Source organism: Bidens hawaiensis, unplaced genomic scaffold, assembly GCF_021521415.1.
Source record: "Bidens hawaiensis isolate Kalapana, Puna unplaced genomic scaffold, B.hawaiensis_p1.1 tig00000416_1, whole genome shotgun sequence".
NCBI lineage: Eukaryota > Viridiplantae > Streptophyta > Magnoliopsida > Asterales > Asteraceae > Bidens > Bidens hawaiensis.
Window position 1 is genome coordinate 3022258 of NW_027491029.1, and position 72089 is coordinate 3094346.

Below are 72089 nucleotides of genomic sequence, written 5' to 3' on the forward strand. Positions count from 1 at the left end.
TTTGGTTAAACAGGAGAAGTTATTTAACTTCGCTTCCTTTAAGACGAAGGCAGACTTAGTTACTATTTGGACTTAAAATTTATCAAAATAAAAATATATATATACCGACTACTATAAACATATAAGATCTCATTAAATGGAAGTTGAGTCAGGTTCGGGTACTAAAGAACCTAAGCTATAGAAAGCTACTGATTTCGTGCAATAGAAATAAAGGTTCAAACAATATATCAAGTGGCAAGATGTCAAAATGTGGGTTCGCATTTAAGATGGATACATTCCTCCTACTGCTACTTTCGGAGGATGAGAACAACTAAAGAAGTACAGTATGATGGAGGAAGATGAAAAGAAGATGTATGAAGCTGAAATCAAGGCTTAGCTGCCATTACTATGGCATTGCCTCATGAAATCTCCATTCTTTTAAGAAATATAAGACCACAAGAGATATGTGGGATGCATTGGAGAGTAGATTTGAGGGAAATGTTTCCATAAGAAACGCAAAGACCAAATTGCTAAAAACTCAATTCTCAGTATTCAAGTACATGAAGAATGAGACATTGGATGACATCATTACTCGTTACTACCACCCTATGACTAAACTCAACAATTTTGATATCAAGGTGGATGATACTGAGATAGTTGAAAAGCTTCTAGATTCACTTCCACCAAAGTGGGAAATGTACATAGTAATGATCAGAAATCATAAAGATTTTAATAAGTATGAACTAGAAGATGTAATCAATAGACTTAGAGGGTATGACACGAACATGATGAGAATGGGTACAGTGACTGATCGGGTTCAAGATCCTTCTATGTATGGGGCTAAATTGTCTTCGAGTTCTAACTCTGGGTCTGCAACATACTACACGGGAAGTGGTGTTAATGAAGATGGAAGTCCACCGGTTGTCATAAATTATTATGGTGATAATTGCTTTGTAACTGGAAGGGTTATTTTAACAAAGAGTCAAGAAAAAAAAAGTGGATCAACGGGTAGACCTCAAATTGTAAACTACTCGTCAATTCCTATAAGTGTTAAGTCGGCTGAATAAAAATTTGCCTTTTATGCCTCGTTCATTGCGTCATATGAAAACTTTGGATGAAGACTATGATCGGATTGATGAAGTTGAGTTAGAACAGATGGTTCTACAGTGGCAAATGAAAATGATTGTAAGAAGAGTGAAGAGGTTTATGAACAAGACTAGGAGAATATTTATAGGACAAAGTCCACGTTTTGACAAATCTAAGGTGGGTGCTACAACTGTTAGAGAAACGGGCACTTTGCTCATGAATGCACAAATGAAATAGTGGAGAGAAGTCCAAATCAATCAACTAATCATTATGGTGGGAGAACTGAAGTGACGGATATGGTATCTCCACATAATGGAGGATATAATTGGAATTTGAAAGTTGAGGACGTGAATGAGCAAGCTCATGTGGTGAAGTTAGATTTTGACAAAGAAGATGGACGCCCCGATCAATGGAAGTGATCGAGTATACATGGCAGAACTGAGTGATCAGCTGTCCGAGGTAACTATTTATGAATCATGTTTAAAGTGTTAGAACTTAACTTAACAAATAAATCAACTAACTTCACTATTCACCGAGTTGTGAAAGGAGACAAGTCAACTAAAAGAAGATTATCACCATATAAAAGAGAAAGAGAATAAATTTGTTAGAACAATTAGAAGTTATGAGAAAGATATAAGGTGAAAATTTCCAAGTCATAGATCTCTCTTACGAAATGGTTGAGGAAAAGACTAAGGTTATAACTTCGAGAGATAAGGAAATAGCTTATCTCCAACTAAACATAATGGTGTTAAATAGAAATTTTGAGCAATTTAGAAACTCATCTATTTTCTTGGATCATGCCATGAGCTCCTTGAGGTCTTTGTTAGAGAAGGATGGACTTGGTTACTCCGAAGTTCATTTTCTTTAAAATAATAATTACATTAAAAAACCTGTAGAAAGAAAGATTTGAAATTGATCTGGATTGAAATATCCTTTTATAGAGCAAAAAAAACATAATTATATCCTAAATGCATAGCCTCAACCACCTCTAAGTTATTTACTTGAAGATACAACACTCAAAAAAGAATATGAACCCTCTAATTCATAATTACAACGGGAAACATAAAAACGGGTGTAATTATGTTAAGCTTATAAAAATGGATTACAAGTAACCGTTATATATACTGAGGATTTTTAAAACAAAACAAAACTATTTAACAAAAGTAAAAAACCCGATGTAAATTACATTTATATAATTTAAAATTAGATAATACAACGGTTTCATCAAACACAACGGTGTTATTAAACATTATAATTACAACGGGTATAAACGATGCTATAATTGTCTACCGATTTATAACGAGTGAACATAAAAACTGGTGTAAATATGTTGTTCCTTTAAAATGGTTTACGTGTAACCGCCGTAAATGACAATGTTAAAAACAACATAAAACAGTTTAACAAAACTCAGCATAAATACATTTTTAAACATTTAATTCGCCTAAATAGTTAACCATCAAAATCCCTTCAGACAATTATAGTCTATGTTTAATTTTTAAATCAAAGATATGTTTGTAATTAATTTTGGCAAAAAAAAGAAAAAGATTTACTAGTAGTAGGCTAATCAGTTGCATGTAATGACTTAAATAACGCGTCTACTTATAAATATATCTCACGTATCTACCCACAAAATAATAATACCATAGCTCATCAAGATTCGGATGCAAAAGAAAAATTAAGAACATGATGAGGGGTTACCTTTTCAGCGTTGTTGACGATGACACGAAGAGCACATTAGCAATGCAAACACTTACTAAGTTCGCCGATGAGAGAGCTCGTTCCAGCCTGGTAGCAAACAAGGAACAACTTGATAGATTAATAGTGAAACTTAACAGCATTGTTGACCCCATAAATGTGGTTTACAACAGATCCCAAATCCAAAAAGATGAGAAGATTAATAAGGCTAAAGACGAAGACAATAAAGTTGTCCTAAAAAACAACAGATATGGAGGTCAATTTCATGAATACTTGTTTGGTTTTAGGATTTTTGGGGACTTTGTTGTTTTTCTTATATTATTTATGTTTCGTTGTATATTTTATAAACTATGAAATTTTACCATTTAGTTTTATAATCAAAATTTCGAACAATTCAGTAGAAGTTTTGCTACAATGTATGAATATTTGTAACGGTTTATTTGCAAATACGATTGTTTTATTATGCTGAAATAGTTCACTGCTTCAAATACTCGTTAAAAACTGGTGTATAAACTTTTTGTTCATTTGCAACGCTTATTGCTTTCTAATTTATAAATTGTTTGGAGAATTCTTTATTTGAAAATGGTTCTTCAAATTCGATTCCGATGGTTGAAATTCTCACTATTTTAAATACTCATTAAAATCCTGTTTTGGACAAAAATCTGCTAAGGATAATGTATCCAAATCCGTAATTGTGAGGTGTAGTGCTATGGTGATAGTGATGAATATATGAACAAAATGGAGATGAACACCGTGATTTGTGCAAGGAAAAACCCTTTAATCTTGATAAGATTAAAGGAAAAAAAATCCCGGGTGATGACAACTCGTCTATCACCAGTTTATTAATATCAAAATCGGGTTACAATGGTGGAGCTTATGATCAAAGAATACAAGAATACTAACTGTCTGTTCCCACTACCAGATAGAATATTTGCGAATATCAGTTATAAGTGAACAAATGTGTACGTTGTGCCCTCCCCTTGCTTTGATCATTACTCGGTATATAACAAAAATAATAACTAACTAACATCTCCTACTAATCCGCCATCTTTCCACTCACTTCCCTCGTGCCTTTTAACCACGTGCTTTGAGAAGTCCAGTAGGGAAGTAGGTGGTGGACTAAGTCTTGGAGCCATTGAACTAGTTAATCAACAACCTATATACGAGTAACATTGTTAATAATACCATATCGAGGATCCTTGATCCTGCCGCAGCTCTGTAGTTCTTTAGAAGGATAACGGATCCAGTATGTTCTTCAAGAATAATGTATTCTCAATAGTTAATTATTTGAGGCTCAACAATTGCCCCCAACTTGGCGGTTGTAGATAATTTTACAGCCGTCAAGTTGAATTCAAAATTCAAAACAACTGTCAAATTGAAGATATGAAAGGACATAAATAGGGGTTAGATAAAAATAATTAACCAACATAGGGACTAAAAGTAAATAATAAACTCCCTTCTTATTCGCCTCATTTCGGAAGCTTCTCATCTTCCATCCATCCTGATCCAGGTAATCCTTTATCTCCCTCTCTTTCTTTCATATTCTGATGTCTATCGATAGTTGTTTTTCACATTCGTCTAACCAAATGGCCGAAGATATGAAAAGCCAAGGTTTACTTCAAAACGCTTCGTCGGAAATTTTCAAATTCATAGACCCCAAGGTTGACCAAATAGCACCCTTTTTCCTCCAAATACCGTGTTTAAACCTTACGATTCCTCGACCCCAAGTGACATATCCTCAAAGGTATGGGTTTGCTTTCCGGCCTGTCCCTTCCTACTTGGTTATGCATATCCATTCCTGGAGTTCACCCAGAGATTCTTTACCCTTATTGGCATTAGCTACATCTAGGCTATGCTGATGATATGGCGAGCTTTATGGACTCTTGAAGAAATAATAGCCAACCACGATATCGAGTTTGGTCTCTCCGAGTTATCCTACATATATTCCCTGTACACTCATGGTTCCACCCGCTTCCTGCTTAAATCCAAATCTCACCAACCGATCCCGCTCGAAAAAGTCACACAAAACGATTCTCACTATAAAAATCAGTTTTTCTTTGTCAGGCGCGACTCTATCCTGAACGGAAATACCCTTCCGACTAAGTGAATTAGGCATGGTAGGATTTCTAAATTTTACAGCTGCTTGTTGATTTAGATCGAAATACTGATTTTCTTCTTTCTGTTGTGCAGTTGAAAACTTTGCGCATCTTGCCAAGCTTCCAGGAACCAAAGAGAGAGTAGACGCATTCCTCCCATTGAGCCCAATAGTCTGGAGTTTCAAGATCAGGATCCCTGATTCTTATTTAGAACTTAAATAGTCAGACACCTCACCTCTAAGTAACATGTCAAGTAAGTATAGTCATAAGGATTAATATATTAATTTTGTAAATGAAAACTTATTTGTTTTGTCATGTATGATAGATATGCCGAAATCTGCCAACAAGCCTGCTGCTAAGTTCTCGCTTGATGATACTGATCATTTGATCTCTCCCAAGACAGTCAAGAAAGAGTTATCCAAGTTCCTAGCCCTCATACTATGACCACCAGGGCTAAAGCTTGTTGGGTCAAGAATTTGACCCAAATGAGGAGATTTGACCTAAACGAAGAATATGGAAGATTGGAATCTTCTCAACCTCCTCAGAAACTGCAAAGTATTGAATCCGAGCACACCTTGGACCTTCGAGTAAGATTTTACTTAGCCGAGTACGAGATTTTGCCTTCCGGGCAAGGTTTACTTCAAATAGTCTTCTTAAGTGGATATCCGAGCAAGGTATGCTTTTTAGTGATTTCCGAGTAAGGTTCATTAATTTGGCATATCCGAGTAAGGTTCACTTTGTCAAGCAGGTTTGTTCTTCAAGACCAAGTATTTTACTCTTCCGAGTAAGGTTTGGTCAACCAAGTCCAAGAAGCCAAGTAATTGGAAGACCGGGCAAGGTATTCTTTAATAATTATGGTCCGAGTATACTTGATGAGTTGATGGAATATCTCTTAGTTATATCGAGTAAGGTTCTGCTCAAGTAAGGTATGTACTCCCGAGTACGCCTTATCAATAAGTTGTTTAACTGACAATGAGCCGAAAAGGATCATAGAAGAACAAGGTTGCTCGTAAGGATTTGTCGAGCAAAGTTTGATAAGTCCAAGAAGATTGAAGTCTACTCGGTGAATATTTTACTTGGTAAAATATTCTTTAAGTAAAGTCTACCCGGAAAATGATTCCGAGTACACTTCTATGTTTACCAAGTCTGAAGGAAGGCCGAGTACACTGCGTACCCGGAGACTGAAGTTTAATGAAAAGCCTACCCGGAAGACTTGTTTTACACTTAGTATATTTTTGAATATGTAAATTGAATATGTACTATCGGATAGGGTTTCTAGAAGGAATGACAGCCTGTCTTAGGTTGGCAGGCCTATAAATAGAATAATTAAGGCACGCCGTCAAAACACGCAAGAAGCGACACAATACGGATAAGACCGACACATTAATTGAAAGAATATTGTGTGTGTGACGGCTGTCCTAGGATTCCTTCTAAACCCTAATCGATTATCCTTTTGTATGATTAACTTTATATAAATGGAAATCTTTTGAGTGAATCCTGTGTGTGTCTTCATATTTTGAATACTCATTGCAACCGTATGTTTGTTATTGATTCCACCTTTAACAAACGGTCATCTTTCTAAATATAGTAACCCGTCATTAACTCTCTTGTCAACACGATTAATTTTGTGTGAGTTATGACATGATTGATTAAGATCCTAGCCGAATCGACCATCATAACCGGGACCTGACAAGTGGTATCATAGCTTGTTGCTGCTGTTTTTAGAAAGATTGTTGCTGATTAAGTTTTGAAGAAGAATGACGTAAGCAGAGCACTGTTCGATTGATTTGTGACGTCAGAAGCTCTGTTCTTCATTTTTCTTCCAGATCTACAAGTTTTAGGTGTTTTCTTTTCCTTATTTCACTTAAAGCTTTGAATTTTATTGTTGAATCTTGTTCTATTCATATCAGGCACCTCAGATCTAAGAATTTATTCTCAGATCTGATCATTTTACTCTATTTTTGATAAGAACTTAACTTTTATTTTAAGAAAATTTCTGGATATGAGGAACAAGAGGTGTCTACTAATAAGATACCTAGATTGTATGGTGAGGAGAACATTACCAAGTGGAAAGTACTTTTTGAGGCTGCTGTTTGTTATAATGATGTGGATATGTGGAATTCTATCAAGAATGGACCACAAGCTGTTGTTGAAGAAGGTGCTAATGCAAATGCTATTGCTGCTGTCAGAGAGAGAATGAGAAAAGTTGATGACAGAGCATTGGCTATGCTCAAACTTGGTCTGTCTTGGGAAATCCTCACAAAGGTTGCACATCATCAAAGTGCTAAGGCAATGTATGATGCAATCCTTGAGATGTATGAAGGGAACATTGAATTGAAAAACATTAAGAAGCAAAGACTGAAGCAACAGTTAGAAAGATTCAAGTATAGAGATGGTGAAAGGTTGCAGTCAATACTAGAACGTTTTCTAAGTATTGTGAATGAGTTGAGAACAACTGACTATGTAATGACTGACTTTGATTTAAATACAAAGTTGCTCAACTCAATGCCAAAAGAATGCTATACTGCTTGCAAATTCATCCTTCAAAAGCAAAATTTCAATGAATTGAAATTGGACGATGTAGTATTGTGACATTCATGATAAAACGAGGTACACTATATTTATTACGTAACAAGTAAACGATAAATCGGTTAATTCGTAGTGCTTAAACGAGTAACCGACCGATACTAATTATGACCCGTATACATACTGAGGGGTCATATACGAGTTATATATATGTTATAGAGGCTAACATATTGATATTTAGGCTCCAGTACGTTTAAAACTCTTTAAACGAAAAAGGTTTCGTTTATCGATACGCTATAAGCTTAAACGCAATCGTTAATGTCAAAACAAGCATTGTAGCATCCGTTAAGCCGAAAAAGATTTATAAAACACTTATATGACATGTTCTAAGCAATCTGTGAAAATATTTTGGAATTTTACAACGAGTCAGTACGTTTTTCTTATTTTACAAAAATAAGCTGAAAAACACGCGTTTTTGCGCTATTTCTCATACCCGAATTAATTTTCTTGCGAAAAACCGAACCCGAACTAAACTTGAAGTGGGCTTTTCATGTTTGGGCTTGTATGTATAATTTAATGGGCCAAAACAGCCCATTAAGGGGCTCTTCTTTATTCCGATCGGAATACACACCAAACATCACATTTGTTTTTTTTTTTTATATAACTTCAATCCTAAGTTATTGCTATTCATTTCACCTCTCAAAATATTTCAAGTCCACAGCAGCTCCAGTTCTGTCCTTCCAAACCCTTGCCCAAAACCCTCAAGTAAGTTTCATTTACATGAATTTTTAACCATCCTTTAACTAAGTTATAATCTTATAAACATGTTTTAGTTAGTTTTAAACATGTTTAACCATCCAAAAACCCTAAAAATCAAGTAAAATTATGTTTTGATGTTAAACATGTTTACAAACCAGGAACATATACTTTTTTGGTCAAAAACGCGGATTAGAACATGAATACAACGTTTTTACGGTTAGAAAGTTCGGTTTGAACCCAAAACCGAAACCCTAATTATCAAGGCTGTTACATGGATGATTTATGCTTGGTTTGATGTTATATGATATGTAGATATACTGAGTTTGCAACCCGAGACCCGGAAAGTCGTTTAAGCTAGCAAAATTCATCAAAAACCGACAAGGTAAACCCGTAATACTCGTTTAGGGGCTGTTTAGTATTAGGTTGTGACGTGCTTGTTGTTAGCTTGTGAAAATTTGCAAGGACATTAGGGATCATATAAATGAGTCCCTGTTCAAATTTGGTAATTTTTCGATAAACGGAGAATATTTGGTGAATTTATTCCCGTTTATGAGCGTTTATTTGGGAAAAATAGCTAAACATATTGAAAAATTATGAAACTTTGTTTTGGAGTTTAATATGTGATGGGAAGATCACTGGTAAAGTTTGGGAATCATTGGAAATGTCTAAGTATGGTTTGTGCGATCATGGCTTAACCGAATTTTAACATCCGAAAAACTCACAAAAAGGCATTTTGTCAAAAGAGTTAGGTTCTGGAAATTTTGCAGGGGCTATGTAATGACATTAAGGCCATTGGTAAAAATTATCGGATTTTTCGGAGGTCGTTTGATATAAACGGGCCATTTATTACACGATTATAACCTATAAAATGAATTTTTATAAATAAATAAATAATCATAAAATTTCTGAAAATACTTTTATAAAATTCTCCATGTCTTAATATATTTTTACAAAAATTTACATAATTTATATATAAGTACATATTTAGTTATGATTAATCAAAGATTTAAATTATAATTATTTTAACGAAACCGGCAGTTTTGTGTTTAACGGACTGACTGGTATGTCAAAATCTCAAAAGTGGCCAAATATCATATTTTTGAATGATATTAATAAAAACGAACTTTTTACGAAAATTCCGGACAATTCGGGTGAATTGTGCGCGTTTTGTATAATCAAAACCGTGTAAAAACGGAAACGAACCCTGCAATCAAACCAGACACCGAAACTTTAAAATTCTTTCATAAATCAAATCATTTTATCAATCAATATATTTACTTAAGTTTTATGTGATCTTACCTAATCCCGAAACGTATAAACGATCAACTGAGCTAGGCTCGGAAAACGGTGAAACTGAGCCAAATCCAGTTTTAAACATTTCATAGTATACAACGTCACAATCTAAGACTATGGTCATGTTCTGGGCCTAACAGCTATACCCAGATTATCTATACAGCCCGACTTAGCTTAAACACTGTACTAGTAATAACAATACGATACCGTTTATAGGAATCAGGCTATAAACGAGACATCTGACTATTTGATACGTGATTTCTGTGCGAACTACGATAAGGTGAGTTTCACGACCCCCACTTTCTAAACTGTGTTACAAACTTTTGGGGTGAAAAGCATGTTTACATAAACTGTTATACTTGAAAACGTGTGATGATGTGGATTATCTAAGTACTAACACTTGACAAGTCCCCACAAACACAAGTGATTAACTTCGTGCCGGTGGCGTGTGGATAGTACTATCGGTTTGACAAACCCAACTGTGACAGAGCCGGTGGGGTAAGCCGGAACATATGTAAAAACCAGTTGCACATTGTCATTATATATTTACATACTGCTATGTGGTGTTAGACATAGTACATACATGGGGCAAATTGGCTGTTAAATGCCAACAGGAGTGCATGGGCAGGAGAGGCCATGCAGTATAGCTCGTTTCGGTTTCACTTGTGGCTTAGTATAATGCATCATACACAGACATTTATACATACACACTGTAAACTTTACAAACTCGTGAACTGATTTCATTGATACTCGTGAAACTTGAAACTCACCAACTAGACGTAGTTGACCCGTTTTAACATGCTTTTCAGGTAAAGCAAAAGTGGAATGATTTGCTTACGTGCTTGGTGTTAGGAAGAAAGTTGAATAGCTGTGAATAGACGCAGATATAATACTGTATAAGAAGCTCTTAAACCGGTTATGTGTTTTTCTCATCTAGTTTGTAAACTTAGTACCAACCCATGTATTATGATGTAAATTAGTTTATGAATTTCTTTATAAACAATGTTGTTGATACCAGTGTTATCTGTTACATTCCCGTAATACGCTTCCGCAACTACCTAGTCGGGGTGTGACAGAAGTTGGTATCAGAGCCATTGGTTATAAAGAATTAGGATGTCCCTTAGGATACCCTAAGATAACCGTAGGCTCGATTAACTCTGGGAATAAAATAATATTAAATTACATACACGAATGATTCTCGTGATGAACGCGAATGGACAAGTGGGTTATTATGGTCCGGAACGTAATAACAGACTTGTTTGTACGAGGAAATTCGAGAAGAAGTCGATAAACAATCGAATAGGTAAAAACTGCAACATATGTGTATAAAATGTAATAATAGATAAATATTTGTGTATATAAACGATTATTTGTGCTTATGTATATAAATACCTGCACGTATCTTACTATGATTAATATAGAAGGATATTATTCTTATCACTAACCATTGTGCAGGAATATGTCAAGATCTACTGATCGTGTACCTAATGCCCTACCAACAAGGCCTGAGGAGGAGGAGGAGGATCCGGAAGAAGAAACTGAGGAGGAACCAGAGGAGATAGAAGAAGGTGTAAACGCGGTAATTCCTCGCGAGGTACCCCCAGATCAACCCAACTTATCGGGTTACCGTTGTGACACCTACCCCCCTAGGGAATCCCCTAGGAATGTTACAGGACAGGGAGCTACTAGTGCTTATCGTTCACCTGTTAGAGCACCCAGATCCCCTACTCCACCTGTACAGCATACACCAGTACCCCCACCCACCATTAGAAACCGTCAGACTGCTCGCATTTCAGTGCGTCCACCTGAGCACACCTTTTCCCCACCTCGATCTACGTACCATAGGGGAGAAACATCACGTGTCCAGGTCACTGAGATACCTATTCCTACTTGGGGTTTACCCGCCCCGGTACCCGAGCCACCTCGTTATTCTGATTCAGCATGGTTTGGTTTAGCAACTGATCAGCTCTTAGAACACTCACATTCGATAAATAGCCTAAACCAGCATAGATATGATATGTATGATCACATGAGGTATATGCAACAGGAAATCAGAATTGTGCAAAGATCCAGTGCTCACAGCCATGGGCGTCAGGATCGAGCGATGATACTACTGGGACCGTGTTTAGCGGTTAATGCGGCCCTAGTGGCTACTGTTGTTTGGTTGTGGCTTCATGTTGCAAAGAATGGATAGGACCTAGTAGTCTGGTCTTATGTATATAGTCTTTTGATATCCCAAGCAGCATTTTGTTACAGCGTGTTGGGCTGGCTTGGGAGTTGTTTGTGGTTTAGTACTATTTCAAGCACTGGCCCTTATCGGGTTAAGTCTACATGTCACTTGGTGACAAATTTTGATACGCATATACAAGCGCTGGCCTATACCAGGTTAAGCCTATGCGCTAATTTTGGATGCATATGTACAGTAATGATTATAATTAATACAAACGTGTTTTCTTTGGCATAGTTATGTGTTGTGAAGGGTGTAATATCGTAAAGTTGTGTTGATCATAGTGAAACGATATTGATTATTATATAATTGATTATTCTATAGAATGGCCCCGAAGAAAGCAAACCCTTTGTCTGAGGCGGAAGTGGCCGCAATGATTGCTCGTCAACTACAAGCAGTGATACCAACAATTGTAGCACAAGTCACTGCAGCAATACGTGCTAACAATACTGTTAATCAACCTACGAGCACCACCACGGCCACTGTTAATACACCTCCGCCGGACACTAATGTAGCCCCGGGTGTTACTATCCCGGTGAATACTGATAATGTCATAAATAATAATAACACTCTCCCAACTATGAATGTCACTGGGAACCCAGAACCGGTTGTGCACCCTGATAATATCCCGAACCCTGTACCGGTTGTTAACACAACTAATAATAATAATAATAATAACCGAGAACCCCCGCGTCAGGAGTATTCATACAAACAATTTACATCATGTAAACCGATTGAGTTTAAGGGTATTGAAGGACCTAGCGGGCTGGTCAAATGGATAGAAAAGACTGAGTCAGTAATTAATATCAATGAGTGTCCACCGAACCGCGTGGTCAAATTTGCTACCAGTATGTTTCTAGACCAAGCGCTGATGTGGTGGAACACAGTAGTCCAAATAAGGGGACAAGATGCTATTAATCGTATGTCATGGACTGAATTAAAAACCCTCATGTTAGAGCATTTTTGTCCTAAAAGTGAGATTCAGAGGTTGGAACACGAGTTATGGAATCTGGAGATGAAAGGAGCGGATCACGTGGGATACACGAATCATTTTAACGAACTGTCCCGCTTAGTTCCGTGGTTGGTTACACCGGAAGCAAAGCGAATTGAACGTTATATCTGGGGACTGACCCCTGCTGTGAGAAGTATAGTGAATTCAGTTGCCCACCCGACATTAGAAAGTGCTGTATCTCAAACGGGTGTCGTTACTTTTGATCTGATGAGAAGTGGAGTGATAAGGATGCCAGGTGAAACAAGAAGTTTAAAACGAACTGATTATGGGACAAGAATACAAGGAAACCCTCAAAACAAGCGGACTCGTCCGAATACCCGAAGTTATGCCATGACCAGTTCTAATGTAAAACAAGAAACCTATAAAGGGACGTTACCGAAATGCAGAAGATGTAACTTTCATCATGTGGGTGATTGCAAACCGATAATCTGTCAAAAGTGTGGAAGAACGGGACACTATGCCCCCAACTGTAGAACCCCCACCAACACTGTTAACCGTCCACCGCAATCAACTCAACTCCCTCGACCTCAACCAACCCGCCCACAACTCAACCAACAAACCCCACCTACCACGAACCTCCGTGCCTGCTATGAATGTGGCAGTACGGAACACTTTCGGAGATACTGCCCTAATTTGAACCCGAGTACAGTGAGAAGGCAGAACCAAGCACAAGCATCAACCTCCAACACAGCTAAGGGACGCGCGTTTGTATTAGGACCGGGTGAAGCGCGTCAAGATCCGAATGTGATGACAGGTACATTCTTAGTTTCGGGTCAGTATGCTTCAGTTTTGTTTGATACGGGCGCCGATAGAAGTTTCGTATCTGTTAACTTCTTACCTTTAGAAAATATGCCGGTTAGTGAACTAACAAAACCATATACTATAGAACTCGCTAACGGTAAGTCTATACTTGTTAACCGAATAGTCCGAGACTGTTCCCTTATCTTAAACGACCACCCATTCCTTATTGATTTACTTCCAGTAGAATTGGGAAGTTTCGATGTTATAGTCGGTATGGACTGGCTATCTAAGTATAAAGCTGAAATTGTCTGTAAGGATAAGACCGTTAGAATACCTCTTTCGAATGATGAAGCTATGATTGTTCAAGGTGAGAAATCTGGTACAGTACTGCCCCTCATTTCTCAACTTAAGGCATTGAGATATTTACGCCAAGGTTGTACTTTATACTTGGCGAGTGTAACAGTTAAGGAACCCGAGGAAAAACGAATGGAAGACATCCCAGTGGTACACGAGTATTCAGATGTATTCCCCGATGAGTTGCCTGGTTTACCACCGACCCGACAAGTTGAATTCCATATTGACTTGATACCGGGAGCAGCACCCATTGCTAAGGCACCTTATAGACTTGCGCCTTCTGAAATGCAAGAACTGTCCAACCAGTTACAAGAATTACTGGACAGGGGTTTTATTCGCCCTAGTTACTCACCGTGGGGAGCACCAGTGTTGTTTGTAAAGAAGAAAGACGGGAGCTTTCGAATGTGTATTGATTACCGGGAATTGAATAAAGTGACTATAAAGAATAGATACCCCTTACCTCGAATTGATGACTTGTTTGATCAGCTCCAAGGTGCGAAGTATTTTTCAAAAATTGATCTTAGATCTGGTTATCATCAAGTAAGAATTCAGGAAGAAGACATACCAAAAACAGCTTTCCGAACTCGGTATGGTCACTATGAATTCTTGGTTATGCCGTTTGGGTTGACAAACGCACCTGCAGTGTTTATGGACCTCATGAACCGAGTTTGCAAACCTTACCTTGACAAGTTCGTGATAGTGTTTATCGATGACATTTTGATATATTCGAGAAGTAAGGAGGAACACGAACAACATTTGCGGGAAATCTTAAAATTATTGAGGCAAGAGAAGTTATACGCAAAGTTGTCCAAATGTGAGTTTTGGCTACAAGAAGTACAGTTTTTGGGACACATTGTGAACCATCAAGGAATCCAAGTAGACCCAAGTAAAATTGAGGCCATTAAGAATTGGCAAGTGCCTAAGTCACCAAGAGAAATTCGTCAATTCTTAGGACTAGCCGGGTATTATAGAAGATTCATCGAAAACTTTTCAAGTATTGCACAACCTCTAACCCTCCTAACTCAAAAAGATCGAGCATATGAATGGGGAGAAGAACAAGAAATGGCCTTCCAAACGTTAAAACAGAAGTTATGTGAGGCTCCAATATTAAGCCTTCCAGATGGAACTGATGAATTGGTGGTATATTGTGACGCATCTCGTAAAGGTTTAGGATGCGTACTGATGCAAAGAAAGAAAGTAATAGCATATGCTTCCCGACAATTAAAAGTACATGAAAAGAATTATACGACCCATGATTTGGAATTGGGAGCAGTTATCTTTGCATTGAAGATTTGGAGACATTACTTGTATGGCACTAAATGTACCATCTATACTGATCACAAAAGCCTACAACACATATTCGATCAGAAAGAGCTAAACATGAGACAAAGGAGATGGGTAGAACTGTTAAATGATTATGATTGTGAGATTAAATACCATCCAGGTAAGGCTAACGTAGTAGCTGAAGCTTTAAGCCGAAAAGACAGAATCAGACCATTAAGGGTACGAGCACTCGGAATGATTGTTCAAAGTAGCCTAACCGAACAAGTTCGCATTGCACAAGATGAGGCCTTGAAGACAGATCAGCTAGAAAAAGAAGAACTACATGGAAATGAAAGGAATTTTGAGAAGAAAACCGATGAAGTATATTATTACAAAAACCGGGTCTGGATTCCAACACTTCATAAACTCCGAAAGCTGATACTTGATGAAGCACACAAATCCAAATATTCTATTCATCCAGGTACTGATAAGATGTATAAGGATGTCAAAGAATTTTACTGGTGGCCTGGTATGAAAAAGGATATAGCCGTGTATGTAAGTAAATGTGCAACATGTGCAAGGGTAAAGGCGGAATATCAAAAACCTTCGGGAATGTTACAACAACCCGAAATCCCACAATGGAAATGGGAACAAATTACCATGGACTTTGTGACACACCTTCCTAAAACCTCTCGAGGACACAACACAATTTGGGTAATTGTGGACCGATTAACCAAATCCGCACACTTTATTCCCATCCGTAACAACTACACCACCGAAAAACTCGCTCAAATTTACATCGATGAAATAGTATCTCGACACGGAGTACCCCTTTCGATTATTTCCGATCGAGACAGTCACTTTACTTCACATTTCTGGCAAGCAGTACAAGAAGCCTTGGGAACCCGAATCGACCTAAGTACAGCTTACCATCCCCAAACCGATGGTCAATCCGAACGAACCATCCAAACCTTAGAAGATTTACTTCGTGCTTGTGTACTGGACTTTAAAGGGAATTGGGATCAACACCTCCCGCTCATTGAATTCTCTTACAATAACAGTTATCACAGTAGTATACAAGCAGCACCTTATGAAGCTCTATACGGGCGAAAATGTAGATCACCACTATGTTGGACAGAAGTGGGTGATACTCAAATTTCAAGATCCGATTTAATTCAGGAAACCACCGATAAAATTCACCAGATTAAGCAAAAATTGAAAGCTGCCCGTGACCGACAAAAGAGTTATGCCGATGTTCGCAGGAAACCGTTATCTTTTGAAATAGGTGATAAGGTATTTTTAAAAGTATCGCCATGGAAAGGTGTTATAAGATTTGGAAAGACTGGTAAACTAGCCCCGAGATACATCGGACCTTTTGAGATTGTCGCAAAAATTGGTCCCGTAGCTTACCGATTAAAACTACCCTTAGAACTGAGGACTATTCACGACGTGTTTCATGTATCGAATCTGAAAAAGTGTTTGACTGATGAAACGACAATAGTACCACTGGAAGATGTTCAGATCAACGAAAAACTCAACTTCGTAGAGGAACCGGTAGAAATTGTAGACGGGAAAACCAAACAGTTACGACACAACAAAATTTCATTGGTAAAAGTTCGGTGGAATTCAAAACAAGGACCCGAATATACTTGGGAACGAAAGGACGAATTCCGAAAGAAATACCCACACCTGTTCCCTAGAAAACCGATGACACATTAAATTTCGGGGACGAAATTTCTTAACGGGGGGAGAATGTGACATTCATGATAAAACGAGGTACACTATATTTATTACGTAACAAGTAAACGATAAATCGGTTAATTCGTAGTGCTTAAACGAGTAACCGACCGATACTAATTATGACCCGTATACATACTGAGGGGTCATATACGAGTTATATATATGTTATAGAGGCTAACATACTGATATTTAGGCTCCAGTACGTTTAAAACTCTTTAAACGAAAAAGGTTTCGTTTATCGATACGCTATAAGCTTAAACGCAATCGTTAATGTCAAAACAAGCATTGTAGCATCCGTTAAGCCGAAAAAGATTTATAAAACACTTATATGACATGTTCTAAGCAATCCGTGAAAATATTTTGGAATTTTACAACGAGTCAGTACATTTTTCTTATTTTACAAAAATAAGCTGAAAAACACGCGTTTTTGCGCTATTTCTCATACCCGAATTAATTTTCTTGCGAAAAACCGAACCCGAACTAAACTTGAAGTGGGCTTTTCATGTTTGGGCTTGTATGTATAATTTAATGGGCCAAAACAGCCCATTAAGGGGCTCTTCTTTATTCCGATCGGAATACACACCAAACATCACATTTGTTTTTTTTTTATATAACTTCAATCCTAAGTTATTGCTATTCATTTCACCTCTCAAAATATTTCAAGTCCACAGCAGCTCCAGTTCTGTCCTTCCAAACCCTTGCCCAAAACCCTCAAGTAAGTTTCATTTACATGAATTTTTAACCATCCTTTAACTAAGTTATAATCTTATAAACATGTTTTAGTTAGTTTTAAACATGTTTAACCATCCAAAAACCCTAAAAATCAAGTAAAATTATGTTTTGATGTTAAACATGTTTACAAACCAGGAACATATACTTTTTTGGTCAAAAACGCGGATTAGAACATGAATACAACGTTTTTACGGTTAGAAAGTTCGGTTTGAACCCAAAACCGAAACCCTAATTATCAAGGCTGTTACATGGATGATTTATGCTTGGTTTGATGTTATATGATATGTAGATATACTGAGTTTGCAACCCGAGACCCGGAAAGTCGTTTAAGCTAGCAAAATTCATCAAAAACCGACAAGGTAAACCCGTAATACTCGTTTAGGGGCTGTTTAGTATTAGGTTGTGACGTGCTTGTTGTTAGCTTGTGAAAATTTGCAGGGACATTAGGGATCATATAAATGAGTCCCTGTTCAAATTTGGTAATTCTTCGATAAACGGAGAATATTTGGTGAATTTATTCCCGTTTATGAGTGTTTATTTGGGAAAAATAGCTAAACATATTGAAAAATTATGAAACTTGGTTTTGGAGTTTAATATGTGATGTTAAGATCACTGGTAAAGTTTGGGAATCATTGGAAATGTCTAAGTATGGTTTGTGCGATCATGGCTTAACCGAATTTTAACAGCCGAAAAACGCACAAAAAGGCATTTTGTCAAAAGAGTTAGGTTCTGGAAATTTTGCAGGGGCTATGTAATGACATTAAGGCCATTGGTAAAAATTATCGGATTTTTCGGAGGTCGTTTGATATAAACGGGCCATTTATTACACGATTATAACCTATAAAATGAATTTTTATAAATAAATAAGTAATCATAAAATTTCTGAAAATATTTTTATAAAATTCTCCATGTCTTAATATATTTTTACAAAAATTTACATAATTTATATATAAGTACATATTTAGTTATGATTAATCAAAGATTTAAATTATAATTGTTTTAACGAAACCGGCAGTTTTGTGTTTAACGGACTGACTGGTATGTCAAAATCTCAAAAGTGGCCAAATATCATATTTTTGAATGATATTAATAAAAACGAACTTTTTACGAAAATTCCGGACAATTCGGGTGAATTGTGCGCGTTTTGTATAATCAAAACCGTGTAAAAACGGAAACGAACCCTGCAATCAAACCAGACACCGAAACTTTAAAATTCTTTCATAAATCAAATCATTTTATCAATCAATATATTTACTTAAGTTTTATGTGATCTTACCTAATCCCGAAACGTATAAACGATCAACTGAGCTAGGCTCGGAAAACGGTGAAACTGAGCCAAATCCAGTTTTAAACATTTCATAGTATACAACGTCACAATCTAAGACTATGGTCATGTTCTGGGCCTAACAGCTATACCCAGATTATCTATACAGCCCGACTTAGCTTAAACACTGTACTAGTAATAACAATACGATACCGTTTATAGGAATCAGGCTATAAACGAGACATCTGACTATTTGATACGTGATTTCTGTGCGAACTACGATAAGGTGAGTTTCACGACCCCCACTTTCTAAACTGTGTTACGAACTTTTGGGGTGAAAAGCATGTTTACATAAACTGTTATACTTGAAAACGTGTGATGATGTGGATTATCTAAGTACTAACACTTGACAAGTCCCCACAAACACAAGTGATTAACTTCGTGCGGTGGCGTGTGGATAGTACTATCGGTTTGACAAACCCAACTGTGACAGAGCCGGTGGGGTAAGCCGGAACATATGTAAAAACCAGTTGCACATTGTCATTATATATTTACATACTGCTATGTGGTGTTAGACATAGTACATACATGGGGCAAATTGGCTGTTAAATGCCAACAGGAGTGCATGGGCAGGAGAGGCCATGCAGTATAGCTCGTTTCGGTTTCACTTGTGGCTTAGTATAATGCATCATACACAGACATTTATACATACACACTGTAAACTTTACAAACTCGTGAACTGATTTCATTGATACTCGTGAAACTTGAAACTCACCAACTAGACGTAGTTGACCCGTTTTAACATGCTTTTCAGGTAAAGCAAAAGTGGAATGATTTGCTTACATGCTTGGTGTTAGGAAGAAAGTTGAATAGCTGTGAATAGACGCAGATATAATACTGTATAAGAAGCTCGTAAACCGGTTATGTGTTTTTCTCATCTAGTTTGTAAACTTAGTACCAACCCATGTATTATGATGTAAATTAGTTTATGAATTTCTTTATAAACAATGTTGTTGATACCAGTGTTATCTGTTACATTCCCGTAATACGCTTCCGCAACTACCTAGTCGGGGTGTGACAAGTATGTTTTCTTCAAGCTGCTGACCTTGAAATGATTGAGAATGAAATGATCAAGGAAGATAAACCAAGTTTCAATGTGTCAAATGCTTTAATTGCTCCAATGGGGAATCTTACAACAAAGAATCAACAACAAATTCCCATCATTGAAGAATCAAGTGATCACAACAATGAGACTGCTAGGTCATTCATTGGAGGTGGTTCAAGCAGTCAAGGTGGTCAACAGAGATTTAATATTCAATTGATTGATGATGATTCAGCCTCTGTGGGTAATGGAAATGCCCAAAGTGCTGGTACAGGGCATGTTCAAGGGAGTGATGCACAAGCCCTAATGTCTATGTTCACTGAATCCTACAATGCATTTGTGGCCAAAAACTTGATTCACACAAGTGTAGTGCAGGATGATTTGGAACAAATAGATGCTGATGACCTTGAAGACATGGATCTCAAATGGCAAGCTGCAATGTTGGCATTAAGAAGCAAGAGACTGTACAATAGAACTGGTAGATCACTAGTTTCTGGTCCAAATTAGAGAATAGGATTTGACAAGTCCAAGGCTATCTGCTACAACTGTCAACAGCCTGGACACTTTGCAAGAGAGTGCAATATGCCAAGGAACTTTCAAGTCAATCAGTTCCAACAGCCTAGAAACCAACAACAATACCAGCAGAATGTGCATAGAAACAACAACCAGCATAACTTCAACAATAACCAAGGCTTCAATCCCAACAACAACAACTTCCATCCAAACAACAACTTCAATCCCAATTTCAACAACCACTATCAGCCTCAGATGAACAACCAGCAGGGTATGAATCAGAATCAAGTATATCAAATGAACAACAATCAAAATCAAGCTGTTCAAAACCCTGCAACTAGCAACATTCCATCAAACCAAAATCAACCAAGAAATCAAGGCAATATGGCAGTAACTACTCAGCATGAGGGAAGCTTTGACTTGAGTAACCATGAGGAAGATATAGCAGATGATATCAGAAGAGCTAATGTGGCATTCATGGCCATAGACTCTGCATCTTCATCTAAGGTACATTCTGATCCTAATGCTGATTTACCTAAACTTGTAAATGAATTAAAAGAAAAGATTGGTAAGCTGGAAAGTGAGTGTTTTAAGAAGCAAAGCATTATCAATGCATATGAGGCAAGTGAGATTGTTAGTGAGGAAAGTGAAAAGTTTGGAAGAGGATTGTATGAATAGCTATAGAGCTCAGACAAGATTCACAACTGAGATTAGTGGGTTGAAGAAGATGGTGATTGATGAAAAGGTGCTGAATACAAAGCTGCAAACTGAAAATGAATTCCTAAAGAACTTAGTTTCAGCTGGAAACATTTGTGGAATTCTGAATAAAGTAAAAGAAGATGAAAAATACAAGGCTGTTCCACCACCATTCAACAACAACTTTAAGCCAAAAGTTGACAAAGATAAGAGAAGTGCTTATCTACAACAATTCAAAGATGTGTTTCAAGACAAAGAAGATGTTACAAATTTGTACAAGAATGTTGAGGTGAGTGAAGATGGTGAATTTATTATGAAGAAAGAACTAAAGCAAGAAAAGTCAATTGGAGTTCAAGTCTCTGAAGATGACTTTGATTCAGATGAATTGGATCAAGATGATCTGAGTGATTTGAGTGATCAAATTACTGAAAAGGAAATTCAAGCTGCTGAAAAAGGAAGAAAATATAGAAAGCCTGAATCTGTTGATCAAATTCCAAAGTATCCTCCAGTTACACATAAAATGAAAAAAATGAATGAGCAAATGAACATGTTTCTTTTGACATTGGTGAAAAGAGGAATGTGTGTTACAATGCTGTCAGACCTCCAAGCAAAAGGTTTTTGGAAAAACTTGAAAAGAACAAGAAAAAGAAGGTAAATAAGGAAGAAATGGATATAGAATATTTTACTCCTATTTATTTTATCTTTTCAAGTGTTGAAGACTTTGATGTGGGTGAGGTAGAAACTGTTGAGGAATATGAAAGAAGAAAGTCAAGATATAAAGAGAATGAAGATGATCAACCACTGAATTTGAAAAGGATTGTCTTTGTTAAAGGGAATGTGGAAAGAAGTGATATCAGAATGGCTGAGTTTGTTCTATTCTCAATTGATTTTGACAATCTGAAAAACAAAACGACAATTGGTATAAAAGAGCCCAAACCAAGTGAAAGATTCAGGAGACCAAAAGAACATGAGATGTTCAAAAGAAAGGTGTGGTGTAGAGGTGTGATGAATATGGACACCATACTGATTCATGTAATGAGAGACTCAAGTTTCAGCCATTTCATGTTCCAAATGGAACAAAGTTTGGTCAAGACTTTGTTTTGTACAAAGAGAAGTATGCCATGTATTTGGGAAAGGGAAATGTGAATAGCATAGAGACAAGAGTTGAAGTGAAAGATGAGACAAAGAAGAAGAAGCAAATGACTGAGAATATGAGAAGAAGTAAATCACCTCTGAAGCAAGAGCAGGTGATAATGGAGAACCAGTCATTAAAATTCACCAAAAATACTCATTCAGTCAAGTCTGATGAGTCACAAGAATCATCAGGCAGTGAGAAATCAAGAAGAAAAACTGTATATCAAAGAAAGAAACAAGCTGTACTCACTGGTGATGAAAATTTCTTGTTAAAACATGGATATGAACCACAAGGTTTCACATGGAAACCTAGAACTGAAGCTAATGTTGAAGCTGTGACTGATGTAAGAGACTTCTCAGAAACTAAGGACTATGTCTTACAAGAAAAGAAAACTGCCTCAGTTGAGCTTGACAATTCAGCTTCACTTGTCAAGACACCAAGAGAGTGTGGATATGAAACTGATCATTCAGACAACTTGGAGATCACTCATGAAGATCCTGAACCTACTACACTCACTTCCCAAGCTGTCACTGAAATTGACACTGATAAGTTGCAAGTTGAAGAAGCTTGCATCTCATCACTGAACTAATCAAATTTCTCTTTGTGCAGGAACAGGCCACTCCATTGAATGATATATGGTATATGGATAGTGGTTGTTCTAGGCACATGACTTGTGACAAGAGGTCACTTGTGAATTATGTAGAGAAATATGAGGGTCCAGTTGCCTTTGGGAGTGATGAAAATGGTGGAAAGATTGTAGGTAAAGGGATATTGACAAATGGGAAGGTGTCTTTTGACAATGTCTTTCATGTTGAGGGACTACAATACAATTTGTTGAGTATATCTCAAATGTGTGATAAGGGTTACAAAGTCAGTTTTGATGATTCTCATTGTTTCATCTTAAAACCTGAGTTTGTGATCCCACCTGAAATGATTATGATGATGGCACCAAGAAATGGCAACCTGTATGAGTTGAATATGAAAGATGCTAGTTCAAGAGGTGGTGCATGTTTTGTTTCCAAAGCAACTAAAAATGAATCTAAATTGTGGAATAGGAAGTTGTGTCATGTGAACTTGAAGAATATGAATAGACTGGTCAAGGGTGAACATGTGATTGGTTTTCCTACAAGAGAATTTAAGTTAGATGATCATTGTGACTCATGTCAGAAAGGAAAACAACACAGGTCTACTCATAAGACAAAGCTCATCAATTCAATTGATCAACCTCTTGAGTTACTTCACATGGATCTTTTTGGTCCTATGAGTGTACCAAGTATTGGAAAGAAGAGATACTGTTTGGTGATCATTGATGACTATTCAAGATATACTTGGGTTTATTTCCTAAGTACCAAAGATGAGTCTGCTGAGTTGATCAAGGGTTGTGTTACAATGATTCAAAACAAACTGAATAAGAAAGTAAAGATGATGAGAAGTGACAATGGTACTGAGTTCAAGAATGGAGTTATGGAAGAATTTTGTGCTCTGAAAGGAATATTGCAACAATTTTCAGCTCCAAGAACTCCTGACCAAAATGGTGTTGCAGAAAGGAGAAACAGAACACTAATAGAAGCTGCAAGAACCATGTTGGCTGATGCTAACTTACCTGTCACATTCTGGGCTGAAGCAATCAACACTGCTTGTTATGTTCAGAACAGAGTGCTTGTGAACAAAAGGCATAATAAAACTCCTTATGAGATTTTCAACAATAGAAAGCCTTACATCAAGTTCTTCAAGCCCTTTGGCTGCAAATGTTTCTTATTGAACACTAGAGACTATTTGAACAAGTTTCAAACTAAGTCACTAGACTGTTTCTTTGTTGGATATTCTACTCACTCAAAGGCATACAGAGTTTATGTGAAAGATCATATGAGTGTGATAGAGTCATCTGACATTATTTTTAATGAAAATCAATTCAATACAGTCAGTGGTGCAACATGGCTGTTTGATCATGAAAAATTAATAAAGTCATTCAAGATTTATTCTGAAGACTTTGATGATACATTCTACAAGACCAGTGTACTTGAAGACAATAAGAAGAAAGAACTGGACTTGGAAGAATTGTGGAAAAAGGTTGCTAGGAAAGAAAAGGAATACACTTTAGTGAATAGCTCCTCAAACAATGACATTGAACAAGATCAGGAAATGACAAGTCAAGATAGTCCTTATGTACAAAATGATCATGTTCATAATGGGAGTGACACTGGCAACAAAACAAATGACGAAGAAGCTGCAACAACAGCAAGATTTCAAGACTTATTTCAAAGTTTGAATCTGGGAAACAATGGTGCATCTACTTCAGGACAAACCAATGATGAAGCACCAGAGTTTCATGATGCAGAAGCTGATTTGATCATTGAAGAATCTGAAATCAATGAAACAAATCTTGACACAAATTTGTCTACAAATATGATAATACAAACTCCTACTATTGAAAAGAATCATCCTGCTGAAAATATGATTGGTGACTTGCATGAAAGAGTAACAAGGAGTCATTCTGAGATAGCTAACATCTGTCTGTACTCTTGCTTTCTATCCCAATTAGAACCAAAGAATATTGCTCAAGCTTTAAAAGACAATAGTTGGGTAAAGGCAATGCAAGAGGAATTGGCCCAGTTTAGAGATTTACATGTATGGGATCTTGTAGACAAGCCACATGACAGATATGCAATTGGAACCAAATGGGTGTTCAGAAACAAAAGGGATGAAAGGGGTTTGGTGATTAAGAACAAAGCTTGACTTGTAGCACTAGGATGTCTTCAAAAGGAAGGGATAGACTTTGAGGAAGTGTTTGCACCAGTTGCAAGACTGGAAGCCATAGGGATTTTTCTTGCATATGCTGCCTCAAAGAACATTAAAGTATTCCAGCTTGATGTCAAATCTGCATTCCTTAATGGAAAGATTGATGAAGAAGTGTATGTGGCTCAACCACCAGGTTTTGAGGATCCCATGTATCCAAATAGGGTGTATAAGTTAAACAAAGCCCTTTATGGATTGCATCAGGCTCCTAGAGCATGGTATGATGAGTTATCAACTCATTTACTTGAAAATGGCTTCACAAGGGGAGCCATTGACAAGACACTCTTCTACAAAAGACAAGGGTCAGATTTGCTGCTTGTACAAGTCTATGTTGATGATATCATCTTTGGATCTACAAATGAAAATATGTGTTTAGAGTTTGAAGAGGTGATGAAGTCCAAGTACAGCATGAGTTCCATGGGTGTAATGAATTTCTTTCTGGGACTGCAAGTTCAACAAAAGGATGAAGGAATCTTCATTCACCAAGCTAAGTATGTGCAGGACATTCTGAATAAGTTCAACTGTCATGACTACAAGGCTGCCTTAACTCCAATGGACACCAAAGAAAAGATGATAGCTGATGAAAAGGGGGAGTCAGTTGATGAACATGAATACAGAGCCAAGATTGGATCTTTGATGTATCTGACTGCAACAAGACCGGATATCATGTTTGCTGTGTGTGTATGTGCTAGGTTCCAATCAAATCCAAAAGTCTCCCACATGAATGCTGTGAAACGAATACTCAGATATTTGAAGGGAAGACCAGACTTAGGGATTTGGTATCCAAATAACCAATCCTTTGATCTGATTGCATATACAGACAGTGATTATGATGGATGCAATATGAGTAGAAAGTCAACATCAGGGGGATGCCAGTTTTTGGGTGAAAGGCTAGTGTCATGGCAATGCAAGAAACAGACTACAGTGTCAATCTCCACTGCAGAAGCTGAATATGTTGCTGCATCTGCCTGCTGTGCACAAGTTCTCTGGATTCAGAATCAGATGCTGGACTATGGTTTGAATTTTCTAAACACCCCTATTCTGATTGATAATACTGCTACATATTTTACTGTTAAGAATCCTGTGCAACATTCTAAGAGTAAGCACATTGAAATCAGACATCACTTCATCAGAGATTGCAGTGAAAAAGGTTTGATTGAAATGCAAAGAGTTGATACAAGTCTGATGAAATCTGATCTGGGAATGATCAACTCTGATGAAATCTGATTAAGGATGTGTGCTTGGTTGTGTACCTCTATGTGCTACTTGAATATTTTAGAAGAGGTCACACATGTTGAATATGTTGTTGAATATGTTGCTGAATATGTTGCTGAATATGCTGCTGAATATGTTGCTAAATATGTTACTGAGTATGTTCTATGCTATATGACTTAACTGTTTCTATGTGTGTCTCTCTGTGATAACTGTTTATTTTCTTAGAGATTACACATATTGAATATGTTTCAACTGAATGGTGATTGAATATGTTTTGATAATGTCACTGTTTTTGAAGATTAACTGATAGATGGTTGAGTAACTATCTGTGCAATTTGTTTGAAATTGATGATAATTCTTGACCATCATGTTAACTGATCTGATGTTATGATAAGTAGTTTGATCTGTTTAGGTGAGATTAATTGCTTATATAATGGTCATGAGTAATCACATGTTTATGGTTACTTGAATATGTTCTTAATCTGATCTTCTGAAGTTGTTAAGATAGAATAGACATTGAATGTGAGTACAGTCTGTTTTTCTTGATGATGAAAGAATGATTAAGATTTGAGTATGTGATTCAACTGTTTATGTCAAAATGTGTTTTATGACAAAATTAAGTGATAAAATGAATTTTCTAATGAATTTTGCATAAATACTATATTTTGGTCAAAACATGAGCAAGTTGATTAATGGTGAAGAGATATGATAAGATTATTCAGTTCAAGCTTTTAAGAAGCTTAAAAGAAGGATTTTTATTGGGAAAGATCTCAAATAGTTGTTCTTGCTGAAAACTATGTCATTTGCCCAGTTGGAAGGACATGCACTTGTGTATGTTTGGTCCTTAAATCTCTCAGATTCAAAGGATAGCCATTGACCTGAAAACTGAATGCATTTGGGGCAATTATGACTTGTTTCTTATTCCTTCACTTAAAACTATGTCAATAGCTCTGACTTTGAAAGGACATATATTCACATGTATGTTTGGTCCTGTTGACCACTTTTTGTCAAACATGATAGCCATTAACCTGACAATGAAGAGATATTGGGGTGATTGAATATTAAATTGTGTTTAATGGGAAATGATAGTACATTGACTACTTAGCTGATCATATGGAATTATTAGGCTAAAAAGGCCTTAGTATAGTCATTAACATGTATGGTTGCTTTCCCATGATAATGTAAAATATAAGGTGATATAAACAAAATGAATATGCTAATCTTTATGTGGAGATGCATAGTTGTTTTGCATGTCTCTAGATAGATCTCTCCGAATGATATGGCAGAAAAGTGATTACCCAGTCATACACAAGCCTGTTGTTATTTGGTCAACCAAAATGAAACATTTTTTAATATGACAAAGAACATGCTTTAAGAAAATTTGAGAAAATATCAAAAACATGGGGAAGAATGAATAAGTCAACCAAAAGTTAATAAATGTTTTAAATATTTTATCAAACAAGAGGGTTACAACTAGAACTACAAAGATGTTGACAAAATCTGTCTCATCTTGAATGAAAGGCATGTTGCTAACTATAAGTCCAACATTCAACCTCTATACATGTTTGAATATCAAAAGTCCAAAAATACAATAAGTTCTGTCATTCAAAAACTATTTTTGACCAAATACAGGAGGTTGGAGTCAAATTGGGGTGATCTGGGGAAAGCCAAATAAGTTTTGAGAAGAGATATGAGGCATCAGAGCATAGTGTTGACCATTATTACATTATGCTCAAATTGAACCATAATCATATCACCAAAGAGATGAAAATCATGCTAAGTTTATACCTGCTGTTAACCTATCTAAGTTGTCATAATAATGCTGAGAGTGAAGTATTGAGAAAGCTACTTAGTCAATATGATCCCATTCCTGAGATCTTTTTTATAAAAGAAATTGTTTTGAAGTGAAGTATAACTGAAATTTGATCTCTTAATGCACCATTTTCTCATAAACTGTGTTCTGAAATGATACATAACTTTGAAATGCCTTTGACAAGTGGTTTAAGTCAAAAAGTGTTGCATTTTGCCTAAAATAGGTTGAATATGTATGTTCGAGTAAGGTTTGATGATTTATAACCTTCTCGAGCACAAACTGTTTGAATATGTATTTTCGGGTAAGGTTTAACCTTTCTGAGTACAAAACAGTTGTCTATGTGTGAATATGTTGTTTCGGGTAAGGTTTGACAGTTTTCAACCTTTCCGAGTAAGCTTAGTCATTTCTGACTAACTTTCTGATTTTCGAGCATACTTTGAAGTGTTTACACTTTTCGGGTAGAGTACACTGTTGGACTCATTTTCCCGAGTAAGCTTGAAGTCTTGAGATGCTTATGTGTTGAAATAGCTAACTGTTAACAAGAAATTCTTGTTTCGAGTAAGCTATGCATGTTATATGCTGATTGTGTTTTCAAGCAAACTTTGTGAACTTAAGTGAGTACACCGAGTAAGCTTTGGGTGAATATGTTGTCAAGAAAGGTTTGTTAATCTTTCCGGGCACACTTAGATGTTACTGTTTAAGTTTGTCATGTTTCGGGTATGTTTTGATATGATGAGTTTCCTCGAGCATGGGCATACCTGATGATTGAATGTGTTTATCCTAGCAAGCTTAGTGCTAACTTAGGATTTTCGAGCAAGCTCAATGAAACTTTAGACTATAGCACACTTAAATGTTTATGTGGTTAATTTCATTCCGAGCATGTTCTGTGATATGTGTGTTTATGATTTCTTTGAAATTACAAGTGTTTTCGGGTAAACTTTGTTTTCCGAGCACACTTTATATTTCGGGTACACTTGTGTTCCTTCAATATAGGTAATTTTCAAAACTTAACTTTCCGAGTACACTGTCTGCTAGAATTTGGTTTCGAGCACACTTTGTATTAAATGAAGGTTATTCGAGTATACTTTGCATAAGATTGTTGTCCGAGCACATTTTACATTTGAAAGAGTGCTCGAGCACAATCTTCGTACAAGCATACTTGAATGAATACGTTGTTTGAATATGTTAGTTAATATGACAAAATGTGATTATGATTTTTAGGGTTCATGATAGATGAGTTTTAATTTGAACTTGAGAAATCTTTGTGAGGATCTTAATTGATTCTTAGTGAGAATGTTTATTTGATAACTATATTTGATTATTTGCCTTGTGATTAATTTCTCAAGAAATCAAGTATTTCGGGTAAGCTTTCTTCATTGTGTCTTAACTTTAAATTAATTTACTTGATCGAGCATGGTTTAAATAGAGAAGTATTCGGGCAAACTTTATATTCAACATGAAAATTTTTCGAGTAAAGTTTGACCGAGTAAGGTTTGTTAGTGGAAGTAGACCGAGTAAACTTTGGAAAAATTAATTTTTCGAGTAAGGTCTTATGATCTTAAATGAGATTAAATGTTTTTTAATATATCAAGTGGATAACGTTACTGGTTGACAGCTAGTAATTCACAAGAAGATAAAAAACATTTAAAACCCACTTTCAAAATGTATAAAAGAGGGACTTAGGCAAATTTTTCTACATTATTTCCCTCTATCTCTCTCCTTCCACTGCAAAACCTCTCTTACTAAGAAAAATAACCGACTTATCAAATTCAAGATTAATCCAAACCCTCATTTTTATCAGCCACTAATTCCGACTCGGTAAGCATAAAATTTTTATGTTTTTCGATCACGATTAGATTGAAATATGACTTGATTATGTATTCGAGTACTAACACTCTCTTTATGTGTCTAGGTTATTAATTTGTCGAAGAACAGGTTCTTGAAGATTTCCTTCTTTCTTCTTCATTTTTATAACTTGAAATTGTCTAAAGTTTTAAACTTTGTGTCTAATTTCACTTTGAATGTGTTTGTTTATGTATTACCAATATGGCAGATAACGAGCCAAAGTATGTTTTTGAGCCAAAGCACAACATGTGTGGGTTACTACAAGTTACACCAGGAAATGAACCGATGGCTCGTATGATTTTATAGATGGCACGGTCAAATATCAGCTTCGCTCTCACTGAATGCCCAACTATATACAGAAATCACTCCTTGGATTTCTGGAGATCAGCAGAGCTAGTTGAAGAAGGTAATGAAAGACGAATAGAGGCAACCGTGGCCAGACAGGAGATACAGATCACTGAAAGGTTGATCAGAAGATGTTTAAGACTGAATGACGATGATCACAATCACATCAGCTTCGATACAAAGCATCTATTGAAGATTTTCAAAGAAACAATGGGGTATCAAGGAAATGTCCATGAGGGACAGTTTCAGAAGGGTCTGTTTCCGATGCTATACAGATTTCTTATTCATCACATTATTCATGGATTTGCTCCGAGGAAGGGATCATGGACTCTGATGAGTCATGATCTAGCAAATGCCACAGTTGGAACTATCTTTGATCTGCCCTTTAACTTTTCCAAGATAATTTTTTATGGCCTAGTAGGGAATCTGAAGAAACCAGAGAGAAGGAGATTTTTGCAGTACCCAAGATTCCTGCAGATCATTTTCAACAGCACTTTACAAGATTTACCAACAATTGGAGACACACATAAACTGCAAGATCCGATGCTTACAAGAGAATAAAGAACCCAGGTGTCTCTAATAACTTTGATGCAAGTGTTCCATTTGAAATTTTACCTTGGTTGTTAAACCATGATCTGGCTGTTATGCCTGTGCCTGAGCTGAGCTCAGAGGAGGAAGAAGGGAGTGATGATGAGAGTGCTGAAGGAGACTCTGATGATGATGTTGATGGCAATGACGGTGGAGATGGTTTGGAGATGGAAATTATGTCACAAGAACAGGGGGAGCAAAGAGAAGAAATTGAACAACCAATCCCAACACTACCACACTCACCACCACCAACCTCACCACATCAAACACCACCTCAATCATTTACCTTAGACCAACCTGAAACCTCCACACAACACACACAATCCCCATCCATCACTGAACAACCCACTTATGAACCATTCCCTACAACCCCACCCTCAAGCCAACAAGATAACACACTTCAAAGAAATATTGATCTAATGTTGGAGAATGATGAGTTGAAAAAGCAAGTTGAGGAGGTTAGGAATGAAAATGTTGAGTTGAGTAGAAAGAATGAAGAGCTAACAAATGAAAATGAAATGTTATTAAAAAGGTTAGCTGATGCTGAACTGATGATTCGAACCCTGGTGCAGGAGGTTGAGAAGACCTCAGTTGCCCCAAAACAGGGGGAGAATATGGATCAAAATGATGTGACTGATGCTGAAAGTGCTGAAAATATTGATGGTTTCAAATTGATTATGAATGATTATGATGTTAGTGATGAAAATGAAGAAGAGGTGTGTGGAGAGGAAACAAATGAAAATGAAAAGTCAAATGATGATGAGAATGTGATTACAGAAGAACTGACTGAGATTATTGATGAATAACTGACTGTTGAGAATGTAAATGTGGATGCTGCTACTGAGGAACTAGAACACACTGAGCCAAATGATGATCAAGAAGCTAGTTCCAAGAGGGTAGAGCATGACTCTGAATTGGAAAACTTATTTAGAGAAATTGATGAATTTGGAACTTCTGATAAAGAAGAAGATGAAGAACAGTTGAGAAGGAGAAAAGATAAGGGAAAAGGTTTGGCAACTGATGATGAACCTGCTGTATATGTTGAGAAAGATGTATCTTTTGTAGATACTGATGCTGCTGCTGCTCTTGAAGAGTAAGAAAGAATAATCAAAGAAACTTTGGAGAGGGAGAAAATAGCCCTATCTCTAACTCCAGAAGAAATAGCAGAGCAAGAAAATCTGATCAGACAAGCCAACATTGAGAAAGAACTGACTGAAGATGAGGCTGATCAAGAAGTTATTGAGGTGTTGATTAAGATGAAAAGAGTTGAGGAAGTGGACAACTCCTTGGGAACAGTGGTCAGCATGTTTCAATCTAAAAGTCAAACATCAGAAACTGCTGCTGAACCAACTACTGATATAATTCCGGAAGAAGAAATTGGTGAGTCAATTGCAACTATGGCTGCCAAGAAATGGGTTGAACAAGTAAAAGAAGACATGAAAAAGAACCCTATTGGTAACTGGGGAGAAAGAAGATTTGAAAAGACTTATCAAAGAAGAAAGAGATCTGCTGAGCAGACTAATGATGAACCAATCAGGGAAATTCCCTTGCAAACACTGAAACCAGGAGAAAAATTACCAGGGGTCCCTGATGTTAATGTCCCTGATGTTAATGTTCCTGATGTTAATGTTACTGATGTTAATGTAACTGAACCAGAGCATCCTGCCTCTGATGAACCCAAAATAGATGCCATGATTGATCTATCAGATGATGAGGAGGATGACTCTGAGGAGTCTGATGAAGAGGGTGATGACAACCCTGATCAAGGAGGTGAAAAAGTTGGTACAAGCTCTACTGCTAAGACCCCTCAAGCTGAAATGACTTATATTCAAAGGGGCATCACTGAAATAAATGCAGAGGAAGTCTTAAAGAAGGTTGAGAAGAGAAAGAAAAATACTGAGCATTATAAGAACTATTTGAAAGTTAGAGGTTATCCTGAAGCTGCCCTGAAAAAATACACTATGGACCAAATTCAAGATCTCTACAACAGTGAGAAAGAGATAGTTTCACAAAAGTTTGTAAAACAGGATGATAAGGTTGAACTAGAAGAATTAAAGAAGAAATATGATGGTATGGCCTGAGGTTGTGAGAAATCTGAGCAAAGAGGCAGTATTTGACCAATATTCCAAAAGGAAAGAGAAAGAGTTGAAAAGGGTCTATACTGAGAGCACAATTCAAACTGAACTACCTGATGAGCCTCCAAAGAAGAAAAGAAGAATTCAGACCTTAAGGGAAAAGGAAAAGGAGCAAGTCAAACCTGTTGAAATTCCTATCCCTCAAGATGATGTCAAACCTGAACAAGAAACAGAACCATTCATGCCTTGGGAGAATGAGGAAATGATCAGCATCCTAAGAAACATAATGATCAACAAGAGAGGGATGACTGAAACAGATTTCAATGTTTTGGAGAAAGAGGATTTGAAGACTCTTTTCTATCTGCAAAAAGATGAGTGGGAAAAAGCATTAAGGGAGGGAGAAAATCCCAGATATTACTCTGATGGCAGATTTGTACCTGCTGGACTAGCAAGAACTCCAGGAATGATCAAAAGGTTAATTGAACTGGAGGCAGCAGGACATGACATTGTGGAAATAGCAAATCTTCCTACTGAGATGGTGGAAGCCATATTTGTGAAAACATTCAACTTGGGACCTCAAAAGCCCAAGAAATCAATTCCATTCAGACCTCCAATCCATCAAAGATTACCAAGAGGAAGAGGCCAAGGAGGAAGAGGAGAATCAAGCAGCTCAGCACAACAAAGAACAAGACCACAGTCTGATGTGGATCTACCCAGAGAGCTGTACTATGATTCAGTTACTGATTCTCTTAGAGTAATCATGGAGAGCAGATTGCTAAGGGAGATTGTGGTCAGAAGTGACTTCCTTGAGTATAATGAAGATCAATTAAGAAGGATGGCCACACTTCACTTGTATGACTTCAGAAACAGGGACAAATCAGCAGGAAGACAGATGAATGATTTATCTAAGTACTTACAAGAACAAGCTGCTGATGGATTCAGATTTTTGAAAGAAAAGAGAAGTTGGAGAATGATCCAACTCCAAAAGTCAAAAAGGTCATAGAAAATGAAGAGAATGGATAGGGCTGAACTGAACTACCAGATAAGAGTCCGAGATCAGAATCCGCTGTCCAACATGGATACTTGTATAAGCTTGGGAAGAAGGATGAGAAGGCCAAACTACACAGTGCAGAAGAATGGTGTCATTACTGAAGTTGAATACAAAGAAGACACTGGTTTCTATGTACTAAGAAACTCTGATAGAAAGGCCTTGGCAACAATTAAGAAGGATGCAGATCTGACATGCTTGCACAATGATGATCTTACTGATATTAGAGACTTGGTGATACCAGAAGGACATACTCACTACCAAGTGCTCAATATCTTCAAAGAAAGAGCAGCATCTGTAATCCAGATGAGAAGACAAACAGCCAACAATGAAAGGAAAAGACAAAATAGATAGAATAGGCTTTGCTTTGTAATGTCTTCGGACAAACCTTTGATTATGTAACTTTTACTTCTGTAATTTGATTATGAAAATTTGATGTGTATTTTGCTAAGTGTAAGTAACCATAGAGTGTTTTGGGTCAGCTGAGGTGTTCCAATCTAGGGGGAGATTGTTGGATCAAGAATTTGACCCAAATGAGGAGATTTGACCTAAACGAAGAATATGGAAGATTGGAATCTTCTCAACCTCCTCAGAAACTGCTAAGTATTGAATCCGAGCACACCTTGGACCTTCGAGTAAGCTTTTACTTAGCCGAGTACGAGATTTTGCCTTCCTGGCAAGGTTTACTTCAAATAGTCTTCTTAAGTGGATATCCGAGCAAGGTATGCTTTTTAGTGATTTCCGAGTAAAGTTCATTAATTTGGCATATCCGAGTAAGGTTCACTTTGTCAAGCAGGGTTGTTCTTCAAGACCAAGTATTTTACTCTTCCGAGTAAGGTTTGGTCAACCAAGTCCAAGAAGCCAAGTAATTGGAAGACCGGGCAAGGTATTCTTTAATAATTATGGTCCGAGTATACTTGATGAGTTGATGGAATATCTCTAAGTTATATCGAGTAAGGTTCTGCTCAAGTAAGGTATGTACTCCCGAGTACACCTTATCAATAAGTTGTTTAACTGACAATGAGCCGAACTGGATCATAGAAGAACAAGGTTGCTCGTAAGGATTTGTCGAGCAAAGTTTGATAAGTCCTAGAAGATTGAAGTCTACTCGGTGAATATTTTACTTGGTAAAATATTCTTTAAGTAAAGTCTACCCGGAAACTGATTCCGAGTACACTTCTATGTTTTCCAAGTCTGAAGGAAGGCCGAGTACACTGCGTACCCGGAGACTGAAGTTTAATGAAAAGCCTACCCGGAAGACTTGTTTTACACTTAGTATATTTTTGAATATGTAAATTGAATATGTACTATCGGATAGGGTTTCTAGAAGGAATGACAGCCTGTCTTAGGTTGGCAGGCCTATAAATAGAATAATTAGGGCACGCCGCCAAAACACGCAAGAAGCGACACAATACGGATAAGACCGACACATTAATTGAAAGAATATTGTGTGTGTGACGGCTGTCCTAGGATTCCTTCTAAACCCTAATCGATTATCCTTTTGTATGATTAACTTTATATAAATGGAAATCTTTTGAGTGAATCCTATGTGTGTCTTCATATTTTGAATACTCATTGCAACCGTATGTTTGTTATTGATTCCGCCTTTAACAAACGGCCATCTTTCTAAATATAGTAACCCGTCATTAACTCTCTTGTCAACACGATTAATTTTGTGTGAGTTATGACATGATTGATTAACATCCGAGCCGAATCGACCATCATAACCGGGACCTGACAAAGCTCAGTCTAGAAAGAAGAGGAAACAACCGGAACCTCAAGCCAAAGTGCAAGACATTGAGAAGCAGCTTCAAGAAGCGGTTACTAAGGTAAGGATCCTTTCTTTCTTGTGTAAGTCTCAATTGGTAATTGTTGCTGACTCCGAGCTCGTGACTTGTAGGGTGTTCAAGGCTGTAGGTCCCCCCGGGGCGTCGCCGATCGATACGAGATCCGCACGAGGTCTAGGAGTGCGGAATCCTCCTAGACTCGTTTATTGGTGTAAAGATGAAGAACACAAACACGTACACGAACAAATACAAGAACGGGATAAACAAATCTGCAGATTCTTTATAATAATAATTAAACAAACACATTACATACCGTACCATAAACAGAAACACGTCCGACCCGAGGTGAGCTCTACCTCGGGTCGTCCCTAACGACACTCTCTCTCTGTTTGTTCTCTCTCGACACTCAAACTGTAACACACAACTCTCTGAATTACTGGATTACCTCACCTAAACAAGACACACGTATATATATATAAACTTCAGTAGGCGTCAGTAGGCGAAGTTGTTCATAACTTCGCCTATGGCGAAGTTGTGATAACTTCGCCTAAGGCAGAAGTTGTTACAACTTCGCCGTTGGCGAAGTTGTTCTAACTTCGCCTAAGGCAAAGTTGTGCTAACTTCGCCTGTGGCGTTCCGCTGGTCAGAATTGCATAGCGACGGTCACAAAATGCACCAACAGTCTCCCCTTTGACCGTTGCTCTCAATTCTAACAAACACAAAAGATCATCTGTTACAAAACATGCACCAACAGACTCCCTCTTAACTGATGATCTTCTGTTTGCTCAACAACCAGCCATGTCTTAAACTGTCCTGTAGCTTCACATGTAGGTCCCCCCAGGGCGTCGCCGATCGATACGAGATCCGCACGAGGTCTAGGAGTGCGGAATCCTCCAAGACTCGTTTATTGGTGTAAAGATGAAGAACACAAACACGTACACGGACAAATACACGAACAAATACAAGAACGGGATAAACAAATCTGCAGATTCTTTATAATAATAATTAAACAAACACGTTACATACCGTACCATAAACAGAAACACGTCCGACCCGAGGTGAGCTCTACCTCGGGTCGTCCCTAACGACACTCTCTCTCTGTTTGTTCTCTCTCGACACTCAAACTGTAACACACAACTCTCTGAATTACTGGATTACCTCACCTAAACAAGACACACGTATATATATATAAACTTCAGTAGGCGTCAGTAGGCGAAGTTGTTCATAACTTCGCCGATGGCAAAGTTGTGATAACTTCGCCTAAGGCAGAAGTTGTTACAACTTCGCCAACGGCGAAGTTGTTCTAACTTCGCCTAAGGCAAAGTTGTGCTAACTTCGCCTGTGGCGTTCCGCTGGTCAGAATTGCATAGCGACGGTCACAAAATGCACCAACAGTCTCCCCTTTGACCGTTGCTCTCAATTCTAACAAACACAAAAGATCATCTGTTACAAAACATGCACCAACAGACTCATTCTTAACTGATGATCTTCTGTTTGCTCAACAACCAGTCGTGTCTTAAACTGTCCTGTAGCTTCACAAATCTACCAATCACCCAGCAGCTTCCATATCAGATCTCCCCTTCAGTGTAAGCTTCTCCGACTATAACGATTGAGGTCTTTGAAATGCATGCATCCTCGTGCCAATAGATCATCTCAACTAATCACGTGAGTCCATCTGACTTCACCAACACGTGAAGTTGACTTCCTCCACAACTTCACCAACTCGTCGGCATACGATAAGGTTTAAACTTCAACTACTCAACATCAAGTGATCAATTTCATCACAAAACCACCTTGACAGAATCTAACACATGACCATTAATTAATCCGAAGCATCTTCAATCACCAGGGATAACGATCAAGAACATAAACACTTTAGTTCCCGATTAAATCCAACTTGTTCCAGAATTTTCACTCTAATAAATAAGCATCACGTTTCAGGATCCAATTCTCGAACACTTTGAAAATAACATAAATAATATGCTCTAACCGCAATCCAGTAATGACGAAAACCTTCAGTTCAATTTGACTTTCTTCAGTTGGTCAACCTCGAACAACAACAATTTCATTGCCCACAAACACCCAAATATGTGTCAATATCCAGTTTCAATCAATATCCCATTCTCAAACTCAACTCCATATCCAGAGTTGACACGTATTTGTTCACACGTAAGACCCAGAGATAACAAGTTTCACTCGTTGACGGAACAACATCTCCGGTCTCACAATAATCGTGTACACCTAGCCATACAGACGAAAACACCAAAATACTCTTTTTTTTTTTTTTTTTTTTTTTAACTTCGCCGAGAAGTCAACTTCGCCTAAAGTCAACTTCGCCTGTTCATAACTTCGCCTGGCTATAACTTCGCCTGTCCATAACTTCGCCAGACCTTATATCTTCGCTGAAACCTCGCCTGATGAACAATAACTTCGCCTGCGGCGCTGTTCGGCCAGAAACGCACAGAAACGTGCCAGAAACACCAAAACGCAGATCTCGAACCATAGCATAAGAGCCTAAGGCTCTGATACCACATGTAGGTCCCCCCGGGGCGTCGCCGATCGATACGAGATCCGCACGAGGTCTAGGAGTGCGGAATCCTCCTAGAGTCGTTTATTGGTGTAAAGATGAAGAACACAAACACGTACACGAACAAATACAAGAACAGGATAAACAAATCTGCAGATTCTTTATAATAATAATTAAACAAACACGTTACATACCGTACCATAAACAGAAACACGTCCGACCCGAGGTGAGCTCTACCTCGGGTCGTCCCTAACGACACTCTCTCTCTGTTTGTTCTCTCTCGACACTCAAACTGTAACACACAACTCTCTGAATTACTGGATTAGCTCACCTAAACAAGACACACGTATATATATATAAACTTCAGTAGGCGTCAGTAGGCGAAGTTGTTCATAACTTCGCCTATGGCGAAGTTGTGATAACTTCGCCTAAGGCAGAAGTTGTTACAACTTCGCCGTTGGCGAAGTTGTGCTAACTTCGCCTAAGGCAAAGTTGTGCTAACTTCGCCTGTGGCGTGCCGCTGGTCAGAATTGCATAGCGACGGTCACAAAATGCACAAACAAAGGCTATCAATCTTACTACATGTCTATCATCAAGGATCTTGAAGACACTTTGCTGCTAAGGAAAAGCTTGTTGCGAAGCTTACAGAGGAGAAAAATCAGGCTGACACCCAGGTTCATGCTATGGAAATGAAGATGAAAGAAGGGATCAAGGATGCAATTGATGAAGCTAAGATGTCCGCAACAAAATTGATCCTCCAGGCAAGGATCCAATTTGTGGTTGAAGCAAATGATCCTTCCTTTTACAGGGCTAACTAGGAGGTGGATGAGTGGAAGAAGTCTTTGGCTAGGTTGGGAGTAGCAGAGGAGGAGGATGTTGGTCAAGAGGACAAGACTGCAGAGGAAGGTGAAGCTGGGACCAGTAGTGTGAAGGATGCAGGTGACGAGGGTGGAGGAAAAAAAGCATCCACTGAAGGAAATGCTATGGAAATGGCCAATGACGGATGATAAAGACAAGGCCAGAGCCCGTTCTTGATTTTTCTTTTGTTGATGTTTTTATGAACAATTTGGTTGTAATGGATAATAGTAATTAGGTTGAAGGATCAGTGATCCTTAAGAAAATTTCAAGGGGTAGCAAAGGTGGATGGATCCTCTGTTTGTGGGGATGAAGCCTTTGGTGCCCCTGACTTGTAATTCCTACACTTAGTTAAATGATTAGTAGCAACTTACTTTAACCCGGATGGACGGTCATTGTTTTAAATGGTGAAGTCCGGGTTAACTTTTGCTAACTTTAAGTAAGTTTTCTAATAAATATTATCTTTTGATTATTTTCTTGTTTACCTGTTGTATGGAGACTTTGTTCAATATAGCCTTATCTTTATTAAAAATTGTAAGAAAAATCTCTGAATAAAAAATTTAAGGATAAGATATCCTTGCCAAAATAAACTAAGGGTCTTAAATCCTTTAGTAATAGAGTTTACAAAGATTTTATTCAAATAAAAGTAAATCGATGAGTAGAAATCACATAAAGTCTAACTAGACCTCAGTTACCATATGTATTGAACCTTCGGTGATCCTTTTAGAAATAAGTCAAGGATTTTGAATCCACAAGTCTTGATTCTCGTTATTGAACTTGGAACATCTGTTGCAAAGAGCTTATAAGATTAATTGGGGTTAATCCCGTTAAACTAGCGACAAGCCCAAATAACAAACTGGGGACAAGCCCGTGCAACTGGGGACAAGCACGTGATCTGGAGACAAGCCCAAAAACTGGGGACAAGCCCAAACTGGGGACTAGCCCGAGACACAGATGTTAACTGGGGACTCGCCCAAACAGGGATTTAGCCCAAACGTGAGATAACATGAAAATGTTATAAACCGGTGGTATGGTACGTCTACCATAAATCGTAGGATCCTCCATATAGCCGATGACAATGAAATTTTCATCCACTAAACGTGTACTAGTCCCGCTACCCCGGACTATACGTTGGATAGCGTGCACTCAGTGTAGAAACTCTAATTTATAAGTAATGTAAAACCTTTAAACCTTGGAAGATATGGCCATCGGGGGTCATACCTTGATCGTGGGCTAGGCCAAGGGAAATTGTATGATACCATAAATGTGAAGGAGAGGTGGCCAACCTCTTGATCATTGAATACTTAATAATATCTTGCACTGTTACTTAAAACTTGGAAAATACAAATGTTAAGAATATGTTAATAAAAACCTTAAATGAATAGGTGATCGGATAGATATTACCAATTTTAGGATCCTTGATCCTATAAGGATATTTTGATCCTCAGAGGATAATTGATCCTGATCAGAAAAAATACTTCTTTAGGTGGATAGCATTCCATGCTCTTGGTAACCTGTTGTCTTCCATAGTGAGCAAATTATATGCCCCCTTTCCTACTTCCGATTCGATCAAATAAGGGCCTTCTCACTTGGGTGATAACTTTCCATCAACCGGATTGGTTGTATTCTGGAATGCTTTCCTTAAGACCAAATCTCCTTTTTGAAATCTTCTAATCCTTATACTTTTGTTGTATGCCCCAGCTACCCTTTGTTGATATGCCGCCATTATGATCATGGCTAGATCTCTGAATTCTTCTACAGTATCCAAGTCTTCAAGAAGGATTTCTTTATTAGCCTCAGGATCACGGATGCTTGTTCTGGCTGTAGGAACCACCATTTCTGTAGGGATTACTGCTTCTGATCCAAAAACCAATGAGAAGGGTGTTTGGCCTGTTGCATTCTTGGGTGTTGTCTTGTCAGCCCAAAGAACATAAGGTAGCTCTTCGGCCCACTTGCCTTTCTTGGATCCTAGTTTCTTCTTCAAATGGTTGATGATTATCTTGTTACTTGTTTCCGTCTAGCCATTAGCTTGAGGATGCACTGGAGTAGCGGTAATCATCTTGATGCCCCAACTCTTTTTCACAGACTTGAACAAAAGCTTCTTCTTCTATCCATTTTGAAAAGTAATCAGTCATTGCAAGCATGAATACTTTTCCACCTGGTGCCTTTGGTAGCTTGCCAACAATATCCATTCCCCATTTCATGAAAGGCCAAGAAGAGGATATTGGATACATTGGTTCTGCTGGCTAATGAAGAATGTTTCCATGCCTTTGACAAGCACCACACTTCTTTGAGTATTCCATGGCGTCTCTCTTCATGGTTGGCCAGAAGTATCCTGTTCTCAGAATTCTAGAGAATAGGGCTCTGCCTCCAGTGTGGTTACCACAGTCATCTTCATGAAAGTCTTTAAGTACCTCTTGAATTTCAGTATCCTCGATACACCTCAAGTACGAACCTGCAAGAGATTTCCTATACATAATATCATGTAATAAAATGTATTGCGATACTTGAGTTTGAAGGACTTCGGATTCTCTGTGGCTAGAATTTCTCCATCTTGGATGTATTTTTTGATTGGGAGGATCCAGGTTCTTTGGTTGTGTGAGGATGATGGATCCCAAAGTACGATTTGTTTATCAGTTATTATCTCTCCAAATTATTGTTCTCCTATTTCTGGTGAGAGTATATGGATGATTGGGATCTTCGTGTCTTCTGGAATCTTCAAAGATGAGGATAAATTTGCTAAAGCATTTGCCCCAGCGTTTTCTTCCCTTGGTATCTGATTAATACTAAACAATTCGAAGGATTTTGCTAATTCCTTCACAACATCTAGATATTTGATTAGTTTTTCACTTTTAACAGCGAATGAGCCATTAAAGTGGTTAGTTATCAACAATGAATCGATATATACTTGAAGATACCTGATCCTCATGTGTTTAGCTAATTGCAAACCTGCGATTAGAGCTTCATATTCTACTTCATTATTTGTTGCTTGGAACTCACAGGCTATAGACTAGGGTAATATGTCCCCCTGTGGCGATTTCAGTAGGATACCTAATCATGTTCCTCTTACATTGGAAGCTCCATCTGTAAAGAGGATCCAAGGATCCTTGGATTCTTCTAGTTGCTGGACCTTTAAGTCAGCTTCCTTTTGCATGTCACTGCTGAAATCAGCCACAAAGTCTGCTAGTGCTTGTGATTTAATGATTGTTTTGGGCTCATATTGAATATCATATGCACTCAGCTTCACAGCCCACTTGGCCATCCTTCCTGACAATTCTGGTTTTCTAAGCACATTCTTAACAGGATAATTAATTCTTAAAATAATAGTATGCGTTTCAAAGTAATGACTCCATTTAGTAGAAGCCATAATGAGTGCAAGAATTAATTTTTCTAAAAGAGAATACCCAGCTTCCACATCTAAAAGACTTTTACTTACATAATAAATGCGATGTTGTTCACCTTCATGATCCTTCACGAGGACGGCACTTACCGCATTTACTGAAACAGCTAGGTATAGATACAGGGATTCTCCATCCACAGGCTTCATCAGAGCTAGTGCTGAGGATAAGTAATCCTTTAAGACTTTAAGTGCAGCCTCATGCTTCTCGGTCCATTTGAACTTCTTATTCTTTCTAAGGATGTCATAGAAGTCTTTGCACTTCTCCGATGATCTGGAAATGAATTTGTTGAGAGCAGCTATTCTCTCCGTCAATCTTTGGACATCCTTAGCATTCTTATGAGACTTTAAATTGACGATGGCTTCTATCTGTTCGGGGCTCGCTTCTATCCCTCTTTTAGTCACCATGTATCCTAGAAATTTTCCAGCCTTAACACCAAAATGGCATTTTGACGGGTTCAGCTTCATATTGTATTGATCCAGGATGTTGAAAGCTTCTTCTAGGTCTCTGAGGTGATCCTTTCCCCTTTTTTATTTTACCACCATGTCATCTATGTAGACCTCCATAGTCTTGCCTAACTAATCCTTGAACATCATGTTGACTAGTCTTTGATATGTTGCCCCTGCATTTCTTAGTCCGAATGGCATAGCAATATAACAGTATATGCCAGTAGGAGTCATGAATGCTGTATCCTTTTGATCTGATGGTCCCATCTGAATTTATTGATATCCAGAGGAAGCATCAATAAAAGTGAGCATCTCATGTCCTGCCGTTGCATCCACCATGGAATTTATATGTGGTAACGAGAAAGGATCCTTGGGGCATGCCTTGTTTAAATCAATAAAATCGACACACACCCTCCACTTTCCATTCTTTTTAGAAACAACAACCACATTAGCTAACCATCGAGGATACTTAACCTCTCTGATCATATCGGCCTTAAGAAGTTTTTCAACTTCTTCTTGTATGATCGTGTTCCTCTCAAAAGCGAATTTCCTTCGCTTCTGATGGCCGGGTTTAATAGATAAATCAAGGCCTAATTTGTGAGTAATTACCTCCTTAGAAATACATGTCATGTCTGAATGTTTGAAGGCAAACGTGGACTTTCTTCGCTTTAGGAAAGATATTATATCCTCCTCGAACTCATTAGGGATACTGGATCCTAAAACTTTCACATCTGGATCCTCAGGGTCCAAGGGCACGTCCTTTTTGTCTTTCTCTCGAGCTTCCAGCATGTCCCTAGGATGTTGCTGTGGTTGCTATGCTAACATCTGTTTAGCTGCTGGCTTCATTGATGAAGAATAGTAGTTCTTGGCTTCAACTTGGTCACCATCTATCCTTACTACTCCACAAGGAGTTGGTAGTTTGATGCGTTGATGGTAAGTAGAGGCCACTGCCTTCATCCCATGTAGCCAAGGCCTACCCAAAATAACATTGCAAAAAGAAATGTTATCTATAACACAAAATTTTCGGTAAGAATTTAACCCTTCGATGTATATTGGGAGTTTGATGTCCCCCAATATTTTCTTGGTTTCGCCACTAAAACCGACTAGCACCGATGTCCTTGGGATGATCTCCGAGTCTGGTATATTCATATTTTGGAGCATATCGTGTTGGATGATGTTGACCGACCTTCCACCATCGACCAGGATCCTGCGTACATAATGGTTAGCAATAAACAAACTAATAATCAAACCGTCATGATGTGGATCCTGGATGCTTGATTTATCTTCTTCATCAAAGAAGATTCTTTTGTCTGTTGTCAAGGTGTTGGATATAACTGGTCATTCCCCGTTATCCAATTTGGTCTCCTTGGCCAGCCTCTTAGCTGCTGAGAAGGAAGTTCCAAATATGTCTGTGCCACCGGAAATGAAGTTAATCACTTGATCGTCTGGTGGGGGGCGGAGTTGCTTTTTGAGGAACTTCTTCAGGATCCTGGATCCTGGACTTTTTTCTTCCCAACAGTTCCTTAAAATGGCCCTTACTCAGGAGGTATCCAATTTCCCTCCTTAAATCGATGCAATCGTCCGTCATGTGGCCAAAATCCTCATGGAAAGCACACCTTTTGGATTTGTCTCTGAAGGTGGTTGACTTCTCATTATTTCGGGGCCACCTTGCCTTCTCCCCTAGATCCTTCATGGCACAAATTAAGCCATGGGTATCTACTGAGAAGCAATATTCTGAGATGCTGGGATAATCTACATCATCATCTCCTTCTTCAACTACTCTAACATTTTGATTATTGAATTTGGAGTATGGCTTCGAGTTGTTGTTTATGTATGAGGATCCTTTATGCTTGTCAGAGGATTCTTGTTTCGTCTGAGCCCCCAATTGTTCTTGGATTCTCTTGTCATCCTCCAGTCGTATGAACCTCAGTGCTCTGTTCGTTACTTCATTTAAAGACCTGCAAAGAGTCATCACAAGATCATCTTAAAATGGAGAGCCCTTCTAAATTCCCATCTGGAATGCTTTAGCAGCCGTAGCCATGTTAAGGTTGGGAATTTCCCAGGCTTCCCTGCCAAACCTTGTAATAAAATCCAAAAGGGATTCATCACTAGGCTGGATAACACGGTACAAATCACTAGTTAACTTCTCAAATTTCGTACTACAGGAAAATTGACTATTAAACAAGTTGACTAAATGTGAAAATGAAGTAACAGAAAAGGGAGGAAGACTTAGCATCCATTTAAAGCAGATCCTGATAGTCTGGCTCCAAAACCTTTACACGGACAAGCCTCCTTGAGTCTCCCAGAAATCGGGTTGATTTCCATCCTTTCTCTGTATTGAGTTACGTGCTCTTCAGGATCAGTGATCCCGTCATACACTTTCATGTTGGGGGTTTTGAAAGCGTTTCGGGATTTCCACGTCACAGATTGGTGGAGCGAATCTGGATAACTTATGACTCCCTTCAGGTATTTCAGGGATTGGTCGGACCACCCCTGGTACGCTGGATATTATTCCTTGAGCTTTTGCAGTTCCTTAGTCATAGCTTGGTTAATACCTGCATCCTGCATGAAACCACAGTTAGCATTTAAGGATATAGGATCATGTGTGTTACCTCCTCGTTGGGTGAAGGTTGGTATTCCAGAAGAGTAGCTAAGGTATGAAGTGTCTGCTACAGGAGTTGGTCCGCCAGTAGCGATAGTCTGCATAGGGATAATATCTCCTTCATGGACTTTCGAAGACCTCTGATGTTGAATTCCGGATGATTCTTGACTCTGTAGGAAGGATCCTGGAGGCCTGAAGTTATAGGATCCTTGGTAGCATAACCCAGATGGTCCAGGTTGAAGGATCGATTATCCTGTAGATTCATGGCTCCCGGTTGAAGGATGGATGATCCTTGAGTAGATTGAGCCAAAGGTATTGGAGTGTTAAAATCCAACATCCTGGGCACCAGAGGAGTTTGATCCTCTACCAGCCTCTTAATCCTCTTCAAGTCTTCTATCTCCCGAAGGATCCTTTGGTTAGTCTTGTTTTGTTGCTCCATGTATGCTTTGACCTGCGAAAACATATTAGAAACATCATTGTTAGAATTGACCACCGAAGTGGCAGCAGAGGTCTTCGAGCTCTGGAAGATTGGTAGTTGAGTCTTGTTTCCAGCCGCGGTTGTTCTTGGAGCTGCTGCTAGAGGGGGAGGCATCGATAGCAAGGTCCTTGATTAGTGAGAAACGGATGACGGCATGGTTGATGAAGCAAAGGTTGATTGAGAGGCCATTGAGAGTAGTATTGATGGAAAAGGTTGAAAATTGATTGGGTATTTTCCGGATTATAGCACCAATCGCCCCACAGTGGGCGCCAAATTGTTTTGGACAAAAATCTACTAAGTATAATGTATCCAAATACGTAATTGTGAGGTATAATGCTATGGTGATAGTGATGAATATATGAAAAAAATGGAGATGAACACCCTGATTTGTTGCGAGGAAAAACCCTTTAATCTTGATCAGATTAAAGGAAAAAACCCCGGGTGATGACAACTCGTCTGTCACCAGTTTATTAATATCAAAATCGAGTTACAACGGTGGAGCTTATGATTAAAGAATACAAGAATACTAAGTGTGTGTTCTCACTACTAGAGAGAATGTTTGCAAATATCAGTTATAAGTGAACGAATGTGTACGTTGTACCCTCCCATAGCTTTGATCATTACTCGGTATATAACAAAAATAATAACTAACTAACATCTCCTACTAATCCGCCATCTTTCCACTCACCTCCCTCGTGCCTTTTGACCACGTGCTTTGAGAAGTCCAGAAGCGAAATAGGTGGTGGACCAAGTCTTGGAGCCGTTGCCTAGTTAATCAACAACCTACATACGAGTAAATTTTTTAATAATACCAACCATCAAGGATCCTTGATCCTGCCGCAGCACTGCACTTCTTTAAAGGATAATGGATCCATCCTGTCCTTCAAGAATAATGTATTCTCAATAGTTAATTATTTGAGGCCCAACAAAACCTATGCATAAAATTTTGTTCATTAAACAACGCTTTTTTCCTTCTAATTTATAATGGGTTTGCAAAATTCTTCATTATAACTGTGTTCAACATCTTATTCAAAGGTTGGCCTTCACACCATTGTAAGTTTTCTTTTTGACCAATGTTAGTAGACATTTCTGTAGTAGTGATAGGTTATGGTCATTGTGTTTTTTAATTAATACTCATATTAAAGATAAATATTAAAACAAAAATTACGTTATTGTGTTTTTTGTTCGTCATTGTGTCTTTCTGCTCACCGTTTTTTTTGTTCGTCATTGTGTCTATCTACTCATTATTGGGTTTTAGTCATTGTGTATTATGTTCATTGTCTTTTGTCCAAGATTGACATCTGACAATCACTTTAATTTGAGAAAAAAGAGTATTACTTTCTGCTCATTGTGTTTTCCATTGTATTTTATGTTTCAGGTCAATGTGTAATATGTATTCACCATGTGTTTTACATTTCAAGTTATTGCGTAATATATATTCATTATTGTGTTTTATGTATTTGATATTTTGTTGTTGTTATATCATTATATTTACATACTAGAATTACAAAACGATGTAACTACTACAGATACACTTTTAACAACGATGTAGTTTATTCATTTAAAACGGTTTTATAATAATCGTTTTATAAGGTAAGGAACCACTATAAAAAAGTCATAATCATAAAAATAAGGTCTACTATTTAAAACTTTCAATATTTATAAGACAACATTATAAAATTTTTAAAATGGTTTTTTTAAAATGGTTTTGTTTTTATTTAATGACAACGTTTTCTTTGGGTAAAGTCATTTAAAACGATTTAAGTTGGATCGCTTTATATGGTATTATTTTGTAGCATCCCGTTTTATGAGTCTCATATATATATATATATATATATATATATAAGATTATTTGTTTAAGAGATTTAAATGGAATTAAATTATGAATTACGACATGGACTTGGTGGTCATGGGCTTCCTACGGGCTTGAAAGAGGTTTATCAGTATAAGTACCCTTGTTTTGTCCAAACCCTAAACCCTTTCACATATTTAACCTACATCTCAAGAAAACACACACACTCCTCATATCTTCATATCTTTCACCCAAATCCCATTTTTGAGTGAGCAACCAGCAAAGATCCGAAGATTCCTGGAGATTTAACCGTTGGATCGGTCTCTAGTTTTAATAGAGTGTTCAAGGAATATAAATGAAGATTCCCACGGGTCATATCTTCGATCAGAGGTCTGGAAGCCTGGTGTTTATATAAACACCTTTAAACCTCCCTAAAACCCTCATTCCACCAACTTTCCTCCCTACAAACTCAAAAACACACACACAAACACTCTTATCATTTCGGACCCAAATTCGAGCTAAAGAAAGGTTGGATTCCGTGTCCAAGCATCATCAAACAACAAGAAATCTATCTAAGATCATGTGTTGGTCAATATCTGAACGAAACTGGAACCCTAAAAAGTACGTTTTAGTTGTAAACGTTAAGTTTTAAGGGTCGGTTTGCTTTAACATTTGATATTAAGGAAAATCCAACCTTAGCATGAAACAAAAATGTAAACGTGATCATAAACAAGTTGATCGGTATGAAATGGGACAAACGGGAGGCGTTTGGACCGAGTTAGAGTATGAAAAGGAAGTGTTATGATCTAGAACTTGTTTTATTAGCAAAAAGGGCAAAACGGAATGAAAGAAAACTGGTTAGAATGGATAGACATAAAAGTGCAGACTTGAATCAAGTTCCTGAGAAACTAGATTCTTTTAGAGGAAGAACGAATCGAATCAAACTAGAAACGAACCGAATCCAATTGCAAGAACGAATCAAATTACAAACGAATCGAATCGAATTAAAACTCGATTCGATTGGTTTGAAAACTCTATCATAATGAAACTCGATTAGTTTAAACTTTATTTTTCTGATGAAGTTTTTAGTAAAGACTTATTAATGAAAATTTATTATCTTAACCCGAGCCAGGGGTTCTGCCCCTTGGACCTTGTTAGCAGCTTCCGCCCCTAGAACCCCTTTGCCAGGGGCGTTGCCCATTGGACCCCTGTTAGCTAAGGATTTCACTAATCTAGAAGTATGATTTAGTTAGAAGTAATTAACTGATACTTATAAAGTATTATATACTTAGTTGTGCACATCTAAGTAGGGGTATTACAGTTAACTTAAAGAGGCACATGACACATGTGAGTTTCTAAGCCCATTTCCTTGTTATGTTTTTTGGGCTATATGCATACTCGATGTGATTAGTTAATACACTTACCTTGAATGGTAATTGTATGATAACTGAATGTTTATGAATGCTAATAGAATGTTACAGAAAAGGTTAAGAGTATGTATGAAAGTGTGTCTGTGTGTGTGTGTGTCTGTGTGTGTGTGTGTGTGTGTATGGCTGTATGGTTATGAGGGTGGCAGACCCTAATAATGAAGGTCCTAAACCGACCACGAACGGATGTTGCTCTTGATATACATTTCGAGACGGGTGTGGTAAATCATATAACCGAATATATATATAAAGATAAGATAGATAAATGATCTCGTTGTCGGTTAAAAGATTCATAAAATTAATAAAGAACCGACCCACCCAAGGTGAGCTCCCCTTTGGTGGATGATTTACACCATGGAAAACACACACATACAATATTACATATAGCCTCTATTTATAGCCTAACACTATCCCATCTAGAAGCCTTATCCGCATTGAAGTTAAACGCGCGTCCCGAAACTCTCGTTTCTGTCATGTTTGCTCGTCGGCTTTAATTATTAACTTGACCGTAAATATATAATGGGTTTCGTAATTTGATATCGCAAGTCATAACATTTTAGCCTTACAATCACCCCTTGATTTAAGATATCAAAAACTTTGTTGGACCATGTCTCGCATTTGCGCAAATCAACCCGATAAAGTCGAAGCCTCTTCAGTCACCCCCTCAAGGTATGATCCACTTAAGTCATTCATAAAGGATTTCTCACTTCTTTATCCATCTGGGATCTTTAAGCAGTATAAGTTCAGAAGAACTAACGGGGACAACGATCAAATGACAAAGCTTATTATCTCCTCTTTAAGCGCCTTGTAGATTATATGGAAATAAAACTCTTTGAACACGGTCCAACAATGTCAAAAACCCAAACAAGTTTGACTTTCTTCATATTGGTAAACACGAAGAACACGAATATACTAGGCTTGAACCGGCTCCATAACTAGATAAATTCAGTGGGCCCACCAACCATTTGTAAGCCCAAGCCTTGCGGGCCAAGTATGCTCCATCAACCCAACACTCAATTTAAAAAGGCCTAACATCAGCCCAAGTAGTTAGATAGAGACCCAGGCCCAGATCAGCCCAAGCCCATTCTTTCCATATAAGCCCATATTTGATTAGGGCACAAAAAAATAAATAAAAACTTTCTACTAAACATGTTAACCACTTTCATCTATGCCCTCTCAACCAGAAAACCAATTTCCGGTTCCGGTTACCCAAAAAATATGTTTTCCAGCCATCTCCAAACGTGTCCACTATCCTTCAACAATGCCACTCACTACCATCTACTACCCCCACTCCAGCATCACACAGCCGGAATGTAAAACTCGCCGAAAAATGACTCCGGTGATGTCCGACCACCACCTCCACCCTACATCCTTCAACATATTAAACTCCGCTCACCAAACACCACCACCATAACTCACCAATCGCCACCACTCCCGGCCGTTCTTGCCGGGAAAACGTATTTTGGCACCATCGCTGGTAAAACGTGTTCCGGTGACTGTCGCCGTATATATATTTTTTTCTCAGTTCATAGTTGCAACCAATCAACACCGTGGCCACCTTTCCTTCTTCTTTCTTTATCGCCAGAAAACTGTTTTCGCCCGAAAACGATTCGAACGGAATCGATTCAATTCGAATGAATTCGAATAGAACCGATTCAATTCGAATGAATTAGATTCGAATCGAGTTCGACTAGAATCGTTTCGAATGACTTTTTCAGTAACTTAAAGTCTGGATATCCACCATTCGCCATCGCTAACAGTTACCGGCAAACCCGTCGGTCATATATTCATCCCACAGTTGCCACGATCAGAAATAACCGACACTTATGTGCATCGGAGTTTGATTTTTACATATTCAACCTCTGAAACGTCGCCGGAGAAGAATTGTAGGATTTCCGGATTTTCGGTGTTTGGCGGAACGGTTCCCTAAACGCCCAGTTCTAGAACTTGTTGATCCTGAACATCCATATCTACAAGGAGAAGCTTCAAACATGTTTATTTCCTACTTTATTTCCAACATTGTTTCCAGATCTAGAAACTTTATTTTCAAACTTCAACGGGTCTTTAACGTCTCGGTTAGGGTAATCGCAGAATAGAACCAGAATATCAAGAGCAAAGTTGAATAATAAGATTCGACCCGCTTTGATTCCAAATGAAGGTCCCAACCCGACCACGAACGGATTTTGCTGTTAACACACGTTTCAAGACGGGTGTGGTAAATCAAACGACCGAACATAAATATAAAGATAAGATAAACGAACGATCTCGTTGTCGATTAAAAGATTCATAACAATAACAAAGAACCGACCCACCCAAGGTGAGTCCCTTTGGGTGGATTATTTACACCATGGAAATACAAAAATACATTAATACATAAAACCTCTATTTATAGCCTAACACTATCCCTTTTAGAAGCCTTATCCCCATTGAAGCTAAACATGCGTCCTGAAGCTCTCGTTGCGTGTATGATTTCCTCATCGGCTTTAATTATTAACTTGACCGTAAATATATAATGGGTTTCATAATTTGATATCGCAAGTCATAACCTTTTGGCCTTACAAATAATATTTGTGAACGGAGGGTGACAGACCCTAATAATATATGTGAAAGAAGGGTGGCATACCCTAATTATATATGTGAAAGGAGGGTGGTAGACCCTAAGAATATATGTGAAAGAAGGATGACAGACCCTAATAAAATTTATGAGGTTATAGGGTGAAAGGCTCTTTAAATATAAGTATGTACGTAAAAGTAAGATAAAATATGAAATTATTAAAGTAAATGTGAAGGTACGTACTTGTGTATGTACTAAATAAAGTAAAGCAAGTTAAGTATGTAGTATGTGAACTTAATGTATGTTTCCTGATTAAGTAGAACTCACTCAGCGTAGCTCACTTTTAGTATGTACGCAAGTAAATATGTTAAAGGAGCTTGCTTGAGTATGGCACATGGTATGGACTGAGCGGTTGACATCTAAAGAATGATGTTTTATTTTTATGTTGAGGCCATTTGTGATGTTTTAAGACAAGTATTGTATGGTTTGTAAGAAATAGTTGACTTTTATATTTTCGTGAAAAGTTTTAATTAACTCTGCTATTTAGAATTGTTTTTATGAGTAAATTCAACGTCCAAGTAGGGCACCGGGCTTGGGGCCTTACATATACACTTCTATCAAACGCGCGCGCTGTGACATCCGGCATTTTCATGTTAACTCTATTAACTAAACCCAGTTAAATCATGTTTACTATGTTAGTAAAACCAGTTAGTTCTGTTAACTAAGTTAATGAGTCAGTAGTGTCGTTGGTAACCTAGGTACGAGTAACTAGTTATTGATAACTAGAATAAAAAAGTGTCACACATGTTATAACTTTATGATAGGTTATAATAAACTTGTCACACATGATATGTTACATGTACATATGTGGTGGGTGAAATTGTGTTACATGTTACATGATTAGTTGTTGTATACTTATATGTTGTAAGAGAAGTGAATAATTAAAAAAACATAACATATGATATATTATATGACAAGTTACAAAAAGACTAGTACACACCATATGATAACTAGAAAATGTTTATAATAGAATGTAACATGTCACATGTAATAAAAAAATGACATAACCTAAAGTTTAATAAAACTGATTATGCCTTAATGATTGTGTTAGTGATGAGTAAATAACAATAAAGGTTATAACTTTTCTTTTTCTTCGTTTTGGCCGTCCATATCACATCACACACACATACATTTTATTTTTCTACAACACTCTCAAAATATCATAATCAAGTTGGGTGATTCTTGGAACAAATAGTGATATAGCATTGATCAAGCATGGTTAATATATATTTTTTTTATGTTTCTTTGATTTGGTATTGTGAGATTGAGTATCCAAACACATGAAATCATAAGAAATAAAAAGATGATCAAGTTGATGGTTTTAAAAGAAATTGTGTGTCTAGTCATAAAAGAAAATATGGAAACCTTTTGTATATAAATATTTTATAAATCAGTAAAATAATGAAATATATGAGATTTGGTTATACAAAATGGTTCCTTGATGATTAAAGATCACAAGGATATAAGAATCATGATTTTTGTGACTTTTGGTTTGAATATTCTTGTTGACAGATTCTGTGTTTTAGATTGTAGATTGTTTAACTTCATGATACGTTGATGTTTCTGATTGATTTGTAACACTATGATTAAGTATTTTGAATCTAGTTTTCAAAAAGTCAAGAATCATAATATTTTGACTTTGTTTGACTAGTTTTTATTAATTTACAAAATCGGGTTGCAATCCTGATTGAAAGAGAAATTTTCCGAGTTGTGTTGTAAATTGTATAACTTGAGATTAAAAATAGATATTGGTATGATTCCACTTCTGGAATATTATAATTTGAAGTCGGAATCTAATCCATTTTGTCTTGCATAAATTGGACAAATATGGGATTTTTGAAAAATATTTGTATAATGTTGTGTTGAAATAGAGTTTGAAAATAGGTTGCTCTAGTGTATGAATATTCTCTGTGTTTTTGAGAATTGAAAAATTACAAGAAAAATATATGTTGTACCTAATACTTGAAATAATATGTGTGAATTATTTGGTAATTTAATTACAAGTTTTGGTTGGTTGGAAGAATCAGTTTTGATGATTGAAAACTTGTTAAGGATGATCAACATATTGGTTAGTGAAAATAATTGTAATTTGTAATAGATTGATTGTGGTAAATTGAATTTTGAATTTATGGGTCAACTTAGAACTATTTGAGTAAGTGGTTAGTCTTACTTGTGAGGTGTTGAAAGTGGTAGAAGTTAGACTCAGCCATAAGATTGTATGAAAATTGGCTAACTGTACATTACTTGATTTTTGTGATTAGGAACATAATGTGATCATTCTAAGTCTAGCAAATCAGTCAAAAGTCAACAACGGGCCGTCGGTAAACATTTTGGACCGTCGGTCAACTTTTTGGTCAAAGGTCAATATTTTGGTCAAAGGTCAACATTTTGGTCAACGGTCAACAAAACTCAATTTTTAGTCTTCGGTCATCGAGACTTGGACTTTTTAGTCAACGGTCAACAACTTGGACCTTTTGGTCAAAAGTCAAACGAAAAGTCAAACTTTGGTCAAAGTCAACAAAAAGTCAAACTTTGGTCACACTTCAAATAAACAAGGGAATTGTTTAGATACTAAGGGTTCTAGGAATCGCTTAGCGAATACTTATAGTGCTTGTATGTAACATCCTAAAATATTATAATGTTAAATAAAGAAAGTTACGTTTAGTGATTTCGCGTTATTAATTTATTTAATATCGAGTAAAGAACGGATCATGGACTTAGATTAATTAAGGTGGATTAAGGGGTAATGGGCTTTAGGTCCACGGGCTTCAAGAGGTATAAATATCCTCCTAAACCACCATAAAACCCTAAACCTCATTTCATTCCATCTAAATCTCTACACACTCAAAAACACACACATCCTTCACCTCACACGGCCGCGAGAGAGAGAGAGAACGGGACTCGAGTCCAAAATCAAGCCAACCATTATTAGACCTTCGATATACGAGCTAGATACGAGATACCCAAGCAAACCGAGACCACACCGAACGCGTAAAGGTATGCCTTTTACCTTAAAGTTTACGTTTTTAGGATCGGTTAGCTTTGAAACTTAAACATAAAGTAAATCGGGTCTAAACGAAACATAAAGTAACAAATTTGATGTTGGAAATGAACTTGACAAACCTATGGCTGTGTACGGCGACTTGTTATTAAACGTTTTAAGCCGAAAGCTCCAAACTTTATGTCTTTCCGGACTAAGTTTTACCCGAACTAGGCCTTGGGAATGATCGCGGAGTTAGTTAATGTAATATCCAAGAAATTCTCGATGAAATAAGGGTGATTTTGGGTGATTAAGTTTGAACAGAGACGGCAGCTGGGCAACTTCGCCTGCAAGCCATAATTTCGCCTTCATGCAAGTTCGCTTGCAAGCAAGTTCGCCTAGCTGATAACTTCGCCTAAGGCCAAGTTCGCCTAACTGATAACTTCGCCTAAGGCCAAGTTCGCCTAACTAATAACTTCGCCTAAGGCTAAGTTCGCCTAACTGACAACTTCGCCTGGCATAAGTTCGCTGATAAGTTCGCCAAGCCTTAACTTCGCCTGGTGATAAGTTCGCCCATGATAACTTCGCCTAAAGCTAAGTTCGCTTAAGGTTTAACTTCGCCTAAAGTCAAGTTCGATTAGAAAATAAATTAAAAACCTAATGAAAAATGTGTTAAGACAGCTCGACCCCAGCCAGGGGCTCTGCCCCTTGGACCCTACAAGGGGCTGCCGCCCCTAGACCCCGCTACCAGGGGCGCTGCCCCCGGACCCCCGTTCGTTGTGGGTTATATAAAGATAGAAATACAACATGAGTTGTAGTAGTTAATTGATACATGTAATACAGTTAGCCGTGCACAACTCAGGAAGGGAATAACGATTAACGGAGAGCGTAACAGGATTCAGGTGAGTTTCTAGCCCCATTTATGTGTTATGTTTTTGGGGCTGTGTGCATACTCAATATGTTTGTTAATACGCTTATCCTAAGAGATAAGTGTATGCCTTATGTGAATGATGTGATATGTATGAATGATGGCTTGATGGTACGTGAACGATCTTCGTATATTGCATGTACTGTCAGGTTGTAACGCTACGTATAAGGTAAGTATGATATGTATGCTTATGTTTATGAATGTGATAAAGTTAATAAAAGAAGGAAAGGATGGTTGTATGGTTGTATGGTTACGAAGAGGGTACCGGGCCCTAATAATACTCGAGGTATGATATATGGTTGTATGGTAACGAAGAGGGAATCAAACCCTACTAATATTCGAGAACTAGGGAACCGAACCCTACTAATATTCGAGGAAAGAGGGTACCGAGCCCTAATAATACTAGAGGAAGGAGGGTACCGAGCCCTAATAATACTCGAGGAATGTAGGGCGTAATGCTCTTTATAACGTAAGATATGAAAGCAAGTTAATACAAAAGAAAGTATGAAAGTATGAATGAAAGAATATAAGTTTGTGTATATTGTATAATGTATGATTAACTAGAACTCACTCAGCGTAGCTGACTTTTAGTATGCACGCAGGTGAGTAGGATGAGGCAGCTCGCTTGAGGAGACACGTGGCACTGAATAAGAGGCTGGCATCGGAAGACTCAAGACGTTTAAGTTTAATGTTTCGGTTATTTTGAAAGACAAGATGATGTTTTAAGACAAGATGTGTTTTGTTATGAAATGTTTTATGAAAGCTTTTATATTCCGCGAATGTTTTAATTAACTCTGATATTTAGAACTGCGTTTATGAGTAAATCCAACACGAAAGTAGGGCTACCGGTAACGGGGCCTTACATTGTATGATTTAGACTCTAGAACAACTTTGACTTAAGCAGTTGACTTTCAATTTGAACCACACTTGAGGTGAGTTTCACTACCCCTCTTTTTACTTAATCCTTTTGGGGATGCAACATACAAACTTTTTGGATAATTGTAGACTTTTAACACCTCATGTGTACATAGTGAACTTAAACTGAATTCCCCAATGCACATTGGACCGTTAACAATTGTACATTGGCTGGGTAATGAAAGGTAGTACTACTGGGTTTCACGAACCCCCTTGGGGCTCTCGATTGAAGGAGTCGCCGGGCGTCTCATTTACTAGAAACACACTAGTCTTATATTAGAGTCTGTGGGTGGAAAACAAACTAAAAAGTTAGCCACGGTCACAATGGAACCTACACTAATGTTACATGATTGCTAGCCTAATTAACTAGCGGTATTACTAACGCGTACAATATACATGCTTTATTATTTACACTGTTTACTTACTAATGGTTTGTTTGAAAAACTTGTTTTTAAACTCAAACCTATGAACTCACCAACCGTTGTGTTGACCCATTTTAGCATGTCTTTCTCAGGTGTTGAAGGTGCACGTGCGAAATTGAAATGAGTCTAGGATGCATGGATCCCACTAAGAATCGAATTATGCTGGGAGTCTTTAATGAAATGTTATAACTGGGCGTCTTGACACGAACTCTGGGATTTTAAGTGTTTTCATAAATTATACGCTTCCGCAAATGTAAAAACTTTATTGTAAATGTACTTACCTCAATTATGATGAGCAATAATATTTAAATATTTTCCATTCTAAATTGGTTGTTTGTTATGACACATGGCTAGATCCTGGCATGCCACGCGCCTCACGGTAAAACCCCGTTAGTCAAAAATTGAGGGTGTGACACGCGCGCGCACACACACATAGTTGATTTCTTTTGAGATCACTTTGAGTATTAAGAACTCGAAAGAACTCAACGTAAAAAAATTGAACTTTTTTTACATATATTTAATATGTAGCTTACATGTACGTAAAAGAATTACATAATTTTTTTACACACCAAAAGACTTTTTACATAGTTGTAACTAACGTTTACACTAGTGTAATCATCACACATTTTTATTATCTCTCATAGTTTATTTTTTAATCAGATTTAATATCAGCCACATATTGTATACTCGTTTAAATTTTGTGTGGTCCATACTGAGTTTTTAAAGTTTTTACAATATATATATATATATACACACACACTAGTAGAAACCCGCGCGATGCAGTGGGAACGCAACAGGAATATAGGGGTATTGGTTCGGTTCGTTATGATAACCATATTAACACAAATAATTTTTTTAAGATTTATTCGTGATTAAGAGAAATGAGGTGGTTACTAAAATAATACCATATACATTTCATCATAAAAGTACCACAAAAACATAAAAAGGTGACCAAAACAGGATGACAACTTGTTGCCCGGATGTAAAATTCATTACCCTGTCAAAATAAAAACAAAGACATTCACTAACTACATAAATTACTTCAAATCAAAAAAAATACAATATATTAATAACAAATTAATGATATATGTCAAACATTTAACTAAAGCTTTCTAGATAATCTATCTGCTTGGTATTGCATCTTGTTTAAATTCTTAAAAAAATCATCATAAACTTGATACTCTATGTAAAGAATATTCATAGGCTTGAGTGGCATCCCCTTAAAATAGAAAACATATATAATCATCCAACATGTTATAAATTACACTGAAATAGATTATGCAAGCATAAACAATCTACCAAAATATTTCATTGATTACAATAAGTCACAATGAGCATGACTGTTGACAAGGATAGGGTCACAGAGAAGCAACCACTGAGGTGCAAAGTAATTAAAACAATACAGCAAAAACATCTCTTCCTTGCAGTAATAAACATGAACTCATATGTAATTAAAAACATAAACATACATACAATACACAGAAAGGCTTAAAAGACATGTTTGACCTCAATCTTTATGGACATGTTTGACTTGCAACTATACTAATACCACGGATTACCTTCACATTACTAAAGCTAGTGTAGTATCAACGGCGTCCCTAACACCAACAACAGTCCAAACTAAAGAATTGTAAGAGCCAGCAAGTATGGGCACCGGTAACGTGTCCGTTACGTGCGAACAAATGCCGAGTTGCACGTGTATGGGCTTCGGATAGCATTTCCACGCATCGAATGTGGCGTTACCTATGTCAATGATCGAATTCAACATAAAAGTCAAAAATTAGCAGGATTTCTTAACCTAATTCCAACATTTGTAAGAGCAACAAACAGTATGTAAAACGGCCAGCCAAGCTTTGGCATCAATGACCAAGTTGAACATAAAAGTCGGAAATTTTGACTTCTTATATTTGACTAAAGAATAGAGTGAGAATTATAATCAGTTTGTAGAATATCCAGTCAACTTTTGACATCCATGTTGACCCATATAAAGTCAACAAGGTGTAGAAAGCCAACTCTGACAAAAATAATGTTAACCAAAAATCCCATTTGACCCTACAAAAGTCAAATTTTAAAAGATTGCTCGAAAAAAAAGATTAAAAAATCGCTCAAAATTGGCACGTTCACAAAGGTAGCTAGTGCATTCCGCTCGTTTACAAACCCTTTTTTAAAACTCTAATCCACTTCATCACAAATAAAAAAGTAAATAAAAGACATAACTACTCTTTAGCAATGGTTTAATTAATTAAATTAAAAATAATAGAAACACACACACACACAAACAAACTCATAGAGAGCAAGAGTTGCTCTGTTCTCGTTTATAAAATTGTTTCAGCAACAATTTCATAAAGTTTTATGAAAAAATAATTTAAAGAATAAAAATATTATTCAAACCTTAGCAAGAGCTGCCCTGTTCTTGTTGATGGCACAGTAAGATGCTACAATATTGAACTTCCAGGTGTAAGTCTTAAATCCTATGACTGAGACATTTTTTTCTCCAATACTCAAATAGTTTGCAAGCGCATCCGATATTATAACTTGACTCGTAACATAGTCTTCACGATCTAACATCATATATAATATTTATTATTATTACTATTATTAGTTCATTATAACTTATGATCATATACGCATGCATTACTAAATATGTGAATCATACATTAGTGCTTGATAGTGCTAAGTCACCAACAACAATTCGAAGCTCGGGTGTTTTTCCACAAAGTTTGTTTATGGAGCCGGGCCCATCTCCTCGTTTGGGTCATGTTAACATAAATGCTAAATTAAATAAAACCAAAAACAGGTGTCATAAAAAGTCACTTTTTACCTATTTTGGAGATATATAAATGGGATGCTTTAGTCTTGAGCTGCATATCCTGAATAAACAGTATGATGTTAAATGTTAAATGTACCTTTAGAGTAGCTAGTAGGAATATGTATGGCAATAGTTTCCATTTGGGTACACTTGCAGATGACACACATGGTTGTTCCTAGTGGTGACCATCTAAAGATAAAGGTAAGTAAACAATTATATGAAATTTTATGTGATCAATCATATTTTACTTTGTGTGCCAATGGGTCAAAAGGGTAAAGGAAACCAGTCAAATGATTATAACAGGATTAATGAATGATAGCAGTATAATTTAAATAATAATAATAATAATAATTTGGATAATTTATCAATGAGATACTTGATTTAGCCATATGAAAATTACAATGAGTTTGAGGCTCATAATAATTTTTAAACATAATACGAACCATGTTTTTGAAGAAAAGAAACACAGTTCAAATTGCTAAACCACAACATTTTGGTCGCGGGTCCTGCAAACCCAACTAACACAACCGCCAAGTTTGCAACTTCAAGTTGTAGTTAATAAAACTCAACCTAAAAGGTTCTTCAAAACCAATCAAATCTAATTTTTCCCTAAATTAATAAGATAAAAATTTTATTTTTGTTTTTACCAAAACAACTAATTGCGAGACAAAATTATAAACCATAAACAACTGTTGGTGCATAGTGTCAGTAGTTCATAGTCTAGTGTCTGTAATCGAGTCTGTAATGTTTTATTATGTTTTGTATGTTTAAGCGAAGTTACTGACAAGTTCGCTTAACAGGCGAACTTGTTAGTCAAGCGAAGTTATGGACAACTTCGCCTGAACATGCCAGGCGAAGTTGTCGTGTATTTATATACCTAGCTTACGGCTTGGTTTGTAATCAGTTGTTTTAAGTTCGTTTCAGTAGTTCGAGTTTATTGTAACGTGAGGACGAGAGTCTGTAACGGTGATATTACGTCACGTGTTTGAGTTATAATATATAACGTGTGTTCGGTTATTTGTGTGTTTGTTTGGTTTGTGTTCTATACTCGTAACGATCTATGCAGGGATTCCGCACCTGAGTAGACCGATATATCTCGTGCGATCCGTCCAGGGAACCTACAATTGGTATCAGAGCTTTTGCTCGATTGTGTGGTTCGGGATATTCACGCGGGTATAGAAATCGTCCCGTTTCGACTATTCACGGGACGTGTTTTCTGTGTTTGTGAGTCAATCTTACCTCCTACCATCGTGTTCAAGCCTTTGCACCGTCAAAAACCTCGTAAAATCCAGATTCCAGATCTGCAAAAACATCCGTGTTCATCAGGCGAAGTTGCCGTCAGGATACGTAGGGTTTCGGCGAAGATATAAGGTTAAGCGAAGTTATCCACAACTTCGCCTACCTTCTCAAGTTCGCCTAACTCAGCGAAGTTCTCTACAACTCCGCCTACCTCCTAAGTTCGCTTACCTTAAGCGAAGTTAATCATCAGCGAAGTTCTTCAGCGAAGTTAATCAGCGGCGAAGTTAAGGCTTAAGCGAAGTTATCCGTAACTTCGCCTACAGTACTTTTCAGAAAATTTTTTGATTTTTTCGGGTTTCTTACTTTTCGGGAAAGATGTCGTCGATTAACATCTCTGAGTTAGTGAAGATGGAAGTTGAAGCAGGGTCAGCTACTAAGGCCCCAAGATTGCTGAAGGGAACCGATTTCGTTGCATGGAAGGATCGGTTCATACAATATGTCAAGTACCAGGATGCGAAGATGTGGGTATGCATCCAGGATGGTTATATTCCACCAGTTATGGAGTATGAAGGTCGTGATCAAATCAAAAAGTATAGCAAAATGGAAGAAGAAGAGAAAAAGATGTATGAGGCCGAGAGCAAGGCTCATGCTGCTATTACTATGGCTCTTCCACAAGAGATCCTTCATACGTTTAGAAAGTACACGTCAGCAAGAGAGCTTTGGGAAGCTCTTGAGAACAGATTTGAAGGGAATGTAGGAATCCGTGCTTCAAAGATAAAATTGCTCAAAACCCAGTTCTCAGTCTTCAAGTATTTGAAGAATGAATCTTTAGATGATATTATCACTCGATATTACCATCTGATGACTGAATTGAGTAACTATTCAATTTCCTACCGAGAAGAAGAAATAGTTGAGAAGCTTCTAGATGCTCTCCCACCAAAATGGGAGATGTACACTGTGCTGATGAGGGAAGACAAAGACTTTCCCACATATGATCTAGAAACGGCAGTCAACAAGCTCAGAACCTTTGTGAGCTTAACATGGTCAGAAAAGAGACACCTATGGATCAGGTTCAAGATCCAGGTATGTATGGAGCTAAAGTCAACACTAGCTCAGGATCGAAGACTGAATATGCTGCCTACTACTCGAAGGGAGAGTCGGGCGCAAACTCATCACATGAGGGTCATGTGTCAGTCAACACAAATGGTGATGTTTGCTATGTAGCAGGTGGATCGAGTGGTTCTCAACCCCAGGTAAGCAAGAGTAGTTGCTCTCCAAGTATTCCCAGCAACAACTACTCCAAGATGCCTATGAGTGTCAAGTCTGCTGAATAGCAGTTTGGTCTCTATGCCTCTTTTATTGCTTCCTATGAGAACTACATTCAAGGGAAGGTTGTTGATCCAGCTATGTTGGATGAAGATTATGACCAGATTGATGCTGATGATCTGGAGGAAATGGATCTGCAATGGCAGATGGCCATGATCGTAAGAAGAGTGAAGCGGTTTATGAGGAAGACCGGAAGAAAGTTTGTCGGTGGAAAGCCAGGGTTTGACAAGACGAAGGTGAGATGCTACAATTGTCAGCAAAACGGTCACTTTGCAAAAGAATGCAGGAATGAGCGTGTGGAACGAAGTCAGGGTAGGTCTCCACAGCAAAGTGAGGGTAGAAAAGATTATAGTGCCATGATGTCTAGAGAAGATGGTGAATACAACTGGAACCTGCTTTCTAAAGAAACTTTTGAGCAGGCAAATTTGGCAAAGGTAGAAACTGAAGAAAGTGAGAAGGTTACCGGAGAGGAAAAAGCTCTTATGGCAGACGTTAATGACCAGCTCTCCGAGGTATGTTCTAAACTTACATGCTCTAAATGTGAAAACTTGTCTGAGCAATTAGCAACTATAACCGATCAGTATGTTAGGTTGGATGCTGAATTTAAAACCTTAAAAGAAGATCATCATTTTACAAAAGCAAGAGAAAATAGCTATAAAGTCAAAATAAAAGCTTGTGAAAAAGAGGTTAAAAGTTTAAAAACAAAACTTGCTGAAAAAATTGAAGTGATTGATTTAAGTTATGAAGTTTTGGAAGAAAAAACCAAACTAATTGCTAATAGAGAAAAACAGATTGCTGATCACCAGGTAAAAGTGGTGGAACTGAATAGAAAACTAGAGCAGTTCAGAAATTCTTCTGCTATTCTTGATCACCTTGTTAGTGATCAAGGTTCCTCTGCTAAGAGAGGAGGAATCGGTTATCATGAGGTTCCACCACCTTATAATCACAATTACACTTTTAACCCTAGTGTTCAGAAATCTGTTGACTTTGAGGTTGCTCAGACAGTACCAGTTAAAGTAACTTGTAAAGAACCAAATGTTAGTGGAGGCGAAACAAGTTCGCCTGTTTCAAGTGTTAAAATTTCTGATCAAAGTTCAGTCTCATCAGATTCGGATAAGTCATCCGAGTCTGGTAAGGCAAAAGAGGAGGTGGTATTACCCAATGGTGGAGAGAAAGATAAGACGAATAAAAAGAGAACTCCACTAAACCCGTACGTCCCACCATATGAGAGACGAACGGGCGGTAATAAAGCCTCGACATCTAAAACACCGATTGATAAAAAAGTTGAGCATAGGTGTTGTTTTAGATGTAATCAATTAGGACATCTTGTTGCAAATTGCCCTCTGAAGCAGCGATTCAGAGGTGTGAGGCCTACTAAAACTGAGAATAAGCCTAATAGTAATTATCATGCTCCTGAAAATGAAAACCATTTAAAATTCAAAAATGTGACTAATTCAGGTTTTCATAGAAACAAATATCAGTTTTACACTGCTAATAACCAAACCACAAGCTATAATTCTTTCAATTCACAAAGGTTTGGAAGGCCTCACAATCAATCTTCAAGGAGGTTTCCTAATAGGACTTACAGGAATTATCGAGATACTAACTTTGGAAAGCCAAAGTTTGGGATGTATAGATCCAAGACCAATTGGTCTTGGGTCCCTAAATTCTAATCTTTTGCTTTATTGTGCAGGAACAGTTGAACAGGGCTGCCAACAATCTTTGGGTTGTAGATAGCGGCTGTTCCCGGCACATGACGGGTAACAAATACTTGTTACACGATTTGAAACCTGTTCAAAGAGGGAGAGTGAGCTTTGCCGGTGAAAGTGGTGGCAAGATTACAGGAATGGGAACGGTGTCGAACGGAAAGATGACATTGGAGAAAGTTAACTTTGTGGAAGAATTGAAGCACAATCTGCTGAGTGTGTCGCAGATCTGTGATAAGGAGTACACCGTTCACTTTACAAAGAATGAGGCGATTGTGTTGAAACCTGGTTTTCAGATACCAGAGGAGTGGATTGTGATGAAGACTCCACGTGAAAGAAATACATATATTATGGATATGAGATCAACTGAAATGGCCACGGAAGAATCATGCCTTATGACAAAAGCAAGCGAATCGGAGTCCGAATTGTGGCATAGGAGAATGGGACACATTCATCTTCGGAAGATGAACCACATTGTCAGGAATGGACTTGTGCTGGGCGTTCCCTTGAAGAATTTCAATTTTGAAGATAAATGTATAGCGTGCAAGAAGGGAAAGCAGCACAAGAAATCCCATCTCACCAAGAAAGTCAATTCAATTGCAGTACTCTGGAGTTGCTTCACATGGATCTCTTCGGTCCCGTGAATGCAAAAAGTCTAGGAGGAACTTCTTATTGCTTGGTGATCACTGATGACTACTCACGATATTCGTGGGTATATTTCCTGAAATCAAAAGACGAAACGGCTCAGATGGTGAAGAATTTGATTACCAAAGTTGAGAACGTTATGGATAAAAGGGTTAAGTTCATCAGGAGTGACAATGGAACGGAGTTCAAGAATTTTGAGATGGAGATCTTCTGCCTTCAGAGAGGGATTGAACACCAATACAGCGCTCCGTATACACCGCAACAGAATGGAGTGGCTGAAAGGAAGAACAGAACATTAATTGAAGGAGCCAGAACAATGCTGGCTGATTCAAAGCTTCCTGTGGTGTTTTGGGCTGAAGTTGTTGCTACAGCCTGTTATGTTCTGAATAGAGTCTTAACTGTTAAAAGACTTGGTAAAACGTGTTATGAGCTTATGCATGGGAGAAAGCCCCACTTGAGTGGTCTTGAACCATTCGGGTCCCCTTGTTCGATTTTGAAGACAAATTCTAAATTTGGTGAAGTAGCCGATGAAGGAATCTTAGTCGGTTATGTTGTTGGGACTCCCAACAGACGTGTCTTCAATACATCGACCAGCAAGGTTGAGGTGGTGTGTAACACCGATATCACAAGTTACCAACCGCCAAAACCAAGCAACGGACCTGCGGAGTTTTTCGACTATGTTAAACTTTTTAAGTCTTTTAACATACCGTATTTGGATATTGCTGAAGAAGAAGAGAGAGTTGCTACGAAGATGATCCTTGATGAGGAAGAAAACCTATTGCAAAGACAGCTGATCGATAAATGTCAACCTTCCTCATCAAATGCTATCGATACCCCTGCTGCCTCGACTGAAGAAGAATTTTTCAATCCGTTTCACTCTCAGCATGAAACAACCATTGACGAGCTCTCTTCTAACTTGGAAGACAATTTGTATGTCGGTTCTGTTCCGACCACGAGAATTCATAAAGATCACCCTTTGGAGAATGTGATTGGTGATGTGTCCTCCGGTGTACAAACAAGACGTTGTTTGAATAAGCACACCTGTGTTTACACAAGCATCAAGGAGACAGGGATAATCAACGAATGCTTGTACACCTGCTTTATCAGCCAGATTGAACAGAAGAATTATCAAATGGCTCTCAAGGACAGCTCGTGGGTCGAAGCTATGCAAGAAGAGTTGGCTCAATTCAATAAAATGGAAGTTTGGACTTTGGTTGAAAAACCGAAGCATGTGCATGCGATAGGCACAAAATGGGTGTTTACGTGCAAGAGAGATGAGAAAGGGATTATCATAAGAAACAAGGCGAGGCTAGTCGTTAAAGGTTTTAATCAACAAGAGGGGATTGATTATAATGACGTGTTCGCTCCTGTCGCAATGTTGGAAGCCATTAGATTGTTTTTGGCGTTCGCTTCTTATAAGAAGATGAAGGTATTTCAGTTGGATGTGAAGAGTGCGTTTCTGAATGGGAAAGTTGATGAGGTAGTGTATGTTGAGCAACCTCCGGGTTTTCCTGACCCAGACTTTCCTGATCACGTGTACAAGTTAAGCAAGGCATTGTATGGACTACATCAGGCACCTCGTGCCTGGTATTCAACTTTATCAGATTACTTGCTTGAAAATGGGTTTGAAAGAGGGAAGATTGATAGCACGTTGTTCGTTAAGAGAGAAGGAAGCGACTTCCTGCTGGTGCAAGTCTACGTGGATGACATTATCTTTGCTGCATCTAAAGTCTCCATGTGTCAGGAGTTTGAGGCCGTCATGAAGAAAAGGTTTGAAATGAGTGCTATGGGTGAACTAACTTTCTTTTTAGGATTGCAGGTTGATCAGAAGAAGGATGGGATGTTCATTCATCAGACCAAGTATGTCCATGATGTGCTCAAACGTTTCAAGATGGAGGATAGCACTCCATTCGACACTCCAATCTGCGTCAATCACAAATTGGGTGCTGAGTCAGACGGTGATGCAGATGTGGACCCAACTCAATATCGGGCTATTATAGGTTCTTTAATGTACTTAACTGCTTCTAGGCCTGATATAATGTTTGTTGTTTGTCTTTGTGCACGCTTTCAGGCAAACCCAAAAGAATCTCATCTGAAGGGTGTGAAGAGGATACTGAGGTATCTCAAGGGCAAACCGAAGCTGGGGTTGTGGTACCCGAGAGGAGGAAACTTGGAGCTAGTCGCTTACACAGATTCTGATTATGGAGGGTGCAATCAGAGTCGGAAGTCAACAACTGGAGGATGTCAGTTTCTTGGTGGCAGATTGGTGTCGTGGCAATGCAAGAAGCAGACTTCAGTCGCAATTTCAACCTGTGAAGCAGAATACATGGCAGCATCCAACTGCTGCTCCCAGGTTCTTTGGATTCAACAACAGTTGCGCGACTATGGTCTGAATTTCTTACTTACTCCTATTTGCATTGATAACACAGCTGCTATCTCAGTAACTAACAATCCCGTGAAGCACAGTAAAACTAAACATATTGACATACGTCATCATTTTATACGGGATTGTGCTGAGAAGAAACTGATTGTGTTTGAAAAGGTGGATACGCTTGATAATTTCGCTGATCTTTATACTAAAGCGTTTGACAAAACAAGATTTCAAAACGTTATCGAGCTGAATGGGATGATCAATCCCGAGTAACCATGCTTTTCATGTTATATTTAAAAAAAAAAAAAAAAAAAACGTCGCTATCGCTTAAAAATATGTTGGTTGCCTTAGTTTGAAGGACTTGTCTTCGGATATGTTTTGGTCCTCATTTTCTACTTGTAGAATTTGAGGATAGCCATTAACCAAAGGACTGAAAGTGACCGGGGCGGTTTATGATGAGTTTCATTCTTTCGCTTAAAATTAGTCGATCATACTTAGTTAGAAGGACACATACTTGTATGTGGTCGGTCCAGCTGATCCATTGGATCTTCGGGATAGCCGTTTACCTAAAGACTTTGTTTTGGTCGGGGCAATTAATGTTAAAATTTTTTTAAGGGAAATGAAATTATTTTTCAAGTCTACTACTTCGTAAGAAGTTCGTTTGCTATGTTTAACAGAAAATTGATCCAACCTTGGAAAATGATAGATATACTGATTATGTGTGCTTAACTAGTGAAGTTATTAGGCTTAAAAGGCTTTAGGACAGTTATTGTATGTCATGGTAGCTTTTTATGGTGCGTAAAAGTAGATGTGATACAAACTAAAACTACTTGATTTTACGTGTAAAACTCCTTATGAGTTTTGCATGTCTCCATATATATCTTTCCGAATGATAGGCAGAAAAGCGATTACCCAGTCATACACGAGCCCGTAAGTGTTCTGATTCCCGTGAAGATAGCGTGTCAAGAAACTGCAGTGATCCAGATTCGGGACTTGCAGTTGTTTACTACTCTGAAGTCTATATGAATGTTAAAAAAAAAAAAAAAAACAACAACAACTTATGAGTTATTGAAACATTCTAGCGTTCAAATTATCAAGACTTCTTAATCATGGAGTAAGAAAGAGAACGGGAAGCAGATGAAGAGTAATTACAAACTTAATCAAACACTAAGGGTCGAGGTCAATTCGGGGTGACTTGGGGAAAGCCAAATATGCTTTGAGAATAGATAGGAGGCATCATAATCTCTGAGTTGTTGCCCACTTAATTTTTGAGCTTAATTGAACTTAACTCGTATCACAGAAACGATGAAAACCATCTTAAGTTATTTACCTGCTTACAACCTGTCTCTTTATGTCATAATACAGCTAAACACGGATGTATGTGACAGTCACGTAATTAGTATGATTCCTGTTAGGATCTTTTCTAAAACGTAGTAGTCCCTATCGAGACTGAAATTTGATCCCTTATATTTTTTTTTAAAAGGGTTTCTTGTACGTAGGTAGTTTTATAATTTTGTATCTGGTTACTTGGACTTAATCGTGTCATTTAATTCTTAAAGTGAAGTTTTAAAAGTTAATTGAAAAATGTTCAAATTATAAGGGTTAATTTTGTAAATATAGGCGATGTAAAACAGGCGAACTTGTGAATAACTTCGCCTAGGCGAAGTTAACCATAACTTCGCCTGTGTAACTCCGCCCCTATATAAAGAATACTTAAGGTCAACAGTTTCATTATTTTCATTATCAGCGAACTTATTCCGAGATTTCCAGCGAACTTATCCGATAAACAAGCGATCTTATCTTTCGATTTCATCTTTGTTCTTTTTCCAGATTTCGTTTCGATTTCAAGGTTCGTGGTGTCGGTACATCGTGTTGTCAATGCTTATCAAAGGTCGTTTTGACCTGTTTCGATACCTCGGACCGACCTTTTTGAACCGGATTTTAAACCTTGTTTTTACGTGCTCATGAACAACCTAATCGTCTATATATCCTTAATATCTTGTGTTTGGGAGTTCTTAAACGTCAAAATTGACCGAAACACCATATTTTCGATGTTGAATCGACCTTACTGTCGTCGTTTCAGATTCAGGCGAACTTAAGGTTTAGGCGAAGTTATCCGTAACTTCGCCTGAGTTTAAACTTCGCCTGAGGCGATGTTGTGGTGAGGCGAAGTTAACATTAACTTCGCCTGGACCTTTTAATTTTTTAATTATTAGACGAACTTAAAGATGAAGCGAAGTTGTTCCCAACTTCGCCCCAACTTTAACTTCGCCTATACAGATTTTATCACAACTTCGCACATGGTAACAAGCGAACTTGTGGTACGCCTTAACGTTTATCTAACTTGGTTCGTTTGTTGCAGATATGGCTGCAGTAGCAGGTGCTGGAGGTGCTGGAGGTGACGATGGAGATAATCAGAGGCAATTCTTCCCAGGTCACAACATGTTCATCACCTTAGACCCGGAAGCGAGTGGTGTGGAGTATTACCGCGAGATAATCACATTCCTCCTTCGCTCGAGGATATTCCATGCTATCACGACGACTCTGCCGATATCCTTACCCAATATCGAGGATTTCTGGCAGACTGTGGAATACGATTGCCGCGTTGAGCCCCCGGTTATGCGAGCAACCGTCAACAATCAAGAGGTTCAGTTCTCATCTGAACAGATACGGGTGGCTTTACGGTTCGGTGAGGAGACTAGGGATGACCCTACAGAGTTTGTGGCTCCGTTCCGTGATGGAGCGTTTCTCCGAATGGGCTATTCTGGTCCATTAGGTGATACTCAGAGGAGGAAGGGTTTCCTACTCGATCAGTGGCGCTTCCTCATGCACGTAATGATTGTCTGCATGTCAGGGAGGAAGGCGGGCACTGACGGGATGGGTGCGACCATGCAGTCCGCAATGACTGCTCTTACTTATAACAAACGTTATAGCTTCAGTCAGATGGTCTTTTATCAGATCGATAGACAGAGGAGAGCGATGGCTCGTGAGAGGTTCATCATGTATCCAAGATTCATTCAGATGATCTTGAATCATGTTGCTCCCACGTTGCCTCAACGACGTCCAATACGATACGTGGAGAATGTGAGCAAACGTATCTTCGCTCAATGCCGCACATCCAGTGCGAGGAGCAAGCCTGAACTGCGTCCAAGGCATACTCCACTCTTTGGGTACTTAATAAACCCGGGGTATGTGCCAGCTCGTGGGGATGAGTTCAGAGACCCTCAACCACGACAGGTAGGAGCACCTCGAGATGTACCTGCTGTGCCTGTTGTGTCCGCTGAGGAGGATGTAGACCTTGATGCTGCATTTGGTGGCCAAGGGTTCTTCGACATGGACCGGTTTGATCCGCAAGAAGAGGTGCAGGTCTCTGCTGCACAGGTTCGGGAAGTGAATGTTACTAGAGCAGCTACGACGGTGGCTGACTCAGATCTTGATGATGTTATGGATGAGGCGATAAGGATGTTGGTGAGACGAGAAAGGACGAGAAAGGACGGTGGCTGACTCAGATCTTGATGATGTTATGGATGAGACGAGCAAAAGCAAAAGACGAGAAAGGACGATTGAGAAGGATGTTGGTGAGACGTGAAAGGACGATTGGGAAGAAACCAGCGGTCCCTACAATGTTTAAGAAGAGTTACAATATCAAAGGCTATGCCGAAGAGAAGAAAGGGATTATTTGCTGGATCTATGATGAGCAGTTGAAGCTCTTTGTGATTAAACGGTATGACGGCGTTCAGTATTTTAAAAGAATGTTAAGGTCGTTGAATACACTGCCGGAATGTGAAGTGAAAGACTTAGCCAGATTGGGTTAATCAATCGAAATGACGATAATATGGCTAGAGTCATTGAGAAAATTGTATGGAGAGAGAGTATAAAAGAGAAGAAGTTTGAGCTGTTGAAACCGCAGAAGGGAAAACTTGTTGAAGACAAGGATAGAGGTTTGAGAGCTGATGGAAAACCTTGGATGGTCATGAAGTATAAACCGATCCGGTGCATGAAAGAAGTACCGATGAAGCTAATGCCCAAGGATGTGCTTAAAGACCTAAAGTGGTGGTATGTGGATTGTGAGACAGCAGAGGCGGTGATGGAAGACGAGGATGAACAGGAGCTCCTAAGAGTTTACGATCCGATGCATTTGGTAAACTTATCGCAAGCTGATCTGAAGGTGCTTAATGAGAAGAAAATCTTTCATATTCCTGCTTGGAAGGACGAAGCGAGGAAGTATCAAAGAGTTGTGTCAGTTTGTGTTAGAGAAGGAGTGCATGCGTGAAGAGACAAGATTGAAGATTACGAGACAAGTGCTTAAAGATCAAGATATGAAGCTACTGCCAAGGGGGAGTCTGTTGGTGCATAGTGTCAGTAGTTCATAGTCTAGTGTCTGTAATCGAGTCTGTAATGTTTTATTATGTTTTGTATGTTTAAGCGAAGTTACTGACAAGTTCGCTTAACAGGCGAACTTGTTAGTCAAGCGAAGTTATGGACAACTTCGCCTGAACATGCCAGGCGAAGTTGTCGTGTATTTATATACCTAGCTTACAGCTTGGTTTGTAATCAGTTGTTTTAAGTTCGTTTCAGTAGTTCGAGTTCATTGTAACGTGAGGACGAGAGTCTGTAACGGTGATATTACGTCACGTTTTTGAGTTATAATATATAACGTGTGTTCGGTTATTTGTGTGTTTGTTTGGTTTGTGTTCTATACTCGTAACGATCTACGCAGGGATTCCGCACCTGAGTAGACCGATATATCTCGTGCGATCCGTCCAGGAAACCTACAATTGGTGTCAGAGCTTTTGCTCGATTGTGTGGTTCGGGATATTCACGCGGGTATAGAAATCGTCCCGTTTCGACTATTCGCGGGACGTGTTTTCTGTGTTTGTGAGT

General features: G+C 38.0%; 1 protein-coding gene across 1 annotated transcript; it reads left to right on the forward strand.

Annotated features, from left to right (window-relative positions):
- Positions 1-20102: 20102 nt before the first annotated feature.
- Positions 20103-31912, forward strand: LOC143624687 (uncharacterized). The gene is made up of 3 exons (XM_077095256.1): positions 20103-20889; positions 22823-23222; positions 31881-31912. Exons 1-3 carry the CDS (start codon positions 20452-20454, stop codon positions 31910-31912), a joined length of 870 nt encoding a protein of 289 aa, XP_076951371.1. The 5' UTR covers positions 20103-20451.
- The last annotated feature ends 40177 nt before the right edge of the window (positions 31913-72089 follow it).

Bases quoted from the DNA above. Each gene is read 5' to 3' on its own strand.
- LOC143624687 (XM_077095256.1), top strand. From the start codon at position 20,452: ATGCCAAGGAACTTTCAAGTCAATCAGTTCCAACAGCCTAGAAACCAA. The intron at 20,890-22,822 runs GTACATTCTGAT...CTCTTTGTGCAG, and splicing joins ACTCTGCATCTTCATCTAAG to GAACAGGCCACTCCATTGAA. The intron at 23,223-31,880 runs GTTTTGTTTCCA...TATCTTTTGTAG, and splicing joins TAGTTCAAGAGGTGGTGCAT to ATACTGATGCTGCTGCTGCT.